This window comes from Lagenorhynchus albirostris, chromosome 17 (genome assembly GCF_949774975.1).
Source record: "Lagenorhynchus albirostris chromosome 17, mLagAlb1.1, whole genome shotgun sequence".
In the NCBI taxonomy this organism is placed as follows: Eukaryota; Metazoa; Chordata; class Mammalia; order Artiodactyla; family Delphinidae; genus Lagenorhynchus; species Lagenorhynchus albirostris.
The window spans coordinates 11,488,727-11,549,674 of record NC_083111.1 but is presented as its reverse complement, the minus strand read 5'-3'; the positions used below and the strand labels follow the sequence as shown (position 1 = coordinate 11,549,674).

General features: G+C 38.9%; 1 protein-coding gene across 1 annotated transcript; it reads right to left on the bottom strand.

The window, feature by feature from the left end:
* Positions 1-977: 977 nt before the first annotated feature.
* On the bottom strand, positions 978-50,140 carry DNAJC5B (DnaJ heat shock protein family (Hsp40) member C5 beta). Its single transcript, XM_060127686.1, has 4 exons — positions 50,022-50,140; positions 19,319-19,532; positions 15,843-16,014; positions 978-2,256 (listed from the first exon to the last, which is right to left on the bottom strand). Exons 1-4 carry the CDS (start codon positions 50,138-50,140, stop codon positions 2,162-2,164), a joined length of 600 nt encoding a protein of 199 aa, XP_059983669.1. The 3' UTR covers positions 978-2,161.
* Between the last annotated feature and the right edge of the window lie 10,808 nt (positions 50,141-60,948).

Below are 60,948 nucleotides of genomic sequence, written 5' to 3'. Positions count from 1 at the left end.
TTGTGGACTCAGAATAATAGCAGGTGATTCCAGATGGCAACTCCACAAGATGCTTACGTGGCCCCTCCTCAGATGGAGAGTGGATCCTTGTTTCTATGTGGCTAACGGGCATTCTGTAGAATTCATTCCCTCACTCAGAGACATCCATGTGCATGCATTTGCCACAACCGTGGTAACTAGAAACTAGCCCTATGTGGGAAACATTGGCCAGAATGCCTCCAGGAATTCCACCATCTGATTCTGATTCTAATTCCTGCCCTATTCTCATCGCGACCACTCTTGTACCAGCTCTCTGGGAAAGCTGGGAGTGGAAGTAAAAAATTCCGCGTCAGAAAGAAAACAGAGGTCTGGGAGAGAAAGAGAAGATGAGCTTCGTGACTTGTAAGTTCCTGTTCAAAAACAGGACTGATGTTTTGGTTAGAGGCCTCAGGAAGGAAATGTAGTGGCTCAAATTATCCCCAGATGGGGCTGTTTATCTCATTGTTCCCTTCAAATGGAAAGTAGCACTCAATTGTTGAGTAGAGTTCTGAGCACTTACTGGTCACTGGCACTGTTAGTATTGGGTATTTGCATGGGTCTTGTTGGATGAGAGAGTTTATATACATAAAGAGTCACATTATATTTGTCTATGTGTATCAACACATACAAACGCATGTGAAACCATCTTATACTTGTTAAATACTTGACTTTTCAGAGTTCTTTCACTTCAACTATTTCACCTGATCTTGGCAGCAATTAGGAATATGAACAGAGAAGATATGAAAACAGGGTCAGAGAGATTAGCCATATTATTCTCATCTCACTTGGTTACAGGGCTAGTTTGTGAGCACTTAGATTAGAACCAGGTTCTTAATTTTCAAACCAGGGCTCTTTCTACTTAATTATGTCGATTTAAAAAAAGAATTCCAGTAACTCAAGAGTTAGAGCAGAGTTTTAGTTATGTCAGAACTATCAGCTATAACACCAATTCCCACTTACAATGTATATTTAACTTTAATTAACGGTAATTTCGTGGTGAGGCAGAATAAGAAACAAAGAAAAAAAGGAAACGGCATTTCATGCAGTGTTACATAAAAACATAACAAGATCTTGAAAAATGTAATATTACATAAAGAACTAAGGAAGACCTGGAAAAAAACAAACACTTGCTGCTTACTATTTTAGAAATAGCATATGGTTTCTTCCACGTGATGAATATAAGGTTCAAACAAGTAAATGCAGAGATGACCTCTGAGCATAAATGTTCAACGTGCACAGAGCAGAGCATTTTCTGGTCAGTGTTATTAATCCCACTGAAGATGGGGTGAGTGATATGCCGTTAAATTTAAATTTAGGCTGTAGAATTTAGAACTCTGTCCTTTACCTCATGTGTTTCTTTTTCTTAGTCTGGCTAATCTAAGCCTGTTGGACAAAAATTATTTTAACTTAAAATTGTTAAACACATTGTTTGGGGCTGGTTTGGGCCCAGAATTACTTTCTGGATCATTTATAACATTTAACCAGGCTGAAATTTTGTTTTTGTTTTTATGCCTATCTACAAGTACACACAAAACTTCTTCCTTCCTGGTTTTGTCAGTTTTCAGTAAGTGACAATTTGTAATCTTTCAAAAATATACTTTAAAATAATACGATTTGTCTTTACCTAATAATTTCTTCTTGCCTTTGAAATATTTCTGTAGCCATATTGAATACGACAGGAAAAATCTCCACACACACAAAATATTCCTCCTAAATTCTCATGTATGTTTTGCTGTTGATATTTAAAGGCAGATATGAATACTACATTTAGTTAAATAGATGAAAAGTGGCTTCGGTTTTGAAATACTACTTTAGTCTATAAGGAACGAGGTCTGGCTCACATAAAGGGCAGGCTCATAAGCCTGTCCAATGCCACTGTCTTACCTCATACAAGGAGCATAAAACAACTCTTCAGGCCTTTATTCATTAAAATGGAATGTGTGTTTCCATTAGGAGTTCTACTCAAAGAGTGAATCTGCATACTGAGAAAATTATGTAGCAATCATCTTTCCTTAACCTAAAAGTAAAATACAAATGTGGAAAAGTTCACAGCATTTCATGTCCCCTACCATCCCCCATCAAGACCACCTGGAGACATGACCGAACCAAGAGGAGGTACTGTGGACCCTCAATGGGCTCAATATTAAGAGTCTGTACAATAACTTCGAGGTCCTTCTCTGATTAGCTGTGTTTTCTCATTTGCGTTTGTAGGCTGGAGGACAACTGGAAAGTCCATATCTAAAAATAAACAAAGAAAACCAGTAAACACCCTCTTATGTTACATTTCATTTAATGGGGCAAGTGGTAGATATTTTTGCTGAAATGATGATTAGCAAATCATTTCAATTCCTAAGATACTAAGGATCCTACCCTTTAAAGGACTTCAAAAGGGAGGATACACTCACTGTCTTTATTCTTCATTTAAGTTCTATTAGTTACAGAATTATAAAACCAAAGCACTAAGCCCAGATTTCACTTTGAGGCAATTTCTAAAACTGATAAACTTGAGCTTTAGTTTTCACCATTTTGTGGGGATGAGGACAGGGCTGCCACCCATGTCATATAGACTGCAGTGTGTATCTATATGAAAAATACCTCTAGAATCGTGCAGTGGACAATTGCATACATGGCTCTGGTTGGGAGAGAGGCCAAGACCCAGAGTTTGCTTGGGTGAAGAGTCTAATAGGAAGCTCTCCACATAAAGCTAGTACCCCAAATGGTTATGTGCTATCTAAATCACCATAGCCTTAAATCTGCAAGGAAGTTTGCTAGTCTTGAGTTTTGATGAGGAAGTGAAGAGCTCCCTTAAAAATGTCTGTTAGCAAGCTAATGAGCACACAATGTGGCAGGTCAAATTTACAATACCTGTGTGTTCTAAGAAACCTCAGGCTGATAATTTAGTTTAAAATGGTCCAGTGCAAAAGCACAGAGCAGAAATGAATGGCCCCAACCTTCAACCCAGCCCTCAAAGAATCCCCCACAAATTGCAAGAAACATAAACTCATAGTAAAAAAACAGAGAGATAGGGAGAAATAGAGAGAGAGGGAGAGAGATGGGGGGAGGGGGAACATTACACATAAGAACAATGCACACTGAGTGAGAGCCAGTAGAAACAACAGAAAGCCAGTCAGACCCAGAAAGACTTCAAATCCTGCACTTACCAGACACAGAATAAGAAAGAATTAGATTTGTTTTTCAAGTGATCAAATGGATTTTGAAATTAATAATAATAAAAAATCTCTTTTAGACATTAACACATCTGAAATTTTTAAAACTTGATGAATGGGGTTTAACAGCTAAAGGGAGAATTAATGGAATAGAAGACAGATTTGAGGAGATTAATCAGAATGTGGCACAGGGAAACAAAGATATAAAATAGGAAAGAGGCTAAAGGACGTGAAGAATAGAGTGATATTCTGACTTATATTTAATAAGACTTTCATAAAGAAATGAAAAGAAAAGAAGAGTAGAGGTAATATTTGATGATTTAATGGCTGAGAATTTCCTGGAGTTGATACAAGACACCAGTCCACAGATTCAAGAACCAACTAGGATAAATTAAAGAGAAATTCATATTTAAACATCTTAGTGATATTGAAGAACACTAAGGATAACGGTTCTTAAAGCAATCTCACTTTCCAATAGCAGATATGGAAGGCAGAAAACTATGAAATTATGTTTACAATATACTATAAGAAGATATCAACCTAAATTTGTTGATAAACCCTCTTATTGCTACATTTATTTTTTTAAGCATGATTTACAGGTATTTTCAGACAATAAAAACAGAAGTTGTGCCACCAGCAGACCTAATTTAAAAGTTATAATTCAGACAGAAAGAAGTGTTATCACATGGAAAAATTTGTGCTGTATATAGAAATGATTAGTAGATATATAAGTAAAACTAAACAATTATTTATCATATAAAGCAATAATAATTTATGAGACTTAAAATTGAGATAAAATTATGACAATGGTATGTAAATCAGAAAGGAGATGATCAGAATTAAAGAGTTATAAAGTTCTTGTATTGTTCAGGAGAGGGTAAAGATAAGAATTAACTTTCAACTTTGGTAACTTAAATATGCTTGGTAACTTTTTAAGGCAGCCCTAAAAAAATAGAACAGAGAATATAATTTCCAAACTGGAGGAGAGAAAGAAATGGAATGTGAAAAAAAAATTCTGTCAGTACAGAAGAAGGAAAAAAAGGAAAGAAAATAGAAACAGAAAAAATATGCCAACTTAAAGTGATAATTATAATAATAAAATATTAACAGAAAGCATGTGTATAGTACTTATTATGTGTCTAGCACTGTTCTCAGTGCTTTATGTATCTTAACTCTATAATAGCACTACAAGGTAGGGTAATTATGATAGCTATTTTACAGATAAGCTGAGGACAGAATGTTTTAAGTAACTAGCCTGCATTACACAGGTAGTAAGGAATAGAGCTAGTATTAAAACCTGGGCAGTATTTCTCAGAATCTGTTTTCTTAAAGGCTGTGCTATACTGTCTCTCACAAAGAGTAAGTTCATAGAAAAAAAACACATATCATTAGTTATAAAAAATACAAACGGACTCTATTTAAAAGAAAAAACATGGCCAGACTGAATAAATCCCCCCAGCAATATGCTGTTTACAAAGGACACATCAAAAAGCATAAGGACAAAAAAACATAGAGAATAAAAGAATGGAAACATATTTACTACACAAACACTAAGGAAAAGAAAGCTAATATAACTGTATTTTAAAAACAAAGTATGAGACAAAAAGCATTGCTAGAGCTAGAGGGTAACTACATAATAATAAAATATTCAATTAACCAAGTAGCCATAAAAATTCTAAACTTATATATGCTAATAACATAGCTTCAAAATATAGGAAGCAAAAATTGACAGAACTTTATAGAGAAATAAAAAAATCCATCAGCACAGTGGAAGAATTGAATGCTTCTCTCAGTAACTGACGGATAAAGCAAGCAAAAAAATCTTTAAGATTATAAAGGATTTGAAAAGTGTAATGTTGTGAACTGAATCGTGTCCCTGCCCCCCACCCCATTCATATGTTGAAGTTCTAATCCCTAGTCTGTCAGAATGTGACCATATTTGGAGAGGAGGTCTTTAAAGAGGTAATTATGTTAAAATGAGGTCCTCAGAGTGGGCCTTAGTCCAGTATGACTTGTGTACTTAGGACACAGTCATACATAGAGGAAAGGCCTTGTGAAGACACAAGATGAAAATGACCATCTACATGCCAAGAAGAGCGGCCTTAAGGAAACCAGTCCTGTGACACCTTGATCTTAGGTTTCTAACCTCCAGAATTGCCAGAGAATAAATTTGTTTTTCAAATCACCCAGTCTGTGGTACTTTGTTACAGCAGCCCTAGCAAACTAATACATACAACAAATTAGCTTTATATAATAGTCATACATGGAACAGTGAACCTAACAAATGCAAAATGTACTGTTTTGAAGCAATGTGGAACATATGTAAAATCATTTAAGTTCTAGGCTATAAGCAAGCCTCAAGACATTTCAAAATATTGTTTCATGCTGTCCACATTTTCTGATAATACTGCAGTTCAGTTAGACACAAACAATAATAAAGAACGAGAAAAGACCCCACAGGTTTACAAATTAAGACACATATAGACCTAACTTATAGATTAAAGAAAAAATCATAATGGAAATAAGAAAATGTTTCAAACTTAGATTATAAGAACATATGTGTACGTGTGTGTATGTAAAGCCAAACTGGTACTTACAGAAAAATTTATAGACTTAATAGCTTAATATCAGAAAAGAAGATGGACTGAAAATTAAGAAGTATAAAAATTAAGTTAGAAAATTAGCAACAATAAATTAAGAGAAATAATAAAAAATAGAAATTAAGTAGAGAGAATATACAGGAGAATCAATAAAACTGACAACATTTATTTGAGAAGAATAAAATTTTCAAATATCTGGTGAGAATGGCTAAAAAAGGAAAGCAGAAATAACCAATATAAGGAATGAAAAATGGGACAAAAATGCAGATACTATAGATGTGTAAAAGGTAACAAGAGGAAATTTTGAAGAACTAATTGTTTTAATAAAGAAGAAGGGAAACCTAAATGGCCTATAAAATATATTGAATCCATAATTTAAAATTTGTATAAAAACACATTAGCCCAGAAAGGTCTACACCATCCTGTAGAAAGAAATAAATCCAGTAATACACAAACTTTTCAAGAGTTAAAGAGGAACACTGCTAATTTATTTTATGAGGCATAATCTTGGTATAGAACCCATAAGGAAAGTTTGAGATGGGAAAATGATAGGCCAGTCTCACCCATTAACATAGATGCAAACATCTAAAACAAAATATTAGCAAACACATTTCATAAAAAAATAAAATAGTTAATGCATTATGACTGCTTTGGGTTTATCTCAGGAATTCAAGATTGTTTTAACGTTGGGCAACAATTCATATAGTTCTTCACGTGAACAATTTAAAGGAGAAAAATCATTACCATCTCAATTGGTGAAGAAAAAAGTATTCTAACAACATAGTAATAGAAGACAACTTTCTTAACCTGATCAAAAGCCTACAGCAAACTTCACAATCATTATGCAATCTTGAAAGCATCTTCTCTTCAACATTTTACTGGCAGTCTCAACAAACACAGAAAGGCAAGGAAAAGGCTAAAAAAATGATAAGGGAAGGGAAGGAAGAATCAAAACTATCACTATTCACAAATGTTATAGATAGGTATGTAGAAACCCTAAAGAATTTACAGATAAATAATTAGAAATAGAGAGTTTAGCTAGTTTCTTGGATTCGAAATCAATGTTAAAAAAAAGTACATTCCTATATACTAAGAAACAAGTCAACAACTAATCTATGATAATTTATTTATAATTGTATGAAAGTGGATAAAGTATTATGAATAAATGCAACCAAAGATATAAAAGAGGTATCTTTATTGAAAGGCAACGAAGAAAACCTAAATAAATGGAGAGGTATACCATGTCACATATTAGAGGACTCACATTCTTTAAAGATGTCAATTCTTCCTAATTTATCTACAATCACTGCAATTCTAATCAAGATCCCAAATATTTTGCTTAAAGAAGTTTTGGTACAGGACTTAACAAAGCTTATTCTAAAATTTATATAGAAAAGCAAAAGGCCAAGGATATGTGAGAGTGTCCTGAAGAACAAATTAGGAAGAGTTGCCTGAACAGTGTTATGAATTATTATAAATGGGCCTGGTGTTGCATATAGATAGACAAAATGACCAACGGACCAGAACAGAAAGCCCAGAAACTGTTCCATATATCTATTAAAACTTAATGTATGTCAAAACCAAGACTAGAAATCAGTGTGCTGGGACAATTTGTTTTCTATATGGAAAAAAATGAAGTTGGAACGCTACATCATACCGACTTGCAGAAATCAATTCCTGGTTATTAAACACATAAACATGAGTAGCAAAACTATAAAACTTTGAGAAGACCATATAGGAGAACACCTTTATATCCTTGGGATAGGGAAAGATTTCTTAATCAAAACACAGAAATCACTAAGCATAAAGGCAAATATTGACATTTTGACTACATTAAAATCAAGAACTTTGGCTTATTGAAAGACACCGTAAAGAGTGAAACACCAGGCCACAAATTGGGAAAATACATTTTAAACAAACATGATCAACAGAGTCAATACCCACGCCCCAAAAAAGAGTCAGTAAGAAAAAAGCAAATGATATATTAAAAACCTACAAAAGACTTGAATAGGCATTTCAAAGAAAGAGAAACCCAAACAACCAGTAAGATTCTGAAAGGATTCAAGGAGGAAAAAATTAAAATCACAAAGGTATACCATTTCCCATCCACCAGACTGGCACACATTTATAGTCTAGTGAGGGCAAGGATGTGAAGCAGTAGGAACTCTCATTAGGTAATGGAAATTAGTGCAGCAACTTTGTAGAACAACTTGGTGTTATCTAATAACTTGTAGATATGCACGCCTTTTGACTAAGGTATTCCACTCCTGTGTATATATTGGGTTGGTCAAAAAGTTCATTCAGTTAATGAATACGTTGTTCAATAAAGTTCTTGGTGAAAATGAAAAAGGTGTCTTTTATTTTTACTTAAAGCTGAACAAACTTTTTGGCCAACCCAATACCTGGAAAACTCTACTCATGAACCAGGAGACATTCATAACAAGAATATTTGTAATAGCCCTGTTTGTAATGGCAAAAAAGTGGATTTGGATACCCAAATATCCACTAGCAGTAGAATGGATAAATAAATTTTCTGGGATATTCTCATAGAAGAATATTATACAGCAGTGAAAATGAATGAAAGACAATCACAGTACGAATGAAGTTCAGAAATATGATGTTGAGTGAAAAAAAAAAGAAGTTGAAGGATAATTGTTGAGTATGAGTTCATTGATTTAAAGTTCAGAAATGTAAAACCAAGCAATAAACTTGATTAGGAACATAAATATATATAGTTGTAATACTAAAAAGAATAGTAAGAAAATGATTACATTATGATAGCCAAGAAGCGGGTGGAAACAACCTAATGATGGATGAGTGGATAAAGAAAATGTGGTGTACATATACAATGGACTAGTTTTCAGCCATAAAAAAAAGAGGGAAATCCTGCTATTTGTGACAACATGGATGGATTTTGAGTGCATTATGCTAAATGAAGTAAGTCAAGTAGAGAAAGACAAATACTGTATGATCTCACTTATACATGAATCTAAAAAAACAAAAACAACCCAAACTCATAGAAAAAGAAATCAGATTTGTGGTTACCAGAGGCAGAGAGTGAGGAGACAAGGAATTGCATAAATGTGGTTAAAAGGTACAAACTTCCAGTTCTAAGACAAATAAATACTGGGGTTGTAATATACAATATGATGACTACAGTTAACACTGCTCTGTGGCATATTTGAAAGTTGCTAACAGAGTAGATCCTAAAACTTCTCATCACAAGGAAAAGAAAATTTTTTCTTTTTCTGTGTGTCTATATGAGATGATAGATATTAACTAACCTTACTGTGGTGATCATTTCACAATATATGTAAGGCAAGTCATTATGCTGCACACTTTAGACTTATACAGTGCTGTATGTCAATTAAATATCTCAATAAAACAGAAATTTAAAAAAGGAAAATGATTACAGATGATTTAGGGTAACAGTTACCTCTAAATAGGGAACAGCAAGCAAAGAACCTAAAGGTAATGGCACATAATGTTCGTCTGTATGTTCCTGATAAGTAAAAACAATAAGGGATAAAGTAGTTAAATGAATTACCCCCAGAATCTCTACTGGTAACTAATAGAGTCAGGGCTTGAAATGGGACTGACTTCAAAGCCCTTTTCTGTCTTAGCTACTAATAGTGTACTGCTCTCAAGGTAGCTGCATAAAAGACTGATAATCAACTTTCCCATTTCCCCACACTTTGTGAATACTGATGCTTTGTGGTATCCTCTACTCCCTGCCATGGGTGAATTTTCAGGAAACAAAGAACCTTCTCCTTCTCTGAAGAAAGGGTGTTTAGTTTCTTTCTGTAGTCAAATCCCCTCTCTCCTCTACTACAGATATTTTTTAATTGAAGTGAGATTCACATAACATAAAAGTAACCATTTAAAGTGAAAAATTTGGGACTTCCCTGGTGGTGCAGTGGTTAAGAATGCCCCTGCCAATGCAGGCGACACAGGTTCGAGCCCCGGTCCGGGAAAATCCCACATGCCACGGAGCAACTAAGCCCACGCACCACAACTACTGAGCCTGCGCACCACAACTACCGAGCCCACGTGCCACAGCTACCGAAGCTGGCGCACGTAGAGCTTGTGCTCTGCAACAAGAGAAGCCACCACAATAAGAAGTCCACACACCACAACAAAGAGTAGCCCCCACTCGCCATACTAGAGAAAGCCCGCGTGCAGCAACGAAGACCCAACACAGCCAAAAAGAAATAAAATTAAATTTAAATAAATAAATAAAGTGAACAATTTAGTACATTCACAGTGTACTAAATATATAATTCACTGCCTCTATCTAGTTGCAGAACATTTCTCCAAAAGGAGACCCATTAGGCAGTTGTTCCCTGTTCCTCTTTTCCCCCCAGGGCCCTGGCAACCACCCGTATGCTTTCTGCCTCTATGAATGTACCTACTCTAGATATTTCATGTAAATGGAATCATACAGTGTTTGTCCTTTTGTGTCTGGCTTCTTTCACTTAGCATAATGTTTCCAGGTTCATCCGCCCTGTCGTATGTATCAGTACTTCATTCCTTTTTATGGCTGAATAATATTTCACCTCTACCTTTTTGCGTTTTCTTCCTCAGAACCTCCTGGGTTTCTCTCAACTCCCTTTCCCCTCGTCCTAGTTAAAATCCTACTGCTCTTGCTCTTATCTAGCCAACTGTCCAGGATTCCAGCTGCTTTCCATCTATCACATTTCACTTTGATGGTCTGAGCCCTTGACTGGGTATATCCCAGTTTGGGGTTATTTGCAAATATGCTCTCTGCATAACTTCCTCTTCATTCAGTTCCTTGATCAAACTGTTCACTTGAACAGCCTAATGTGACTATCCCTGCCTTGCCTGGCATCGAGAGCTCCATTCCCCATTATCCACAGGATGCTGGGAGGTGCTGTGCTGGTGTCAAGATTCCTCCCTTCTAGGGTTCTCCTTCCCCATAATCTCCCACCCCTAACTCCTCATTCTTTACGTTTTCAGCTTTAAATGTCACCTCCTCTGGGAAGCTGTCCTCACTTGCATCCGGGTCAGGCCCGCCTAGTGTTCACTGTCACAGCCCCTGTGCTTCTCCTTTGGCAGACTTATCATACCTGGAAGTTAGCTAGCTCATTGTGTGACTATTTGTGGAGTACTTGTCTTCCCATCTCCTCTGCGATACTGTAAGGTCCAAGACAGCAGGGACCGCATCTTTCTTTTCTCTAGCCCCTAGCGTAGTGTCGGGCAAATATTAAGTGCTCAATAAATGTTTTCTGTGAAAAGACTGTCTAGTAAATTTGCTCACTGAACCTTAGCAGGCAAAATCTGAAGAAACCTTGGGTCCACTTGGAGCAGCTTCCAGGGCAGCGTTCTGAGCTGACTCACTTGTCCTGCTGTCCCGGCCCAGGGCCTAGATGGTGCTTACTTGTTATTTTCATATAAAGAAGCAGCAAAGGGCTTTGGACTAGTTGCAAGAATTATTTTCCATGAATTATTTTTAGAAATCAGTTCCTTTTGACTGGGGGGAAGGGGATAGGAAGGAGATTGAGTGGGATTGGTGAAAAGAGGAAGGATGAATTTAATCTCTTCCTTGGTGCCCTTTTCCTGGGCAATAAAGTGTGATGAATGCTGAACAGCAAATGTAATAAATGTCTCAATATCTTGGCTGGGAGCGAGTCTAATTAGAAGCCATATGGCCTCTTCAGCTCAGTGGCTGTGAATTTATTTGGGTTTCATCCAGGTGAGTAGCAAGAACAGTTAAGCAGTCAACAGATTTTCCTGTGCCCTGAGTCTCACAGTTTTAGATCCAAGGTCAACCCACTAGAAAATCTTCTCCCTTAAACACTCTATTTCCTCTCCTTCAAAAAAGTGGGGAAATCTTGACTCTGCAAGAAAATTTTTGAGTTTAACTAGGAGTTTTCAGTCCACTGCTTGCAGCTTGGAAAAAAATTGAACTTATCTCTTGTATTTTTGGTTTGCTTTGCCAGGGTATTTAGAGATAACAGGTTTCCATTTATGCTCATTTCTATACCTTCTTCCTTCCTTTTCTTTTTTCTTCATTTTTCTCTTTCTTTTCCTTCCTTCCTTCCGTCCTTCCTTTCCCTCCCTCGCTTCCTTCCCTCCTTCCTTCCTTCCTTCCTTTCCCTCCCTCCCTCCCTCCCTTCCTTCCTTCCTTCCCTCCCTCCTTCCTTCCGTCCTTCCTTTCCCTCCCTCCCTCCCTCCCTCCCTCCCTCCTTACTTCCTTCCTTCCTTCCTTTCTCTCTCTGTCTCTCTCTCTGTCTCTCTCTCTCACACACACACACACACACACACACACACACACACACACACACACACACACACACACACACACACACACACACACACACACACACACAGGGTCCCAGGGAATGGTGTTCTATCTCAAGATGTTCTGTAAAGCCCTGTTGACTGGTAGAATTCTGACTGCATTGTGGCCTTTATCTAACAGAGCAGTATAAGGTCTAAATGAGCTTGTTTTAAATATAACACTCAAAATTTCACAAAGTGGAACTTCTAATTTGTGAACATTTGAAAGGAAGGGAAACAACCTGGTATCTGTCACCTTTATCTTTCAAGCTTCAAATTTTCCGAGACAAAAAAGGGGGTATGGACAACCCCCCAAGACACTGTCTCTCTTCTATTTGCCCCTAATTGATTCATAAGAATAATAGAATTCCCCTGTGTTCCTAGAATGCCACTGGGATTATATTTTTATTCTGAGAAAGAGATGGGAATCAGTTTACAAGTTCTAAAATTACCAGGGAATATTGAAGATGCCACTGTTTTGAACTTCCCTCCTTTATTTCTTAAGGGTAGAAGTTAGATTACATTCTTTCACATACTTGAAAGAGACACAATAACCCAAGCAAATCTCTCCTCTCTACTAGCAAATCCCACCCTGTACCAGTACTCTTGAACAGAAACTGTGTTTCTGTGGCTTGCAGCAACTCTGTGTATAATTATTGCTAGCCATACTGGCATAACAATGGCTTTAGAGATAACTCCTATAGCTCACTATCCCAATTTAATTGCTTAGGGGACATGAAAATCCATGCCAGACATGGTGTCACACATTATGAATGTGTCCAGTGGGCTCTGGTCCTGGAAGTATTGGGTGATGGAGGGGCAACAAGGTTTGAAATGTGTAGTCAGAATTGGTCTGTGGAAAAATTTCTTCCAAATTTACATCTTATATATGAAATAAACTAGATAGGAGTTTTCTTAAATCTGATAACAATCCCTAAAAAGTTAGGCAACATTATCAATAATGAGTTGTAAGACTGAAACTTTTCTAATCTACCAGTAATAAACAACAAATTTTGAAGAAACATGCTAGAGGAAGGACAGTAATTTTTCTATTCTCCCTAAGGAAGTGATATTAATGAAATTATTATTAAGTGAAGAGGCAATCAAAGAATACACACCCAGAAAGCATAGGGGGAAAGTATTATAAAGGTGTGTCAGGCAGTTAATTAAACTGTTGCTGTTTTTCAAATTTTATGATATTTAAGACATTTATCAGTTTTTAAGCTTTGCAATTTTTTTGTAATTTCTTTTTTTCATTATAAATAAGTATTCACTTTCAGATCTAATTTTGTATTTGTAATTTGATATTCTTTATCCCTAAAAGGACTGTCCAAATTGTGTAAGTTTCTGGCCCTTGAAAACCTTGATTAACTCTGCATAGGAGCTTTTAAATATTTAGGAATAGGACAGAGTTTTTCCTTTTGGTTAAGACTAACAGTAACACAGTCGAATGGGTTCGTGACTTACTAAGTCTGGAATCTGACCTCTGCAATGGAATTGGTAGCTCTGGGGTGTCAGAACTGAGAACAGTGAACGGCATGTAGATTTATCACCAACAGCTCTGCAGGAAGGAAATCTGGGTGGAATTTGGCACTGAGTATGAATTTCTGTTCCAGAAAAGAAATCTTCTGCAAAGAAGGTCTGCTGAAATGCCCTGGTGGAGCTTTTATCTAATTTAAAAAGGAAAGACTTTGAGGCTTTTCAGAAAAGTGTGGAACACTGGATTTGAGGTATCTAGGTTCAGTTCACCTAGACTTGGTTCCCGCACTATAAAGGAAAAGTTAAGATAAGCTTGACACAGTGGATGCCGATGACAGTACTCTCCTATCTAACTGCCCCTTCCTATCCTCTGTCAGTGACTGGACTGTGTTGATGGATATTATGGGAGATCCTATGAACAATGGGCCCAGCGACCCCTGACATGATCTAATAACAGTTTATCTCCCTCAAAAGAACAGATGAGATTAATGCACTGGGCTCATCATTCTCACTTTTTTTTTTTTGCTGTACGCGGGCCTCTCACTGCTGCGGCCTCTCCCATTGCGGAGCACAGGCTCCGGACGCGCAGGCTCAGCGGCCGTGGCTCACGGGCCCAGCTGCTCCACGGCATGTGGGATCTTCCTGGACTGGGGCACGAACCCGTGTCCCCTTCATTGGCAGGCGGACTCTCAACCACTGCGCCACCAGGGAAGCCCCTGGGCTCATCATTCTTAAGCAATTTATGCCGAAGTCACTGACTCTTCCCTGAAGAAGAGTTTATACGTGTGTATCTCTGTTCAACCCATTTACGAGTAATACAGCTTGCTTGCTGTTTTTGGTGTGTATGCCCTGTTAGAAGATTTGTCATCTTATATCCCAAATGAAGCAAAAGAAAGTTGTAATTGTATTTCACGATGGGCCTACAATTTGGCTCCAGGGGCAGTAATACAAAATGGTGAGAACAAACCCCCTGTTTGCCAGACTGGCCACCCAGTGGTCCCCCTGGGAAGGAATCACAGCTTGCATGAAAATCCCTTCTGTCCTCTCTGATCTCCCAATCCTAAAATGGTCTGAGACTAAGTACAGTTCACATGAGTGAAGACTCCTTTCTTTAAGCTGGACTCGGGGTGGGTAATAACTGGGTATTACTTAGCACCACATTTGATAGGGAATTTGAAAGTATCTGGAAGCCTTTAAACAGTCTCTCCTCTGTCTGATGTCCTGGAATTTCTGCTTCATTGTGATCAAAGGAATCAGAGTATAGTACACAGAAGTGCACCATGCCTGATTTCCGCAGTTCTGACAGCAGCGGGTCACAGTCTGAATTGTTTATTTGGCTGTCCAGGCTTCTTTGTGACTTAGCGATGAAGTCTATTACCCAGAATAATGATGCATTCTGCAGGAGAAAATGACAGTAGGATTATGGCTGCAAGACAGAAAGGATGATGGCAGGTTTGACTCCAGTTTGTTTAAACAAAGGCATTTCCCAGAGAATATGAAGTATTCCTGATGATGTGAATTCTGTGAGATTGTTGTCTTTCCTTACTTTTTTTCGTTATCATTGCTGGTTCTAGTGAACTTGAAGAATCGAGTAATCTATCACGGCCATGCATACACATTGACAGGCATGTGCAGGTGGTTTAACAAAGCAAACAGTCCCGTTTATATCAGACAGTATTATTGATGCTGGTTTGAGGCTAGCTCTGAATGTGTGGTTTTGGAAGGAAGCTGCATTTCTGGGGAAGAAAGACTACCCTCCCCCAGTTTTACCCAGAACTCATTATCAACTAATCAAAAGGAAGAAAAGTCAAGGGTTGTCGACTTCTCTTGATGTCCGTTCCCTTCTATCTGAATAGAGATCCTAAAGTAACAGGCTGAAATGCTTCTCCTGGGAGAAATTTCTGCTTTGGTTCTCCTACCTCCTACCCCTGGGCACTCCCACCCAAACCTCCCTGAACCCACAGTTCACTCTTTTGTAATGAGACTGTGAATTGTGCTAGCTTTGCCTTGTGATCATAAACTCAGATGTGAGTTCATCCGATTTTACATATTTCATGACTTCTTTCTGACAGTGTTAGGTTCTGCTTTTCTCTGTGGCTGGTAAAGGTAACTGTCCTTTCATCCTCTCCAAAAGAGGTACCAAAGGTAAAAGTCTACGGCAATCCCCCCATTTGGTCGTTCTATCGCTCTCACTTTAGCGATAGCCATCGCCATGGGGCCTGGTGCTTGGCCAGGCCTATGAAGAGACACCCCCTACTCTGTTCTCATCTTGCTGTACCTTTTTCTATGTCAGTCTTGATCTGCTCCTCAAGATCCTCTGGGGACACATAGAAGTCCTCTTCTGGCATCGATGACTTAGGCCGGCAGTGTCCACAGCAGCAGTTGCAACAGCAGCAGAGACAGCAGCAGAAATAGCAGCCGGTCAAGAGGCCAATGATGACAAACAAAGTCTAGGGGAACCAGAGGCAAAGCAAAACAGGGGTGAGGGGTAGTGGGGTGTAGGAGACCCCAGAAATCAAGTGTGTACCCATGTACCTCCAGAGACCTGAAGGCATCACAGTTCACCCCAGAGACCACATATTCACCCTCATCCTTATTCCATGGAGGACTATCTTTTTAGTTTCCTTGGAAACAAATGCCTCACAGAGTTTCGCCTAACAAGTTAAGCCAGGAACAAGTGACTTGCAGCCAAATAATGAAGTATGACATTTTCTTCTTTATTCTTAAGCCGTGGTGATCATTATTAAGAGCAGAGCAAACAAACAAACCAACAGACATAACCTCTACAGGTCACATGGGCTAACCAAAGGCACTGAGTCATTCTCACCAAGAAGAGCTAGGGATAGCCAGTCCTGACACCACCGCATTCCTCTCAGTCACCACGTCCTGCAGTCTCTCTCCTCACCATCTCTGCCCCCTCCCCATTGCCTCTCTCTTGATTGGTAGGGCTTTAGAATGGATCCCCTTATCTCTGCTCTGGACACTTCAGTAGCCTCCTAACTGACCTATCTGCTTCCACTCTTGCCCCTAGCCCACTCTGCACATTGCTGCTGGAGGTTTCTGACATGTTCTCTTGAACCCATGCAGCGACTCTCCTGCCTCTTAGAAAAGGCTGGAGCTCCTTATTAATGGTCATCTGGCCTCTTCCAGTGCCTTCCCTGCACCAACATGGCCCTGTTCCTGCCATCCTTGCAGAGCTTTGCTCTCCCTATGGAACCATCTGCCTAGACACCCACTGTCCCATTCCCTAGTCATCTAGAAAATACCCACTCCGTGTTTAAGATTATCTCAAAGATCCTCTGTCTGACATCTTTCCTGATTCCCATGTCCTCCAGAACAATTACTCCCTCCTTTGTGCCCCAACTGCATGCCATACAAATGTCCACCATAGTCTTATTTTGTTGACACTTTAAGACAGTGATGAGTTTATAATTCTGTCTCAGACTGTGAACTTCTTCAAGGCTAAACTATATGTTAGTTGTCTTTCAATCCCTCCTCTACCTAAGGATTTAGTACCTGGAGTGTGGTACACAGGAAATGCCTACTGAATTAATGAAGGTATTAATTGATTAGTAGATAAACAAATGATTTGTTCCTCCTAGTGAACAGCACCAGGATTTCCCCACGAGCATATAAAAGGTTTCCTCACTCAGTTTGCCATAGCTAAAGATTAAAAGATTAAACTCTCCCAATCCAATTTGAAGTGAAAACAATCCCATTTTTGTTAACTGTGCAAAATACATTTATGATTTTATTAAAAGCATGTTATTTGAAATAGAAAGTGATTTTATACACCCTCACACCTATAATCTTTTTGCTATGGATTCTCTACATCTTCAGAGTCATACATTTCTTAAATTACTCTGAAAAGTATAAAAACACTTCCTCCTCACCAACTGCCTCTAAGACCCTCCTGTGCAGTGTTCCTGAGCCAGTGCCCCAACAAGCACCCCCTTTTTTTTACCTACTTTTGACCTTTTTTGCTTTCACTATTCCATTCCCATATTTTTTCTCCTCTCTGAAAATTTCCTTTGATACATGTATTGTTTTGTTCTTTAGTTATTCCAACTAGATTATTTGCCTGTTGCAGAAATAACCTTGCCTTATCCTTGCAGTGCTTAGTGCAGTACAAGGCATAAGTAGGTGTCCATTGTTTCTAAAACATTTTCAAATTGGTACACTGATTCATACATGTAATGCATGCTTAATACATGATCACTGTGTGCCAGGCCACTCTAAAGGGCACGGGGCAGTTAGGCTTTGGCACAAGCAGAAGGGGAAGGTAGATTTCTTTGTGGCCTTATTTTTAAAGAGCCACATCAGGAATTATTTTATGTATATCTCTTACACTACTGAACAGCTTCTGCTTGTCTGTATGAATTTTGATCAATTTTGTCAACTTCCTGGGCAAGGAAATCTATTCTCCTTTTTATGCAGGTAGGCCCCAATATGCAGTCAGGTGCTAGTGTGTAAATTATCTAGAACTCCAGATGTACCTTCCCATGGAAATAGTGTCATACCTGGGGGTTAGTTTCCCACAGAAGCCTGTATTTTACATAAACATTCAAACTATCATCATAAATGACATTGACAATATGTACACTCTCATTCTAAGTTCCACATCCTCTAGGCAGAAACTTGTCTCCCTCCCAAGTCTTGAGTGATAAAAAAAGGAGGTTTCAGCGGGATTCCCAGTTATCCCCAAGAAAAGGAATTCTGAGGACTGCAGAAGGCAAATGAGGCTTTAGACTGCAGACTCTCTCTCCCCATGCCTATGAACAAAAACATATTCTCTCTCGTCCTGCGTATATAAAACTATTCAGTTTAGCAAGATTTATTTTAGCGGAAGAAAGTAGCAGAGTACTACTGAACATGACATCTGCCTCTGGAGATCTGCTGTTTCTTTATTAATTACAACTCATATGAATGTGAGTTCATCTGATTTCACAAAATGTGTGAACTGTGAACTTACTACATGTATGTGAACTGTCCAAAAAAGATGCAGATGGACCATATGTATGATTTATATGTAAATATACTTTTATCAGAAGATAAGGATATTAATACTCATAAACAAATATAAAACTATCACCAAGCATGCATATACTAGGGATTCTTAGGAAATCCCACAAAATTTACTGTCAAAAGTCAATTCCGGTCGCACTAAGTCCTTAAAAATCTTGCCTTTTTCTTGACTAGATATCCTTTTTCTCTCTCCCTCTTCCTCTCTCTCGCCAACTCAGTGTGCTGCCCTATTTAATTCTTACCTTTTTCCCCTTGTTTCCTTCTCCACTACTTCCCAGCAGGCTCCATGTGAACCTATGACCTAATTACCATGTATTCTCCGCAGTACTGTGTTTGCTGTTGTAGCCTATGCTATAGATAGGAAAGTACATGGCTAAATTTGTCCCATAATAATTTTTAAACAGTTGTCACACTAATAAATTATTTTAGGTTTTCAGCAATGAGTCAGTTCTTAATTTGTCATTATGGGGGTAGGGAGGGCAGTCAGAATTAACCTGAAGCTTCAAATTCAAATCTAATTAATGTCTAGAAGTATTTTAAGCCATGCTGTATTTTATAATTACTTGGTGAGCTAAAGCAAAAACGATCCTTAAATAACAGCTCCTTTTATCTGTAAGAGTTTAGTAATATAGCAAGGTTAGACTTTCTTTGAGATGGAGTCTAAAAGAGTGAATAATATCATGATCTTCTAAGAAGTTGTTTTCAAGAGAAACAAAGAATCCAATTCACCTTTGCCCACCAGCTTGACAGCATGAAGTAGGTATTAACATTTTCCTCTCCAAATTGCTCGGCCACATAAAGTCCCAGTGATCCGTACTTGTCGTATATGTTTCTTTTTGACGTGTCAGTTAGTATTGTGTGGGCGTTGTTGATTTCTTTAAACCTCTCAGCAGCACCTGCATCATCTGGATTCTTGTCTGGATGGTGTTTCAAGGCCAATTTTCTTTTAAAATTTAAAAAAAAAAGTGAGGAAAAGTGTTACTTGACAGGTATTACAACGACATTTTAGAAGGGCATTATTCATTTGTACATCTTTTATACGTGTAAATACCATGAAATGTTACATTTCATAATAATGTTGATTCAACTAAGCAAGTTTCCATTAAATGTTGCCTCGTGTTTCTAATGTGCAGGCACCATAGTATTGTTTCTCCCCTCACATCCTCAAAGGAATTCTCAATAGCTGCATAGCTGTTGAGTCTTAGACATTTTGCCATTGGCAAATATGTGAAGTTTATTTTTACCTGGAAGCTCATCAGTAGCCCACCTCAACATGCACAGGCTTTTAAGAGTTCCAGCAATAGGACCAGTTTATACCACAATTTCATCTAGAACTGGAAGACTTTTCCAGAATTAACAAAACTTCACACCACATATTCTAAAAGTTAAAACTCAACTGTCAAAAAAAAATCTCTGATTTATACACCCTTGAATAAATATTATGACCCTTTCACAATTTTTTTTACAAATCCTAACTCCCTTTTGTTTTTATGGACAAATACCATGACTTACCTTGTATTCAAATGTGTATTTGACCTCTTTTCAAATAGGTCTTCCTATTTCAAATAATCTGTAGAAATTTACTTGTGAGTACAAGGCCCTCTCTCCTCTGTGGATCATAAAGCAATTCCATAAGGCTATGAGTGTTTGTTGTGTTGCATTGTGTGTGTATTGGGGGCAGAGGGGTAATTTGTGAGTGTTCTTTACTCTTCAGTTATAATCAAGTATTAAAAATGTAAAATGGGGCTTCCCTGGTGGCGCAGTGGTTGAGAGTCCGCCTGCCGATGCAGGGGATATGGGTTCGTGCCCCGGTCCGGGAAGATCCCGCATGCCGCGGAGGGGCTGGGCCCGTGAGCCGTGGCCGCTGAGCCTGCGCGTCCGGAGCCTGTGCTCCGCAACGGGAGCGGCCACAACAGTGAGAGGGCTGCGTACCGCAAAAACAAACAAACAAAAAAAACTTTTATAATGTTTACTACATGCCAGGACTATTGTAAGCCTGTTATAAATATTAATTCATTAATCTTCACTGCAGCTCTATGAGACTGGTATTATAATAATCCCATTTTACAGTTAGGAAATTTAGCCACTGAGAGGTTAAGTAATTTGTCCAACATCATACAGCTAATAATTAGAACCGGGCTTTGAACACAGGCAATCTGACCCTGAGCATTATGCTGCCTCCTACATATTTTTGAATTAGAAAAGTAAGATGTTGCAAGGACTTTGGCTTTTGGTCTAGGTGATGAGGGAAGCTCCTGGAGTGTTTTGAGAAGAAAAGTGGTATGATCTGATTTTAGTTTAGAAGGATCACTCAGTCTTGGAGAGGACAAAGGCAAAAGCAGGAGACTCTTTTAGGGGAAGTTCATGGTGGTTTGGACCAGTGTGGTAGTGGATGATTAGTTGGAAGTGGTTGGATTCTGGTACACTTTGAGGGCTAGCTGATGGATTGGTTGTGGGATGTGAAAGAAAAAGAGGAATGAGGGGTGGCACCGAAGTTTTGGCTTGAGCAACTGGAATTTTGGAGTTACTATTTAAAGAGTTGGCAAGAGACTTTTTTTTTGGTAGTAGGAAATGATTTGCTAGGATTCACAGTTCTATTTTGAACACCTGTGAAATGCATATGAGACAAGTGTGACGGAGGTAGAGAGATATATGAGCCTGAGTTCAAATGAGAGTTACTCTGGGAGATGTACATTTGGGAGTTCTCAGCAGGTAGATGGTATTTAGAGCCATGGAACTGGAAAAGATTCCCAAGTGAGTTAGATCCAACATAAGTCCAAGGGCTGAGCTTTGGGAAGGAAGAACTACAGAGGAGATGAAGAAAGAAAGACCAGTGATGCAGAAGGAAAAATCCAGAGAATATGGGGTGATGGGATCCAAGTGAACAAAGTATTTCAAGGAAGAGGGTGGTCACCTGTGTCAAGTACTATTGACAGGTCATGTACAATGACAACTAAGAAGTGATCACTGGGTTTAGTGTTACAGAAATCTTTGGTGACCTTGACACGTGCACACACATATACACATAACACGTATACACATGCATATATGCACATACACACACAGACAATTGTATATATGTCTTTATATAGGGAAAATAAAGCATAACAATAAGTAGAAATAAAGAGAAAAATGAAAGGTTATAACCATGCTTAACTGTGATTATAGCTGAGATTATAGGTGATTCTTTGTTTATTCTTGTTATAAAAAGAATATACATACTACTTGTGCAGTTTCCTTCCCTAAGTATTTTTAAGCTCCAGTTAAAAATTTTATGCTCCTTTAATAACTGAAAGTTTAGAGTTTGTTCCCTTAAATGACCCACTACCAAATTAGAGGGGGGGAGGAAGGAAGAAAGAAGTCCTCAAACTTTAATAATACAACAATCATTATCAGAAAGTCTCAAGTGGATTCTTTAGGCACATTAATTTTAATGGCTCAATATTCCTGGAATTCTCACTCTGTGCCCTGGAATACAATTGCAGCATTTTCCCCTACCAGTTCCAGAGATCATGTCCAGGCCAACCAAATGCAGAGGCTCTTACTTCTGCCCTGAAAGAAGAAAATCCCTGGAAAATGCCTCTTTACATATATTTCTTTATTTCTAGGGTTCAGTTGTAGACCGATGCACACACTACCCAAGACCTATCCGGAGAAACATGTCATTTTAAGCTGCTTGGATCTTTGTCAGCTTTCAAGGGCAGACGCACTCAACTATTTATCACATTCCTCTAACAATGGAGCTGGCAAATTCAGAGGGCTGGAGCATCTCCATTTGTAACAAATCCAATTCCTGGTAATCAGCAGCGCTCTGACTCCTCATGGCAGATGCTCTTGGCCCTGAGGAATCCTCAGGAAGTGTGGCTAGCAGAGGCAGCTGCCAAAGTTACACAATTGCTCAAGGAGGTAGTTGATCGATGACTCACCCCCTTGGTGGTGTCTGTACGGCAGGAAAACACGTATGGAATTTAGGGTGAAAGGAGAGTTGCTTGGAGTACATTTAAATATAACATTGCCTATTCACTTTAAAGATCTTCCTTATAATTTCTCATTTTATACTTAAAAGTGATGCAATGTTCAACCAGAACATGAGCCTTTAATTCCAAATCTCTCTATACTCTTAGTCACTGTTAATCTGGTATGGCTATAACTAATATTAGAAATAGCATCAATACCTGTAATTTCCACTTCAAAATCCAATAACAGCCTTCAACTGAGTGGCAGATAGGATCAACGTGGATTTATAGTTGTAACTACCAAAGGCTCCTAAGATCTACCTATTTTGAGGCAGTGGAATAATTCTAAGAATTGTAATGCCCAATTCTCTTTCTCACACCATCTAACACTCAGGTGAGATCTACCTACTATTCTCTACCAGTCTGTGAATCACCTAAGACCCAGTTCTGACCATGTTGCCCCAGCTCAAGACCAAATCTGTCTCCATGGGGTTGGAATGTCAGAGGAGACCTTCTTGTTTGGAAAGGCTGGCCCTGAACCTCAGGGAACTAAGTTCCATCATGACATAGCTGTATCTATAGCTGCCTTTCCCCACTCAACACATTTTTAGCTGCCTTCTCCAATTACCTTTTGTTGTTTCCTATTTCAAAGATTTCCCCATTGCTGTGTGACTTTCTGCTAAACTCCCTCAGCCACAAAGTTTATTGCCCCTCCCATGTCCCAGAAGAAAGCTACCTGCTACCTAAAATGAAAGAGTAGAAGAGGGAGGGTGAGGCACTGGTTTCTTCCTATATGCTAGGACCGTTAAAAGTGCCCTCATGGCAGAGGCAGCATCATCAACAGCAAAGGTAGCAAAAAAAAAAAGAAAAAAATCTGAGCTCATATTACATATGGACTATTATTTCTAGGAAAAAAAACTGACTATAATGGGAAGAAGACTGGTGGTAGATAGGAAAATAAACTGCTATAAACCAGAGTTTTCAGGTGAAAACAAACCCTAGACTAGTAACCCTACGTGTTTGGCAAGTATTGCAACTATGGAACTTAATAGTATGTCTTCATAGTAGAAGTTCAGTGGAACTCTTGTGCCCTCTTGGACTCAGGCAACACCCAAGTGAAAGTATAAGAAACCGGTATATGAGTTCCAATGCACATCTCCCTGACATTTAGTATTGACAGACATTTTAATGTTTGACCGTCTGGTAGCTTGTGTGTGTGCATGTGTGTGTGTGTGTGTGTGTGTATGTATATCCCTTTGTGGTTTAATTTGTATTCTAATTACTAATGAGGCTGATATATATGTCATTTGGATATCCTCTATTTAAGTGTATGTTGGTCTTTCACCAGTTTTTAGTTTCATGTTTAAAATGAATTTGTAGGATTTAAAATATAGTATTCTATATATGAATTCTTTGTCAGTTTATGTATTGCATATGTATTCTCTGTTTCTAAGGCTTTTTTGTTGTTGTTAGTTTCCTTATGGAAGCTTTTGGAGAACAGAAATTCTTTTTTTAACTGTTTTTTTAAAAATTTATTGGAATATAGTTGATTTACAAAGTTGTGTTAGTTTCAGGTGTACAGCAAAGTGATTCAGTTATACACATACATATATTCATTCTTTTTCAGATTATTTTCTCATATAGGTTATCACAGAATACTGAGTAGAATTCCTTGTGCTATACAGTAGATCCTTGCTGGTTATCTACCTTATATGCAGTAGTGTGTGTATGTTAATCCCAAGCTCCTGATTTATCCCTCCCCCCTATGTTTCCCCTTTGGTAACCATAAGTTTGTTTTCAATATTGGTAGGTCTGTTTCTGTTTTGTAAATAAGTTCATTTGTATCATTTTTTAAATTAGATTCCACATATGAGTGATACCTTATATTTGTCTTTTTCTGTCTGACTTCACTTAGCATGATAATCTCAAGGTCCATCCATGTTGCTGCAAATGGCATTATTTCTTTCTTTTTTATGGCTGAGTAATATTCCATTGTATATATATGTACCACATCTTCTTTATCCATTCCTCTGTCGATGGACATTTAGGTTGCTTCAATGTCCTGGCTATTGCAGATAGTGCTGCAATGAACATTGGGGTGCATGTATCTTTTCAAATTATGGTTTTCTCTGGATATATGCCCAGCAGTGGGATTGCTGGATCATAGGTGGCCCTATTTTTAGTTTTTTAAGGAACATCCATACTGTTCTGCATAATGGTTGTACCAATTTATGTTCCCTCCAACAGTGTAGGAGGGTTCCCTTTTCTCCACACCTTTTCCAGCATTTATTATTTGTAGACTTTTTGATGATGGCCATTCTGACCGGTGTGAGGTGGTACTTCATTGTAGTTTTGATTTGCATTTCTCTGATAATTAGCGATGTCGAGCATCTTTTTATGTGCTTTTGGCCATCTGTATGTCCAGAAATTCCTAATTTTAATTAGTTTAATTAAACTAATTTAGTAGAGCCTGTGCATCCGGAGCCTGTGCTCCGCAACGGGAGAGGCCACAACAGTGAGAGGCCCGCGTACGGCAAAAAAAAAAAAATAAAATAAAATAAAATATGGATATCCAATTATCCTAGCATCATTTATTAAAAAGATAAAATCCTTTCCCTGTATTTTTTTTTTTTTTTTTGTGGTACGCGGACCTCTCACTGTTGTGGCCTCTCCCGTTGCGGAGCACAGGCTCCGGACGCACAGGCTCAGCGGCCATGGGTCACGGACCCAGCCGCTCCACGGCATGTGGGATCTTCCCGGATCGGGGAACGAACCCGTGTCCCCTGCATCGGCAGGTGGATTCTCAACCACTGCGCCACCAGGGAAGCCCCTGCTTTCCCTGTATTTTAAATAGGATCTCTGTTCTGCTCCATTGGTCTATTTGGCTACTTTTGGGCTAATAAAGTCTTGAATATTATACCTTTAAAATATGTCTTAGTATCTTAAAGAGCAAGTTCTTCCATATTGTTGTTCTTCAGGAGTTCTGTGGCTGTTCTGGGCCCTCTGTATTTCCACATACATTATAGAATTAGTTTGTTAGTTTACACACACACACAGACACACAGACACACACAGACACACACACACTCTCTCTCTCTCTCTACTGGGATTTTTATTACAATTGCATTTGACTCTATAGATTAATTTTGTATGGTATGTCTACTTATTTAGAACTCAAAGTTTATCATTTTACCATTTAGGTTCTGCATATATTTTATTAGCTTTATTTCTAGGAACTTATTTTTGTGTGGTTTTGATATTAAAATATTTTTCTTAATTTATTGCAGATGTAAAAGATTTTTATATATTGATTTTTTTTATCCTACAAACTTAAGCTCATGTATTAATTTTAATAAATTATAGGTTCTTTTGCATTTTCTACATATACAATCATATAATCTGCAAATAATGAATTTTTTTTCATTTCAATTATTATATCATTTTATATTTTTCCTTATTGTCCTGGCTAAGACCTCCAGTATGATGTCAAGTAAGAGTGACTAAAGCAGACATTCTTCTTTCCTTCTTCTTTTACTAATTCACTAAGAATGAATGAATATTGAATTTTAATTAAATGTTTTTAATGCATCTGTTGAGAAGATACATTTTTTCTTTGTTAATCTGTTAATGTGATTGATTTCTTAGTGTTAAATGACACTTGTGTTCCTGGGATAAACTCAACTTAATTATGTATTATTTTACTTATTGCTGGACTCAGTTTTCTAATATGTGCATTTAATTCTGTAAATTTCCCTCTAAGTACTACTTTAACTACATTCCACAAGTTTTAATATGAAACATTCAGTTTTAGGTATTTTCTAATTTTAATTGTGGTTTATTTTACCCAGGAGTTATTTTAAATTGTGCCTCTGAATTTTGAAACATTTGGGGATTTTCTAGCCATCTTTTTGTTTTTGCTCTCACTACAGTGCAGCTTGATTGCACTGCAGTGAGAGAACATATTCTATATGATTTAAATCCTTCAAAGTTTGAGATTTGCTTTATGGCTCATTATATGTTCAGTTTTCATACATGTTCCATGTGTACTTTAAAGAATATGTATTCTGTACCTGTTGGGTGCTTTGTTCATATATAAGAACAGTAAATTTTCTTTGCTAAATTTTTTTGTTCAAATCTTCTGTATTCTTTGCCATTTTATTGTTCTACAAGCAAGGTGTGTTAAAATCTCCCACTATTACTGTAGGTTTGCGTATTTCTCCTTATAGTTCTGTCACTTTTTGCTTTCTGTAGTTTAGGCCATGTTCTTTAGAAGTATACAAATTCACAACTGTTATATATTCCTGGTGAATTGAACTTTTATCATTATGAAATACACCTCTTTTTGCTAGTAATACTTTTCGTCTTTACTTCGATATTAATAAAGCTACACCAGCTTTCTTTGGGTAGGCTTATACATAGACTATATTTTTCTCTCCTTTTATTTTCAAATTTTCTATATCCTTATATATTAGATGTGTCTTTTGTAAACATATAGTTTTGGATTATTTTATTCACAGTGACAATCTTTTTCTTTTAATTGAAGCATTTAGTCTATGTTTACTCTTAATCTAATTGTTGATTTATTACAGGTTAAATCTACCGCTTCATTATATTCTTCTGTCCCATCTAAAGTATTTTTCTTTTCCTCTCCTTTCTTGCCTTCTGTTAGATTGATTATTTTTCATTATTATACTTTTTTCCCCTCTGTTGCTTTGGAAAATGCACAATCTTTTACTATTCCTTTTGGGCTTCCCCTAGAAATTAGAAAATCCCTGACTTATCAAAGTCTCAAGTCAATGTACTTTTGTCTTTCTCCAAGACAATATAAAAATCTTAGAACACTAACACTATTACTGTCTTCCCAACTTGTGTTGTTGGTAGCATGTACTTTAATTCTGTAAATCTTTTAAGCCCTCAAAAAATATTATTTAATACAATTAGTATATAACTGTCCCTCAGTATCCATGGGAAATTGGTTCTAGTATCCTCTGTGGATACCCAGATACGTAGATGCTCAAGTCTGATAGCTGGCCCTCCATATCTGTGGTTCCACATCTGAAGATTCAGCCAATCATGGATTGTGTAGTACTGTGGTATTGGGGGAAAAAATCCACATATAAGTGGACCCGTGCAGTTCAAACTCCTGTTGTTCAAGGGTCAACCGTATGATGATATTTCATACAATTAGTATTTGTGTACATTTCCTCACATATTTTCCAATTTTGTTGCCATTAGTTATTTCCTGCATCACTGACCATACGTCTGGGATCATTTTCCTTCTGTCTATGAACACTCTTTAGTATCTCTGTTAGTGTAGATCTGCTGATGATTAATTCTTACGGTTTTTGTTTAGCTTAAAAATGTCTTTATTTCACCTTCATTTTTGAAGAGTATTTTCCCTGGTTATAAAATTGTAGGCTATCAGTTATTTTCTTTCATCCGTTTTCTTTCATCCAGATTTCAGTTCATTGTCTTCTGGATTTCATTATCTCTTGAAAACCTCTGCTGTAAGTCTAATTTTTGTTCTTTTCCATAGGGGCTTTCCATCTATGGTTTTCAGCAGTTTTTCTGTGATGTGCTTAAATATGGACTTTTATTTCTTCTGGTTGGCTTTTATTGGGCTTCTGGTATATATGGATTGATATCATTCATGAACCTGGAAAATTCACATACATTATGTTTTCAAATAGCTTTCCCCTTATCCTCTGTCTACGCTTCTTTTCAGACTCCAGTTGCACTTATCTAAGACCTTCTTAATAGATCCTCTATGTATTTTATCTTATTGTTTTGTTTTTTGTCCTCTGTAATTCTTTCTGGTTATTTTCTTCTGGTCTGTTGTCCAGTCAGCTCTCTGACCTGTTAAACCTTGCCTTTGAATTCTTGAATTTCATTGTTGTATTTTTTTTTTTAGTTGTATAATTTATGTTTATTTAAAACATCTGGAATGTCCCTTTTCATAATTTTGACTTCTCTGTGAAAATTCCCAATCTTGTATTTTATCTTCTTGATCATAGATGTTTTAATGTCTTTATCTGATAATTCTAATACCTGAGTTTTCTGAAGTTCTGTTTCCGTTGTCTCCTTTCAGCTGATTCTTGTTCTTATTGTCTTAACTTATGTCCTTGATTATCTCTGGCATGACAGATATTTAAAACTTATAAAGAATAATCGGAGTACTAAGAAGATGTTATACCAGAGAGAATTTTTATGTCCTACTTTCAGATGTCTGGAGGCATTTACAAGACTGGGATCATGTTAATCCAATATTAGGAATTGAGATTTTCTCAGTCACCCAGATGGCTCAAAGTTCAGTTACAGTCCATACAAGGGTGGTGTTTCATTATCTGTTTCTGTGTAACAAGCTACAGTAAAATTTAGTAGCTTAAACCAAGAAGCAGTTTATTTATTTGCCTACCACGTTGTAATTGGGTAGGACTTTGTGGGGACAGTTTGTCTTTGCTCTGTTTGCCTTTGACTGGAATTGCTCAACTTGAGCTGAAGGATCTGCTTCCAAGATGCCTTCACTGACCTGCTGGTAAGTTGGTGCTGGCTGTGGCTGGAAGCGTAGCTAGGGCTGTTGGCTGGGCACTCTGTTCTCCTCCACGTGGCTTCTCCACGTGGCTAGGTGAGATGCCTCACAATGTGATGGTCTCAGGGTAGTCATATTTCTTAAATGTTGTCAAAAGTAGATTGCAAAAGTAGAAGCTGCTAGGCCTTTTTAAGATTTAGGTAAATCATCATTTCTGTCATATTCTGTTAGTTAAATCAGGTCAGAAAGCCAGCCCAAATTCTAGAAGAGTAAACAGGATATGAATACCAGGAGATATGGTTTATGGAGGACTACCAAAGTAATTGTTAACCACAGATGGTTTACTTCCATTTTTGCCCTTTCTTCTGGGGTGCAGCACTTTGGAGTCTAAATAGAATTGCAGGATTTCCATTCTTATGGGGCCAGGGTCCTGGTTTTTTCCCCCTTCTCTGAAGGCTGAGTCCTGCTCAGCCTCTCAGCTTCTCTTCTCCCATATCATGACCTAGTAAGCAGCAATTCTTTACTCTCAAATGCTTTTAAGATGTACATATATAAATATAATTTTCCTTTCAGTTTTTCTAGTTTTTAGCAGAAGGGAGAACTGGTACTTTACCTAGCCAGTGATAACCAGAAACTCCTGATTCAGAAATTCCTGGTTATCTTTCATGTTCATATTCTCTTCTTTCAACTATATGTTAATTTCACAAAGAGCTTTTTCCCACTGTTATATGAATGAGCCAAGAGTGCCTCTATGTATTGACCCCTACATTGTTCATTTCTTTACTGCAGACTGAGACCCATTAGCTCAAAAGCCTGCCAGTGTCAAACTCAAATTTTCATACATTCAGTTATTTTTATTTTTTGACCACACCATGCGGCTTGTGGGATCTTAGTTCCCTGACCAGGAATTGAAACCAGGCCATCGGCAGTGAAAGAGCAGAGTCCTCACCACTGGACTGCCAGGGAATTCCCTCAGTTATTGTTCAAATAACCCAAACAAGCAGATTGCTAGCCATTCAGAGCCTGTCTCCTTTACATATCTGCAAGACTCACCCCACATCTGCTGGCCATTGGCAAGACAGAGCCTTGTGGCTATAAGACTCCAAGCTGCTATGGCCCTTTGGGACTCTCTGACTCAGAGACTCCGCACTGTGCTCCCAAGTGGCACCACCTAGGTACATAAGCCCCCTTTCCAACCTTCCTCTCACCTGGGTGTTCCCTTGACCTCCTGCCTTTTTGATGATAACCCCCATGCCGTAAGCCTGTGGATGGTCTCACGCTGTGAGGAACTTCCCCTCTCATGCAACCCTGTTCAAGCACCATCCAGTAAAGCCTGCTGTGTTGCTGGCTCTTACGGTCATGTCTTTTCCGTTGACCAGCCGCCAAATCTCTCAACCCCCCACAGCCATTTCGTACGTTGGTACTGAGTACAGTTTCCCTCCTCCTAAGACACGTTAATACAGTAAGGTGCTGAGAAAAAGCTGGAATGAGAATGTAAGTGGGACTCAAGGAAGGAGGAGCCACTGGGCCAGGATTAGTGTAGAGTCGAGGGACAGCATAGCAAGGTCCGGGCACCATTTGACTTCACATTGCAAGGAATGATGCCCATACTACCCCTACTGTGTAAGTATTTCTGAAACACCTGCTGCCATAATGCGTGATTCAAGTACTTTGACTACCAAGGCTTCATCCAGGGTCCTCTGAAGGCCACATTACACAGTCCTGTGATTTCCTCACACGTACAGATGGAATATCTGAGCAGCTCGCCCCAGAAATTGTTAAAGTTTTCTCTGGTTTTCTGGGATCCACAGTCACATTCAAGATTCAAGACAGATTGCATGAGGTAACGATGGGAACCATAATTGATGGTCTATTTCAGAGAACAGTCCTTTCTCTCATATAGAATGACATCGAGAGTCCAGTGCTGACCTCTAGTGGCAGCTGAGACAGTGATCCCATCGTGCTTCAATGATCCCTTGCCAGATTTTTTTTTTTTTGCGGTACGCGGGCCTCTCACTGTTGTGGCCTCTCCCATTGCGGAGCACAGGCTCCGGGTGCGCAGGCTCAGCGGCCATGGCTCACGGGCCCAGCCGCTCCGCGGCATGTGGGATCCTCCGAGATCGGGGCACGAACCCGTGTCCCCTGCATCGGCAGGCCGACTCTCAACCACTGCGCCACCAGGGAAGCCCCCTTGCCAGATTTTTCCTAGAATTTTTACTTCATGAGGCATTATGCTTGTTTTTTATTTTTTTAATATGACTTAAAAATACTTAAACTTCTGAAAAGTTCAAATGCCAATTGATAGAGCTTTGTTTTAGGTCATTTTCTGATCACTACAATTCTTTTCTGTGGCTAATTTTAAGAGCAGCTCTTTACCCTCCCTAATAAAATAGGATAGACTATAATATTTGTGCAAACACAGTAGATAAAATGTGGCCAATATTAGAAGTATTTGTCTATACCAGTCATAAGAGTACTACTTTAGGGGATGGAGACCTGAAGTTTGGACACCAGTAGGCCTCTGACAGCCTTCAGCAGGCCACTAAGATTGTGTGCTATATTTAATCCTTTTCCCCACAGCCTACGGCTCACCCAGAATCTGAGAGCTGCATATAATACAAAATCGCAGTATCTGGCCCAGGTTCCCATCAAAAGTTTCTGTGCCTCTAACCTTATTACATTTCCTGGGGAAATTTTTACGTTCTTGTTTTTTCAAAGCCGGCAATCTCTGTTGAACTCTGAGCATCAAGGGATCGTAAGACCAGGATGTAGGAGAAATGGCTTTACAAACCTTGTCTCCTTCTTCCAACAGTAGCTCCAGCCACTGGTTCTTGTCAAAGCCCTCAGCAGGCACTTGCTCTCTGTAAGCCTTCCTCCTGCTGGCTTCCTAGCTCAGGCTCAGTAATAGTGTATCATGTCAACGCTACAAGCAGGTCCTGGTAATTACCTGTAGCAGGCCCAGCCACTGGCCCTTGTCGGGCTCCCAGTGCTCACTTTCTTGTCCTCCCTAAACCCATTTTCCCCCCTAAACCAATATTTTAAAACTACCAGGATCTATTCTTCTAGCCTGTCAATTTCACTGACTCAATTTCCTTGACTATTTGGACCCAACCTCATGGTCATACTGTAGGAGTGCTACTCAAACCAATTTATTCACTTCCTTAAAAGTTCTGATTTCCTGTCATACCTCCAAGGAGATGACTCTAGCTATCCACTACTTCCACTCCCATTTCTGGGAGAGCAGTATTGCTGGAGAAGATGGCAAAGCTATGCAAATCAGGGGCAGTAAAGACAAACAGTTTCCCCCCTCTCCACAAGAAACCTCATTTCCTACTTCAAACGGGGTTCAAAGTTCATTAGAAAGAAACTCCTTCACACCCTTTTACTTCTGTACTTCTGCATAATTGCACTCATCTTTCCCTCCTCCTGTTATTTAAGGGAAGAAGAACCTCTCCTTTTTAAAATTAAATTTGCCAGTGTGTTCTAGACTCTATTTGTGCACTTTCCTAAATCCTGGTCCATCAGTCATCAATCTCTACCCCCAACTCCAGTATCTTCAATAATGTCTTCATTAGCTCCTTCTCCTCAGCAGGCAAACATGCTCATTGTTTGTTTTTATAAATTTATTTTATTTATTTACTTTTGGCTGTGTTGGGTCTTCGTTGCTGCGCACGGGCTTTCTCTAGTTGCAGCGAGCGGGGGCTACTCTTCGTACAGGCTTCTCATTGCGGTGGCTTCTCTTGTTGCGGAGCACGGGCTCTAGGCATGTGGGCTTCAGTAGTTGTGGCTCGCGGGCTCTAGAGCGCAGGCTCAGTAGTTGTGGTGCATGGGCTTAGTTGCTCCGTGGCATGTGGGATCTTCCCGGACCAGGGCTCGAACCCATGTCCCCTGCATTGGCAGGCAGATTCTTAACCACTGCGCCACCAGGGAAGCCCATGCTAATTGTTTTTTAAAAAGGGAAACTATTTTTTTTTTGTCCTCCCCTCCCCTTCAAATTATTGAAATGTTAATTATCTCCTCCTTCCCTTCCCCATACACTTCTTCAAAGTGTAGTTTACACAGGAAGGTTGCATTCTCAATATCCATTCACTCTTCAACTCACTGTAATCTGACTTCTACTTCTAGGTCTCTGCTGAACTTGCTCTCCGTTCCACAACATCCTAACTGAAAAATGCAGTGGCCCATTTGCACCTTCATTCTACTTGGCCTTTCTGCAAGGTTTATTGGCCACTCCTTCTTTTCTCTTGGCTTCTAGGATGTTTTCCTGATTCTTCCCCTGCCCTGACTGGGAGGCTAGGCAAGGTAGTACAAACATGTGGGTCCCTTAGGGCCAAGGTTGGCAGGAGTGTGTCTTATCCAAAGTGACCAGTGCACCAAAAGCAAGTGGCTATTCAAACACCGAGTAAGGATAGAGCAGACAAAGAACTGGGAAAGCAAGAGCAGGAACTGGAGTGTAGAGTGAACACATCAGAGACAGGATTTGATTCACTCCCTACAAGCCAGAGGATGGCCACTTCTCATAAAAGGACCAAGAACAGAGTGGATAATCCGACTGTGTTACTAGAGTCATCTATGCTTATCATTTCTCCTCTGCCCACCAGTTAAATCAGTGGTTTTCAACATCTGGTATTAAAAATCACCTGTGAAGGGGTGTTCTTTTTAAAAACTCACATGTCGTGTCATATATATGTCTTTCCTTTCTTTCTTTTTCTTTCTCTAGAACTTTCTACATTGCAAACTGAAGCTTTGTATCTGTTAAACAACTAACCATTTCCTCCTTCCCTCAGTCCCTGGAAACCACAATTCTATGTTGTTTCTTTAAGTGTAACTACTTTAGACAGAAATTCGTTTTGTTTTGTTTAATGTATACGTGAATTGCTAGCTTCAAAGCTATTTAACACTTTCTTAACAGCTTGTTGGAATGCTATTATACTATTAATTATTTGATGCTTTTTTTTCCTATGGTAAATAGCTAAGCACATTGTACAATATTAATGGCAAAGCATTATACACATACAACATCAAGTTATGACAATTTGATCTCTATTAAAAAAGAATTATAGCCTATTCTTTTTGCTTTTTTTATTTTGTATTTTCCTCCAGGACTTATTTATTTTATAACTGGAAGTTTGTACCTTTTGACCAGCTTCACCCATTTCACTCAGCCCCAGCCTCCACCTCTCGCAACCACCAGTCTGTTCTCTGTATCTATGAGTTTGGGGTTTTTTTAGATTCTACATATGAGTGAGATTACACATTATTTGTCTTTTTCTGAGTTTTTCACTTAGCATAATGCCCTCAAGGTCTATTCATGTTGTCAAAAATGGCAGGATTTCCTTCTTTTTATGGCTGAATAGTATTCCATTGAATATATATCACATTTTCTTTATCCATTTATCCATTGATGGACACTTAGGTTGTTTCCATGTCTTGACCATTATAAATAGCGCTGCAGTTAACATGGGTACAGATATCTTTTCAAGTTAGTGTTTTTGTTTTCTTTAGATAAATACCAAGGAGTGGAATTGCATGGTAGTTCTATTTTTAATTTTAAGAATTTCCATACTGTTTTCCATAGTGGGTGCACCAACTTATATTCCTACCAACAGTGCGCACAGGTTCCCTTTTCTCCACATCCTCACCAACAGTTGTTATTTCTTGTCTTTTTGTGTGTGTGTGCTGTACGCGGGCCTCTCACTGCCGTGGCCTCTCCCGTTGCGGAGCACAGGCTCTGGACGCGCAGGCTCAGCGGCATGTGGGATCCTCCCAGACCTGGGCACAAACCTGTGTCCCCTGCATCGGCAGGCAGACTCTCAACCACTGCGCCACCAGGGAAGCCCTTTCTTGTCTTTTTGATACTAGTCCTAACAGGTGTGAGGTGGTATCTCATGGTGGTTTTGCTTTGCATTTCCCTGGTTATTAGTGATGCTGAGCATCTTTTCATGTGCCTGTTGGCCATCTGCATTTCCTCTTTGGAAAAATGTCTATTCAGTTCTTCCACCCATTTTTCAGTCGGGTTGTTTGTTTTTTTGATGTTGAGTTGTATATGTATGCAGTTGTTTTTTAAATAAGATAGGAAAAAGGAGGAATTACAAACAAACAGATTAATTCTGTCTTTTATATTTACCTATGAAGTTACTTTTACTAGTGTCCACTAATTCTTCATGTGGGTTCAAGTTAGTGCCTAATGTATTTGCATTTCAGCCTGAGGACTCCTTTTAGAATTTCTTATAGGGAAAGTTTGCTAATGACTCATTTATTTATTTCTCTAGAAATGTGTTGATTTCTCTTTCATTTTTGAGGGATAATTTTGGTAAATATGAAATTATTGGTTGACATATATTTTCTTTCACACTTTGAATATATCATCCTACTGCCTGCCTTTGGGCCTCATAGTTTCTAATGAGAAATCAGTTGTTGATCTTACTGAGGACCCTTTATACATGATGAGTCGCTTTTCCCTTGCTGCTTTCAACATACTTTTTGGCTTTGAACAGTTGTTTATGATGTGTCTCAGTGAAGATTTTCTTGAGTTTATCTTACTTAGAGATCATGGAGCTTCTTGGATGTGTAGATTAATATTTTTCATCAAACTTGGAAAGTTTTCAGCCTTTATTTCTTCAAATATTCTTTTCTCCCCTTTCTCTCTCTTTCTCCTCTCCTCTGGGACTCTTATTATGTATGTGTTGGTATGCATGATGGTGTATGCAGTGAAATTGACCTATCTTCAATTTCACTGTTTCTTTCTTCTGCCCACTCAAATCTACTATTGAGCCCTCTCATGAAATTTCCATTTTAGTTATTGTACTTTTCAACTCCAGAATTTCTATTTTGGTTCTTTTATATAATTTTTATTATTTTGTTAATATTCTGTGTGTGATGAGATATCATTTTTATCCTTTAGTTCTTCAGGCATGATTTTCTTTAGCCTTTGACATATTTAGCTTATTTGAAGTCTTTGTCTAATATGTCCATATTTGGAGCTTTCTCGGGGACAGTTTCTGTTGATTTTTTTTTTCTCCCTGCATGTGGGCCTTTCTTGTTTCTTTGCATGGCTCATAGTATTTTTTTTGAACACTGGACATTTGAATAGTATAATCTGGCAACTCTACATTTCAGAATCTCCTCTTTCCCTGTGGTTTTCAGTTGTTGCTTGTTGTAGTTGTTGTTTGCTTAGTGACTTTTCTGACCTAACTTTATAAAGTCTGTATTCTTTTTTTTTTAATATTTATTTATTTGTCTGCACCAGGTCTTAGTTGTGGTACATGGGATCATCATTGCTGTGTGCTAAGAGCCTGCATGCTGCAATTAAAGTCTGTATTCTTAGTCATGTGTGGCCACTGAAGTCTCTGTTGCATTAGCTTAATGACTAGCTAAAGATTAGACAGATTTTCTCACACATTTGGAGCCCAAAATCACCCAGTCTTTGCAGATGGGCTCTGTGTGTATGGTAGGGCACACCTTCAGCACTCAGCTAGGCAGTTTACAACTCTGCCTTAGCCTTTACTTCCTGCCTGCACAGCTCTTCAAGGTCAGCCAGAAGTGAGAGCTTAGGGCTTTCTCAGGTCTTTCCTGAGCGTGTGCAGACCCCTGGGCATGGTAGTAGCTTCTAGATTCCCAGGAATAGGTCAGAGCTTTTCAAAGCCCTTCTTCCCCAAAGTATCTCATTCCCCAGCCTTTTCTTCCAAGTTTCTTTAGTGAGTCTACTGTTGCCCCGACTGTTATTCGTTACCTCAGGCAGCAATGACTAAAAATTTGCCTATAAATGTTTTAAACAAATGCCCCCCCTCCTTTCATAGCAACTTTATAGCACTGGATAACTTTTGATGTAGGTGGGATAAAACAAGCCTTTTAAGCAGGTCTTCCAGGGAGCTACCAGACAGATCATCTGATGACAATTATTTGCAAATAAAGTCTTTTCTGCTTCTTCTGGTACCACTGGTACCAGGAATGCAGACAGCTATTTTCACGGTTACAACTGAGCTGAGGAGCAGGATATGGGACTAGGACAGTTTAAAATGCCATGAAGTTCAATGTTCTTACCATGATTCAACTTTAAAAAAAAGTGCACCCCAGTTGCCACAAGCTTCTGTATAGTTTTCCAGGTTCTGAAAAGGTTGATTCTGATAGTTCTGATAGTTCTAAAAATCTTTTAGATTTTTAGTTGCTTTTATGATGGAGGAGACTTTTAGAGTTCCTTATTCTACCATTTTCATTGATATCATCACCTATCCATAGTTTAATATCTATATCAATTCCAGTAAAATGTATAAAGTTTATAGAAAACATTTCTTTGAAAGTATTCTTTTATTATTTATGCTTTTCTTTGAAGAATACCGATGGACATAAAGCAGATTTAAGGAATGTTTTGATACCTAATAGATGTAACAATATTCAATGAGATAAACAGTGTTAGTGTTGTTTAAATTTATGTCCACATAATTTCTTTCAACCACTGTATTAGGTTATTTGGCTTGATGGCCATTGCTAAAGCACCCAGAAAAAAAGGGATTGCTTTTTCTTACTGATTTATTCATTTATAATTTTCATGCATGCATTTATTTACCAGTTCTTTACTAAGTACCTAGTCCATCAGGTATAGCTATAGGTTCAGGGTATCTGGCACATAAAATGTGCCGAACGAGGCCATGATTTTATCAATAGATGACTTAAGAAGCAGTTGGACTTAACAGTATTGCCAGAGAGAGGTGCCTTACATTACCTTAGGACCTATATGGACTTCCTTACAACTCTGACTCATTTAACCATCTAGAACTTTGCTAGTAAATACCAAAATCTACTCCTATCCAGTATAAGAGTAAACATCACATTAGCTGGGTTGTGCAGTCATCTCCTGGGTGTGCTGACAGTGGACCCACTTCCCCACCCTGTCTGGAACTTACAGCTCTGTGCTAATTCTGGATTCCTCTCACTACTGCTGTCTTTAAATCTCAACCTGGGCCTAAGAACCCTAAATTTCATCCCCAACCTTCCTTCTCAGACCCTGATCTTTGCTCCATCCTTCAGTGTGGCCTGTCACTCAAATTCAGGCCTTTATATCCTTTGGATTCATGGTAGCTATTCTAAAACCAGAGATGTAATGGTTAAGAGTGGTAGGCTCTGGAGTAAGGCAACCCAAATGCTGGTATTAACTCCACTACTTACTGCTGGGTGACTTCGGACAGCTACTTATCCTACCTTCCTAAGCCTCAGTTTTCTCGAGTGTAAAATGAAGATAATAATAGTATCTACAATACAGAGTTGTGAGAATTGAATTGAATAATGAATATAAATCACTGAGCATAGTGCCTGGCACATAGTAAGCCTTCCATATATGCTGGTTACTTTTATTATTCTTGTTATTAATGACTCATTGTGGCTCTTGTGATTGTCCTTCTGGCTTTTCTTCGATTGGTATAATTTGTACTATATAAATTGGTATAAATTGTCCTAAAATTAAGACTGCATTAACTTTCTTGGGGAAGACTTCTCTAATCCCTAGTCCAGATCAGCTTTGTTATATACTCTCATGAAGCCATCCTTTTTCCTTCAGAACACTTTATCGCATCAGTAATTATACACTCATTTTTTTCATCATTTGATTGTTTTTTGTCTCCTCCGTTGGACCTCAAGTTACATGAGATCAGTGACAATGGTTTGCTTAGAATTGTATCCCCAGAACCTAGCATAATGCCTGGGATAGGAATGAATAATGGTAGGAAGCATTCACTTTCATTTAAATGATTAATATGAATTCTATGCTCAAGTTAATCTATTCCCCTCACTACAATTTCCCTTGTTTTGCTTGTCTTCTTCTAGTATGTATCTTTTAAACCTTACTAAATCTAACTTTTTATAAGGTAAGCTCTTTAAATGGTACAAAGTTTGTGGTTACAGATGGGTATAGATAGACGTAGATATATAGATAGATATGTATATTCATCTTTCATAGTCTAATGTATTGATAATAGGTATCTAGTAGTAAATAGGTCTTGAGTAAGTGAGCGAGTGGAAAAAAAAAGTCATTGATCCTAATGATTCCAGTGCCCAGGAATAACTGAAGGAGAAGCTGCATGAAGAACTAAGAGGATCAAGTGGAAGATTTGCCATAGGAGACGGGAGGTGATGCACTGACCTGGAAGATAATGCTGACATAGCCTCATATACTCTTCTTTTTAGTGGAAGGTTTTAGAACTCAGGAAACAAATTAGTGCTTGATAGAGATTAATTTCAATTTATTTTGTGAGCTTGAATCATCACTTTGCCTTGTAAATATTTACGATTCTTATTAGCTATGCATTCCCCTGACGTTTAAACTTTATTCATAAGCAGCCTCTGTTAGGACCTGTAATTGCTAATAAAGATGGATAAAAGCACCACAGATTGGGGTTGCCACAGATCACTATGGAAATGACACTCTTTCCTGCTCCTTGTGAAAACAGCATTGCCACACTTCGGTCTACTCGGAGGCAACTCACCTCTTCAGAGGTGGAAGATAATTTCCAGAAAGTTCCATGTGAAACTGAATGAAATAGAAAAATCAGTTGCGTCCCTGCTACCCTGTGAACCAAGATATTTGGTACCTTGTCAACAAGGAGAAATTAAGCTCATCCATGGGCACAGAGACCCAGGTGCTAATATACAGAACAGTTCACTTTGATTTTGTGGTTCTCTGAGGACCTAAGGAAGAGCTCGATCTGTATCTGATTTCTTATCCAGCTGGCCAGTGTTATGTTAGGCTCCTGCACCACGTACACCAGGGGAACCAGTCAGCCTTCCTTTCAGCCATCTTAAATTTGTTTTTATCTAACTTCAAAAATGGACACATCCATGTAAATAAAAACTATCATTTAGGTTGCGTATGAGATTTTGAATACTCAAGACTTAGATTCTCTAACTTGCATAACCGGCTCTATTTTCTACAGTTTTCCCTTCCTTATCCCCTAACTACTTCTCACTTGAAGGCTCCACAGCCATGTAAAATGTACCGTGTCCCTACTGAAACTATGGTCTTTCCTTGCTGATCTGCTCCTCTCTATGTACTGGGTCAGTATATGACTCTCTCTTCAGCTAGGTGACCAAATATTTGAGAAATGGTCCTAAAGAAGCTGAGAATATAATCAAGGAGAAAACCCACAGGCAAAAATCTATTTGCTGACCAGTTCATTCTTGCATTTGGTAAATATTGGCTTGGTGCTAGGACTGGAAGTGCAATGGAAGACAAAGCATACTGCCTGCCCTCAAGGAGTTGATGGAGTGGGAAAGGCAAGAAAGAGGGAATTACAACCTGTGAGGATTTCATACTCTGATGGGACAGCACAGTGGGCCATGGAGCGTGTAGAGAGCTTCCAGGAAGGTCCCAACACGCCCCTCTCCTCAAGCCCACCTCAGTGGTTCCTTGGTTCCTTGTAATCACTTTGGGTATGATGTTTGGGTTTCTTCTTTTTTTGTTCTCTTCTCTCTTGCCTCTCTCCTTCCCTCCCCTTCTCTCTCTCTCTCTCTCTCTCAATTAGATTCTAACTTTCTGCTTATATGCTCCTGAAAATAATTTTGAGAAATTGTTCCTTCCACAATCTTAACTTGGTATCTAAAAGTTTTTTGATAAAAGTGAATAGATGTGGGAATTCCCTGGCAGCCCACTGGTTAGGACTTTTCACTTCCACTGCAGGGGGCATGGGTTCGTTCGATCCCTGGTCGGGGAACTAAGTTCCTGCATGCTGCGGGGAGCAGCAAAAAAAAAAAAAAAAAAAAGTGAATAGATGCAAAGGGTGCAATTGTCAGCATATTACAAACATTGACATGTTAAAATATAAGTTGTTACACTCTTTTAAACGTGTTCAGTGGAATTTAAATGTCACAGAATCTAAATACCCCCCATACACTCTTTTACACACAAACATACACACACTCTCTTACACACACATATACACACGGACACGCCCTCTCACATACATGCACACACACACAGACATTCCTTAGAGAGTCTCTTTGCACCCATGCCCCAACCAGGTTTGAAGAATACCATTCTTTAAAGCTGTATTTCTCACTCCTTATGTATCCTTTGTGGCAGCCAGTACCCATGTGCCAGACCTTGGCTAAACACTTCACATGTATCATCTCATTTAATCCTCAGCAACCCTCTGAGGTCAGTACCATTATCTGCATTTTACTGTGAGAAAAATGAGGCTAAGAGAAGGGGTTTGAATCCAGGTCTTTCTGACTCCATATCCTGCACTCTTGACTGTTACTATATACTTAGAGTTCACTGCAGTCAAGGGATTTTAGTGTTAAAATCTGTGTGGAACACCTCAAAGAGAATATGTAACGTCCAGCACCATTCCTAGCACTGCTTTGCTTTTCTCCACATCATTTACCAGCATCTGGTAGACCGTATATTTTACTTCTCTGTTTATTATTAAGCCTCCTTCATTTCCCCAGCCTAGAATATAGGCTACAGGAGTGCTGGGATTTTGTCTGTTTTGTTCACTGCTATTTTCTCAGTGCCTAAAACCATGCCCAACATATAGTAGGTGCTCAATAAATATCTGTTGGGTAATAAACAAGAGTTGCTGCTATAAAGCCATTACGATTGTAGGAGACTCTAAACATACCAGTGGTTGCTAAGTGATCTGATCAGCCTTCCTGGCTTCTGCAATAATTAGATAGCAGTATGAGGTATAGATCAACAATCTACTGTTTTTGGAGTGAAGGATTCTTATGTGACAGTCAATATCAAGAAAAGAAGGCTCTAATCACACACCTAAAGTGCTTGCTGAGCACAGATTAATGACAAACTGCATTTATGTAATTCGAGTTTTTAAGGAGAACATAGTCAGGTAACCTTGTTGTAGGGCTATGGTAGGGATGCACCTTGTAGCCATCACAGCCTGCCCTGCACGGCCGGGAGTTTGAACAAATCAGGGCATGCTTGAGAGCATGGTGATGGCAGCCTCCCAGAAATCCCCCAGGGCTAGAGAGCCTTCCAGAAGGAGTCTAAGCCATATACCCTGCTGGAGCAGTCACAGTTGGGTGAGTCTGACAAACTGGTAGGGCAGCCTGACAGAAGCCTCTCTGGGGGTGGGCTGGGAACTGCAGAGTGTTCTGGGAAAGGATGCTGTCTTAGGGAAGAAAGAGCCAGACATGATAAACATGACCCTTTATCAAGGGAACAAATGTTTATCTGTCAGAGGGGGTGGAGATTCTAGGTATAGCATCATTACTGCTAGTCTCTGACTCACCCTTGAGCACGTATCTGGGTCCTATAGAAAAAGAGATCTGCAAGAAAATCTGGAAGCTTTTCTACCAAACTTTGACATTCACTGGGGGCTCTAAGAGAGTATCACAAAAACGAGGGAGCCATTCCCTACATCCATCCCCCCACCTCCCAAGGGCACAGCCCAGCAGGCATTTATGACTCCTTTGAGTCTCAAGAGAAATAGCAGAGGTAGCTTCTCGGCCTGGAGGAGTAGTCAGAAGACTTGAGCACTGAGGAGTTAGCAAGGAGCACCTGCCATGCCTGCCAGGCCTGGGAGAGTAGCACAGAACAGCAGCAGAGCAGCTGCACCCAACTGAGAACCAGGGACCTGCAGCAGCAGAGCCTAGCATGCCCCAAGTGGTACCTAGCAGTGGCCGTGGACATGCTCACTGAGTGAATGGCAAAGCAGATATCATCAACAGGGTGGAACCTTGGTTTGGTGGAGCAATCCTGCTACATGGGAATGAACTGATTCCTGGGTCCTGGGAGACTCTCCCAGGGGAGCCTCCTAGAAGGACTTGGGTGGTGGAGACTTTACAGGGAACCTAAGCTCTTGAGTCACTTGAAAGGGGCCAAAGACTGGTATTGGGGGCTATGTAGAAAATAATCTTTGAGGGTCTTATTTCAGCAACGTACCATGTCCCCAGTTGTCCCACCATTCACTAGCATTTCTCTCTTCCTCTCCTCCTCTGCCAGCTTCCTAACTCAAAATTTCTGTTGGCTCAGAGAGACTGCTTTAATTAGGTGAGAGGGGAAAGCTTGCCTGTTTAAAGCTACAGCAAATATGTGAAAGATGGGTAACCTCTTAGCCATTCCAGGTGTATCTGAACTTCAAAAGCTTAACTCAAGTGAGTCTCCTTCAGACAGCATGAAAAGGGGGAGTAAAGACTCTTAGGCAGTGGGAGAATAGGGGAAAAATATTTGTTCATCTTGTGAAGAAACATTGGTAGGATTAAGTGACATGACCCAGCTATGAGAGAATTGAATTAAATAAGGCTTAGACTTCCAACTCCTTGGAATTATTATGCTCTGTAATATGGGAGGCAGATTTATTCCATAATGAAGGCCCTGGCTAAGACTCACACCACGAGTCTCACTCTGTGCTATGGCACTTTTGACATGCAGGAAAAACTCGCTTTATGCTAGATAAATGGTTTTTGAACAGTAGCACCAAATGGCAGGATAATTTTAGAGAGAGAGTATCTGTCCATTCATAATATACCTGGTATTTTCACTGTGATTTTCCACAAAGGGCTCCAAGCGCTTTGAAAAAGTGATCTCCTTTCTCTTTACAAAATCTCAATGAGGCAAGTGCTTCAGTACATTATGAATTGACACAGTAGAAACCTTCCTCCAGTCATCCTCCCTGCTGTCCTTTGAAATAGCTGGGGACTCCAATTTATCAGCTGACTAATGAAGTGTGGTTGTACTTGTAATGTAGGAAAAACAATGATATAGGAAGACACGATGGTTTATTGACAGAAAGGTTCTGTGATAAGGGTTTATAAAGGAAGACATAGGAAGGCACTGAGATAGGTCTGTGAGGCTGTTTATGGTATTTTCTCTTAAAAAATAAAGGACTAGAGATATTGACAATTTCCTTCCCAACTCTGTACCCCTCTTAGAGAACATAGCCACTTTTCCTTCCCATAGGGTTGGATCCTACAGTCCTTGCTGAGTGGTAGTGGGGATTTGCGATTCCAGATCTCTAGTTAAAGCCAGGTAGACGTGGGCGAGCATCTGACCCAGCTGGGCCCACTAGATACTTGCTCAGGAATTTAGAATTGGTACATAGCAAAACTGGAAAGTGGACAGGAACACCAAGATAGTTACCCTCTTCCCACCTCTAGCTACCTTTCTGGGACCATGGGAAACTTTCTGTTTGCCTCTCGGAGAAGCTCTAAGTTGGTTTAAAAAGGAAGCCTTGATGGAAAACAACCTAACTATCTATCAATAGAGAAATGATTAAATCATGAGACGGCTCTGCCATGGAAAGCTATACAGCAATGTGAAAAAATGGAAACTTTTTATGAACTGATCATTTCCTAGAACGATCTCCAAGATATATTAAGAGAAGAATGCAACTCACAACGTAGGAGTGATAGTACACCACCATTTGTATAACAAGAAAGGAAAAATATAACGCATACTTAGACCATTTACATTTAATATAATTATTAATATGTTAGGACTTAAGTCTGTCATTTATTTGTTTTCTGCTTGTTTCCTCTGTTTCTCATTTCTCCATTTCCCTTTTCTTGTCTTCCTGGGGGTTATTTGAGCATTTTCAAGGATTCCATCTTAATTTACTTCTAGTTTTTTGGAGTGTATTACTTTGTGTATTCTTTTTAGTGGTTATCACAGTCTACAGATAACAGTGTTTGACCAATTTGAGTCAAGTACAGAAAGCTCACTCCCATTTAGGTCCCATTATTCTCTCCACTTTTAAACATCATTGTCTTGAGTATCAGATGATATTATAATTTTTATACCAGTCATCATATATTATTTAGAAAACTCATGAGGAAAAGGATAGTCAATTGTATTTACTCATATTTCTGTGTTCTTCATTGCTCTTTCTTCCTTTCTGATGATCCAAGATTGCTTCCTTCATCATTTTCTTTCTTTTGAAGAACATCCTTTAGCCATTCTTTGAGTATATCTGCTAGGGATTAATTCTTTTAGTTTTCCTTAATCTGAGAATGTCTTTCTTTCCCCATAATTCCTGAAGTATAGTTTCACCAGATATAGAATTCACAGTTCTTTTAGCACTTGAAAAATGTTGTATCACTTCTTTCTGGCCACTATTATTTCAGATGAGAAATCTGCTGTCATTTGAATTACTGTCCCCATATAAGCATTGTGTTGTTTCTCCGTCTGCTTTTATTTTCTTTGTCTTTAGTTTTCAGAGGTTTAATTATGATGTGTCTTAATATGGACTTGTTTAGATTTATACTATTTGAGATTCACTCGGCTTCTTTTTTTTTTAAATTAATTAATTAATTTATTTTTGGCTGCGTTGGGGCTTCGTTGCTGCGTGCAGGCTTTCTCTAGTTGTGGCAAGAGGGAGCTACTCTTCGTTGCAGTGCGTGGGCTTCTCATTGTGGTGGCTTCTTTTGCTGTGGAGCACGGGCTCTAGGCATGCGGGATTCAGTAGTTGTGGCTCGTGGGCTCTAGAGCGCAGGCTCGGTAGTTGTGGCGCACGGGCTTAGTTGCTCCGCAGCATGTGGGATCTTCCTGAACCAGGGCTCAAACCCATGTCCCCTGCATTGGCAGGTGGATTCTTAACCACTGCATCACCAGGGAAGCCCTCACTCAGCTTCTTGATTTGTAGGTTTACATGTTTTGCCAAATTGGGAGAATTTTCGGTGGTTATTTCTTTGAATACTCTTCAGTCTCACTCTCTTTCTTCTCCCCTTCTGGGACACGAATGCTGTAAGTGTTAGATCTTTCGTTATGGCCTCGCAGTTTCCTGTGACTGTTTGTTTTCAGTTTATGTTCTCTTGTTGTTCAGATTGCATACGTTGTATCGATCTGTCCTGAGGAGGACACTGACTCTTTCCTCCGTCATCTCTACTCTACTAGTGAGCTCATCCAGTTAGTTATATTATTTCTCTTATTTTTCAGTTCTTTCATTTCCTTTTGGTTCTTCTTTACAATTTCTATTTCTTTGCTGAAATTTCCATTTTTTTCACTTGGTTCAAGAGAATTTGTAATTGCTTGTTGAATCTTTTTTATGATGGTTACTTTAAAATACTCAGATAATTCCAATAACTGGTTCACCTCTGTGTGGGAGTCAGATGATAATCTCTTCTCATGCAAGTTGGGATTTCCTTCGTTCTTTGTATAAAATGCGTGATTTTAATGTGGACATTTTGGCTATTATGTTAGGAGACTCTGGGTCCTATTTAAATTTTTCCTTTTAATAGACAGTCAGTCAGTTTGGGTTTAGCATGCAGGTCCTAGCCTACTTTTGTGGTCAGTGGTTCCAGTGACAATCTAGTTTTCAGAAACTCCATGGTGCTATTTTGGTCTGCTTGGTTTGTCTCCTGCCTCTGGGGCCGCTACTGGTGCTTGTTGGTACTAGTTGAGGAAGTGAAAGGAGCCTTCCCAGGCTGGATGTCTGGTGCCTTTAGGTGGCGGAAGGGAATCTCCAGGCTGCAGGGACAAAAACATTTCCTGGGCTGAGTGTTTGTTGTGGCAGAATCCCCCTTGTTAATTTCCCCTGTAAAGTGGGATCTCTGGGTGGGAGAGGGGAGTCTCAGGCTGGTGGGAAAGTCCTCTGGCTGGCTCTTGTTAGGCGGACATTCAGTTGGTCCTCTTTGCTGTTTCTGCTGGGATTACCTAGAGTTGTTGGCAGGACTTCAGTTCAATTTAGAGGAAGAATAGGACTACCTGGCTGCCTTCCATTGCTAGAGTGGGTGTTGGGAAAGGCCAGGCCTGGATTACCTTTTCTTGGGTGTGGAGTTGTAAGATGCCTTGTCACTGTGTTGCTCCTTTGGTCCTGTGATCCCTAACCAATTCATCTCTTCTTCTTCCATCTACCTTTTGAAGGTTCTCTTTTTTTGTCTCTTGTGTTATTTCCAAGGGTTTTCGTCATGCTTATTAGCAGGGAGGATCTGTGAGAGACAAGCCTGTACCATCTTGCCTAGACCAGAAGGTCTCTTTATATGTTTATATAGCATAAGATCTCTCTAGAAGGGTACACAGGAATTTCTTTCCCTGGGGAGGGAACCTGGGGGATATGAGGTAGGAGGGAGAATTTTTTTGTATACGTGTTTATGTGTTCTCATTTTAAGCGGGTGAATATATTATCTATTCAAAAATAAAATAAAATATATAAAAAAAAGAGATCTTCTAGCTCAGCCTTGTTTTCAAGAGCACAACCAAAGGTTACAACAGAGGTCAAGCACCGTATGGATTCAACAGTTGGTAATTTTATTAAACTTCACTGACTTTTAATTTCACTATATTGTCACTGCTTTGATCCAGATCCCTGAATATAAGAATAATATTCTCAGTGGATTTTCAGCCTGCTCATACATTTTGAATAACTTGCAGAATACAAATGTGTAATTTAGTTAGAAGTAGATGCTTTGGGCAGCATACTAGTACCCTAATCAGCTGAAAAAATAATATTTGTATGACATTAAAACAAAATTAATAGGAAGACACTGATTACATGAAAAGACTTTAGGTTGTAATTATTAAACTTGCAAACTACTCAGCATAATTAGTGTCTTAATTAGGATATGACTTGAAATTTTAGCTTACAAAATAAATAAAGGCAATGAAAATTCTCATTTGTAAAGTAAAGCGGGCTTTAGAACTTATAGTTAGACATCACTTTTCTTCTCATTTTGGGGATCATCTTTGTGTAGGGTATTATGCTTACAGTGCATATACTTTGATTCCCAGTCCCACCCCAGCACAGCGTCTCAGCCCAAAGCCTTAAAGGTCAAGTTTAGTGACCCTTCACCAAGGACATCTACCCACAGGGGGCTGAACAGCTCCCAGCCACGCTCCTGGGTAGCTCTAGGGCACAACGAAACAGCAAAGACTTTTTCTTCTCCAGCACCTTAAGTGAAATATAAACTAGAAGATTGATATTGACTTTGATCAAAATCTGCCATTTTCACAGAACTATTTGGATTCAAATGGAAATTTTCACCACTGTCATTTATTCTTCAGCACATGCTTCTTGAAGACGTTTCAGGTCCCATAGTTTACCACATGGTGAAGGTTCCAATTCAAAGCCAAAGAATTTTCCATCAGTAGATAAAAATGGAGAATTCAATAAATTTTGGTGGGCTAGTGATTTGGGAAAAAAATTAATCTGGAATCCTACCTTCATTCCTCATGTCAAAATAAACTCCAAATGGATCAAAGATTTAATATAAAAGTACATAATGTACTAGAAGAAGATAATGGTTAATATTTTTATAGTATTATAGTTGGGAGAGGCTTTCTAACCACAGCAGATAAAACAAAAGCCATAAAGGAAATGACTAACAAATTTGCCTACCTAAAAATATTAAACTTCCATACAACAAAAAACAAACAAAAATAAGTTTAAAAACCAAATTCAAGGCCAAATCAAGAAGTAACTGATTAAAATCTGAAACTTTCATTTGTAGTTTGATTCATTTTTCTTCTAAAGGCACAGCTTTATTCCTCAATAAGTTAGGAAGTAATTGGAAATATGCATCATCATTTATGTACAAGGATATTAAGTATAGTGAAAATTAAAAGAATTTACATGTTAAAAAGTAGCTCATAAAGTAATTAAGTTACAGAATAGCCATAGGCTGCAGGCATTAAAAATCACAGTATTAAACAGCACCAAAATATTTTCATGATAGGATCTTGTTAAAAAGAAAGCTAGTTAGTTGGTGGGAATGTAAATTGGTGCAGCCACTATGGAAAACAGTGTGGAGGTTTCTCAAAAAACTAAAACTAGAACTGCCATATGACCCAGCAGTTCCACTCCTGGGTATATATCCGAAAATGCAAAACTCCTAATTTGAACACATACATGCGCCCAGTATAGGGATGGGGGAGTGGGAGGTACAAACTACTGGGTGTAAGATAGGCTCAAGGATGTATTGTACAACAAGGGGAATGCAGCCAATATTTAGTAATAACTGTAAATGGAAATTAACCTTTAAAAATTGTATAAAAATTTAAAAAGAGAGAAAAATTATATTTTCCTAAAATATGAAATGCAAGAGGTTGGAAAAAAATTTTTAATGAAAAAATACCACAAACTAGTGACTGTAACATAAAAGAAGCAGACTCACAGGTATAGAGAGCAAACTAGTGGTTACCAGTGGCAGGGGAGGGACAAACTACTGGGGGTAAGACAGGCTCAAGGGCATACTGTACAACACAGGGAAGAGAGCCAGTATTTTGTAGTAACGGTACATGGAAAGTAACCTTTAAAAATTGTATAAAAATAAATAAAATTGGGACAAGACAAAAAAAAAGACAGCTAGTTAGAGAATATAGATAAATCCAATTCGAGTGTAAAATGTCTTCTCTAGATTTTTTTTAAAAGACTGGAAGAAAAAATATCAATGATAATTATCACTAGAGGTAGAATTATGGATAAATGTTGTTATCTTCATTTTTAGTGATTTCCAAGTTTTGCACAATAAGTAAATTATTTTTTTACTTAATCCTTTTAAAAATTCCTTGGTGCTTTGAAGAAAAAGATATTCCCATTTTTCCCAAAAGTAGCTAACTTGGAATTAGATCAGATATGAAAGATCAAAACTGAAGACTTGAAAAGCATAGCACAATACAGCAATTACAAAGAAGCTCCCCTTTATTTATTTTTTAAAATCCCTCTACCAGATTTGGTGATGCTATCTCATGTGGGTTAAATGACAACTCCTGGTCATTTGCAGTGTTTGTCTGTATGTCTGTCTCTCTCTAACAATGCAGGCCTAGAACACAGGCTACCCTTTCCTAAGGCCCAGCATCACAAGAGAGTTCTTTAATAAAATCAGTGTGGTGCCTGTCCATTCCCAACTGCTTATGCTGTAGAATAGGGAATGGAACATTCCAGGTCTGAGACCTGATTACCAGGTCTCAGCAGGAATTTTATGTCTTTAATTGGAGGCACTCGCCAATCACAAAATAACTATCACTAGCAGTACAGGAAATATCATCATTGAACCTCCTCTGTACCTGTAGGTTTTCTTAATTTCTTCATTTGATGCTCCCTTATGCAGACCAAGAATTTCATATAGAGCTTCTCCAGATGTTGACATAGTCCGCTGTCTTTGGTTAGGTGTGTTACATGCCATTTTCTCAAGCTGCAAAACCAGAGGGGAAATAGCCGTGAGGGTTATGCATACTGGATCCCACTCTCTCAAGGGAAGATAGTTCATTTCTGACCTTTTGTAAACTGACAGTCTGAAGTACATCTTTGTGTTAGCTGCAAAAGGAGGGGAGAAAAAGGTTAGGAAAGCCAACACTAGAGCTTCAAGTCAGTCAGGGTTTTAAAGGCTACAGGCAGCCATGCAAATGGAATATGGCTTTGTCCACATGGGTAAATAGAAGCAAAATGTTATCTAAATATCCAGCTAACTCGTAATTGTTAAAAGTCAGTCCTCCCAAGTCAGGCATATATAGATTTTTTTGGTCAGAATTTGCATAACTCCTTTTTTGTATCTTTTCCAAATTTAGCCAGCAATGGAAATAATCATCTATTTTACGTTGACTCTATTGGCCTAGCCGTTGTTAGAGTATGCGTTTTTAAAAACAAACAAACAAAATGCAAAAAAACAACTTTCTGTAAGTATCAAAAAAAAAAAAAATCCTGGTCTCATCTAGGAGCCTGGTTAGAACTTCTCTGCAGCTGTGGGATACCAAGTCCCCCAACAGTGCTCATGAGTTTGGCACACGAGATAGCACAGCACAGAAAGGGCTGTGCTGTCCCAAGTCCCAAGGAGCCATCTTCCTGCTGTGTTCTGGCTCTAGGGGGGAAGCACGGAGAAGCAAGCACACTGGGGAGATTCCTGCGTCCACGCTCAGCCTCGCCAAGCCTTAATGTCTTCACTTGTAATATGAGGATAATAAAGCCCACATCATAAGGATACCTTAAGGATTTAGAAATAATGCGTGTAATGTACCCAGGACATAGTAACTTCAAAGAACTATTTTTATTAAAGGAGGCACAGTGTGTAAGTCAGAGAGTGCACTGTAGTCAGACCCTCTGGGTTGGAATGTTGGCCTTGCCATGACCAGCTGCATGACCATCCCTATCTATAAATTGGAGACAAAAAAGTGTCTAAACTCATAGAGCTGTTGAAGAATTAAATAGGTTAATATATTAAAAAACAGAAACAAATACCAATGTTCATAGCAGCATTATTTGTAAAAGCTAGATAAATGAAAATGTGGTATGTACATACAACGAAATATTACTCAGCTATAAAAAGAAATGGAATTCTGATACATGCTACAATAAGATGAACCTTGAAAACGTTATCTAAGTGAAGTAAGCCAGTCACAAAAGGACAAATATTGTATCTGATCCCTGTTATATGAGTACCTTGACTAGACGTATTCATAGAGACAGAAAGTAGAACACGGACTACCAGAGGTGGGGGGGGTGAGGGGGAAGTGGGGAATGGGGAGTTATTGCTTAATGGGTACAAATTTCTCTTTGGGATGATGAAAAAGTTCTGGGAGTAGATAGTGGTGATGGTTAAATATCACTGTGATTTTACTTCATGTCATTGAATTGTACAGTTAAAAAAGCAATCTTTATGTTGCATTTTATCACAAAAACAAAACAAGAAAAAATAAATAAGTAAAATTACTTAGATTGCAAGCTCCTCTGACCAGAAGTTCCTTGAAAATTACTGTCTATCTCTGGGCTTTGGGCTTTGGGCAGCAAGTGCTGTATGAACGTATATACCAGGGCTCAGGAGATGGCATCAGGGTTGTGGCGATACTCATGTTCAACACAAGGAATCCCTGGTGACAACAGTGGCAGCGGCAGACCCAAATGGGCACATCCCAGTGGTGGATGGGCTGGGTTGAAGCCAACCTTTGAGCTCTGCTTCCACCAGACTAATGACTGAACCACCACAGGTAAGAGCAGAGCCTCTGGATGTCATTTGGTGGGTCAGGGTGGTCATAGAGGCCCCTGAGACCGCAACATGGCACAGTGAGTGCTTGTGGTCCTAAGTAATTCGATTAAGAAGGACAATGTGCCGGGCTTCCCTGGTGGCGCAGTGGTTGAGAGTCCGCCTGCCGATGCAGGGGACACGGGTTCGTGCCCCGGTCTGGGAGGATGACACATGCCGCGGAGCGGCTGGGCCTGTGAGCCATGGCTGCTGAGCCTGCGCGTCCGGAGCCTGCGCTCTGCAATGGGAGAGGCCACAACAGTGAGAGGCCCACGTATCGCAAAAAAAAAAAAAAAAAAGGACAATGTGAAGAACTTCAAAATGTTTTTGTGAGCATTTAGCTTCTTGAGGGGAGAAAAGGAAGCCAGTGCTGGAGAAAGTCAGACCCCAAGCAAAAGTCCTGCAGCCCTGAAGACACTGGGGAAAAAAACTGACTTAACAGAGGACACCACCACAAGAACAAAGGCTCCTCTTTTGACATGACTGTGTTGTCCCCTCCTCAGTTAGCCTTCCATGAAGGTGGAGCTTCTGGAGGCCAGAGGGGCCCTAGTCCCAAATGTCTGGTTCACACAAGGACAAGAGGAGGAGGAATCCTAATTTTGCTTGCCACAAAACAAAATCCAGCAGATGTCCATACTGACTGGCAGCCACTCAGTAAATCGTAGCACTTATTTTCACTACTGCTCTACCTTACCTCTCTTACCTACCGTCACAATTTCCCTAGCAAGTAAGTAATTCAAGACTTGGGGCTGGGTCATTCATCCCTGGGTTCCAGTTCTGCAGCTCAGCCCTCTCTTGGAACCACAGCCCAACTGAATATTCACAACTGAAGGAAAAGTTGCCCAAGTAACTGACAGCCTCCCTACTTCTTTTCGGTCCCCTCTCTCCTGCTGCCACCACACACGTATGCTCATGATACTGATGCTCTGCCCTACACTTCCACCTAACTGTTCCCAGGAATGGAGGCGACTGGTGGGTAGGTTTCTCACTAGTCACACTAAATGCCATGAATGAATGGGATTTGGAAAGTAGGGATTTCTGTGTGGCTTGGTAGACCAGGAATAGGACCACAGTCATCCTACTTGTCTCGGAGATTTTAAGATCTCGCTGGGTAGCAAGATCCCCAAAGTCACTAACTAAGAATATATCAACATTGGGGCTTCCCTGGTGGTGCAGTGGTTGAGAGTCCGCCTGCCGATGCAGGGGACACGGGTTCGTGCCCCGGTCCAGGAGGATCCCACATGCCGCAGAGCGGCTGGGCCCGTGAGCCATGGCTGCTGAGCCTGCGCGTCCGGAGCCTATGCTCTGCAACGGGAGAGGCCACAGCAGTGAGAGGCCCACGTACCGCAAAAAAAAAAAAAAAAAAAGAATATATCAACATAATGATTCAAATCCTAGGACCGTAGAATATGGAGTTAGAGGTCATCTAAGCCAACTTAACAAATGCCTTTTGGGGCATTCTGACCAGAGATCACTGTAGCAGACAACTTTACTATTAGCCTATTAGCTCTCCTTTCTCCTCCTACTGCGCTGCAGCATAGGCAGGTGAGACCTGCCTCAGTCTTACGTGATCTCAGTTGAATAGACCAGGAGTGTGTACCTTACCCAAGCCAAGTCAACCAGGTCAACCAGAGTCCTCTCCTAAGATTTTTTTTTTTGTTTTGGTTGTAGAACAATGGTAAAACTTGTAAAATGTAAAATTTGGGTATTGTTGGCTGGCCTGAAATGAGAGAGATTGGAACAGACCTGCAGAAGAGGAGAAGTGGCAGGAGATGGACAGAGAGCCTTGGTGGGGTTCAGTCCCCTGGTTCCAGTTGTTTTCGGGTACACTTGCAACGCATCCCCTCCCACAGTTTGTCCATCAGCCCTTCCTTGGGTTGAGCCAGTAAAATTCCTCCCTGTACACAAATGCATATACATTGTTTTCTTTTGAGCATGTCTTAGCTATAAATAGATTCTGGTCACTGTCAACCAATACTCCTTAGTGTCATGCACCTCAGTTAAACATCAGTAGCCGTTCCCTGAGCACCTTTAAGCCAGGCTTAGCCACTGTGGATTTTTCTTAAATCACTGCAACCTACTCTACCTTTAAATTGAAAGTGGCTTGCAGGTACTTGAGAATGAATACTTCAGGGACATAACAATGGTCTATATATATGTGTGTGTGTGTGTGTGTGTGCGCGCGTGTGTGTACACACACACACACACACACACACATATATATATACGCATACACTAAGGTATTCAAACCAAACAGATTCAGGTATAGTGTATAGACATTACTAGTATGGATAAAAGAAGCAGTGATAAATCTGGGTCAAGACATTTTCAGAAGGAAAGTTTGTAGAGAGCTAGTCAAGAGAACTAAGAAGAAATAAAAATATGAAAAATAGTTACCTTTATTGCTCTCTATATTCAAAAGAAAGTTTCAGTTTGAGGGAGTAAAATGTATTCACTCTTCATCGTCTATCTCATGAAATAAGAGAGAGGCCATGGCTTGCATAAATCAACAGATTGCCCTAAAATCAATTTCAACAAGGCACAAACATGCACAGTTTCCCAATTTTGACTGGGACTTTATTTTTCCAAAACTGCCCCCTAAAGTTATTCCAGGTGAGGAACAAGAGAGGGAGGTCACTTGGCTGGAGGAGTCCTGGAAACAATCTGGGGTTCCCCCTTCCCTGCCCCACAGCCATCCCTTTACATACGCCTCTCCCCAATGGAAAAAGAAGGCAGATTCCATCTCTCAAATAGTTCTGGACATAGAAACTCACGCCCAAGAAGACATGGTAACTGGCTATTCCTTTGGTTTATGTATTTTTTCATATCATCCTTTATTTAGAAATCTAATCACACTGTAATCTATTCCTGCTAAGTGAAATCCAGTAGCTGACTTTCTTTATGTTGTGGATTGAATAATATTCAGAATGGGTTGTTACAGAGTTCGGAATTTGTTTATTTTCTGTTTCATCTTCTTTGCCCTATTCCCAAGAGATCAAAATATTTCTTTTTAGACGACAGCATCAACGTCTCTTATTTGAGGTACTTAAAAAAAGTTACATCAACATTGGAACACAAGAAAAAGATAGTTGGTCAATAGCTGGTCAGTGTTGTTAGTAGTTGGCTGACTCTATAAACTGAACCATAAAGGAACCCAAAGACTGCAGGGTTGCTTTCTGTGTGTCAAGCAACAACCTGCTATTTTTCTGTGCCCTTGCTGAGCTGGAAACCAGACTCTTCATATATTATTAATGCAGATGACATTTAGTGTCAAATTCAATAGAGTAATACATTGAAACCCTTAGTTGTTTATTGTGTGAAAATAAAGACATTATGCCAAGAACATACTAACTACAGAGCAATAGTCAAAACATCTCCTAAAAACTCTCCTTAAACTTAAATAATGGAGTCATACCCTTGTTTAATTCCTTATATAAAATATAATCTTTATGAGTTCTTCCTCTGTAGCCTTTTGAATGCTAATATTCCTATTCAAAACTCAAGTCTTTATTATTTATTCATAGTCTCTCATCTGTACTATCCTATTGAGAAAAAGCTGTTGTGCAAAGTTATTAAGTAATTTAATTTTGATCATGATAAGTGCATGACACTTAATCATCTGAACTTAAATTACTTTCTAGCTGCATTACAATCCATTAATATCATAATATCTTAAACCACTGACCACTAAAGTCACTACCAAACCACATACAGCTTACCTGTCTCTTGATAAAGATATAATTGAAAGAACGTTCAGCACTCCAATGGTGACAGACATCCAATTCAAAATAAACACATATTTTAAAGGTTCCAATTCCAGGAGCCCTACAAATGCTGTTCTAAATTTTTCGTGTTGACATGAAATGTTTCCTTCAGAGTAAAAGAAGCTTCACCTCTGTCTATTATGTGAATTCTGAAAATGGAAAAAAATTGAACTATGCCTTTCTTGGCAGGGTCCCTTCACGGCTGAGAAAATGAATGTGAGCAGGGGAGATTAGATCATTAAACAGCAAAAACACTTCTGATGGCTGTGATTGGAGGAGCCAACATGTTTCACCATTTTTTAATTACTTCTATAATTCCTCTATAGAAATCTGTTTATTGGAGCAAGATCTCCTTATTCAAGGGGCGTTGTATCTTAAAGCTAAACACACATCCAAAATGCTAACCTATGTTTTAAAGTAATAATTCTCCCTAGTGTGATTACAGTTTGCTATTGAAAAATAATTACCTCTTGACTGCACTGGTACTTCTATAAACAGCAACCTGAAGATGAGACAACTTGGGAATCTTACAAATAACCCATAGTACCTGTTCCTTTAACTCCGATTCTGTGTTTTCAAACAGGAATAACTTGCTGTTTTCAGCTGGTCTGGAAATAGATGTGCAAAGAAATAAAGAAAGGCAACAACAAGGAATTGTTTCATACCTGTTCCGCTCTTTCAGAGTAAACGGCTGCTCCTTTCCGTTGTTCCCATGCGAGCTTAAGCGGGTCAATGGCGTCGAGTTACTTTTGATTTGTTACTCTATCAGCCAATTGGTTATCCCTCTGGAAAACATAACAAAGAGAGAATAAAACATGCATGACCACAAAGCTTGCCATTACAAGGCATCCAGTGATACCAAAATACATGCTACCTCTAATTCGATCATTAGTCAACTGTACAAGGCATCCAGTGATACCAAAATACATGCTACCTCTAATTTGATCATTAGTCAACTGTTGCTTGGCTCAGCCAGATGCTGCTATGGAATTGCTTCCAGGTTTCCACCAGAACTTTCAATCAAGAAAATGTGCTATCTCCTGACATGCAAAGTGGGTTCTTTTTTTTTTTTATTGAGATATAGTTGACATATTTAATTCGTTTCAGGTGTACAATGTAATGATTCAATATTTGTATATATTGCTAAAAGATCACCACGGTAAGTCTAGGTAACATCCATCACCATACATAGTTACAAATTTTTTTTCTCGTGATGAAAACTTTTAAGATCTACTCTCTTAGCAACTTTCAAATATGCCATATGGTATTATTAACTATAGTCACCATGCTGTACATGACATCTCCATGGCTTATTTTATAGCTAGAAGTTTGTACCTTTTGACCCCCTTCACCCACTTCACCCACCCATTACCACGACCACGCCCCCCCACCCCCCTCTGCTTATGGCGCCCACCAATCTGTTCTCTGTATCTGTGAGCTCAGGTTTGTTTGTTTTCTTTTAATTTCACATGTAAGTGAGATTATATAGTGTTTGTCTGAATTATTTCACTTAGCATGATACCCTCAAGGTCCATCCATGTTGTCATAAATGGCAAGATTGCCTTCTTTTTTATGGCTAAGTGATATATACCGCATTTTCTTTATCCGTTCATCCATTGATATGCACTTAGGTTGTTTCCATATCTTGGCTATTGCAAATAATGCTGCAATGAACATGGGGGTGCAGGTATCTATTCGAGTTAATGTTTTCTTTGGATAAATACCCAGAAGAGAAATTGCTGAAATATATGGTAGTTCTGTTTTCAATTTTTTGAGGAACCTCGGTACTGTTTGCCATAGCTGATGCACCAATTTACATTCTTACAAACAGTGCGCAAGAGGCTCCATTTTCTCCACATTTTCGTCAGCATGTGTTATTTGTAGACTTTTTGATGATAGCCATTTGGACAGGTGGGAAGTGATATCTTACTGTGGTTGTGACTTGCATTTCCCTGATGATTAGTGTTGAGCGCCTTTTCATGGACCTGTTGGCCACCTGCATGTCTTCTTTGAAAAAATACCTATTCAGAGCCTCTATCCATTTTTTATTTGGGTTGCTTGCTTTTTTGCTATTGATTTGTATGAATTCATTATATATTTTAGTTATTAATCCGTTATCAGTTATATGATTTGCAAATACTTTCCCCCATTTGGTAGGCTGCCTTTTCACTTTGTTGATGGTGTCCTTTGCTGTGCAGAAGGTTTTTAGTTTGACATATTCCCACTTGTCTATTTGTGCTTTAGTTGCTTTTAATGTCAAATCCAAAATATCACCAACACCGATGTCAAGGTGCTTACCACCTACATTTTCTTCTAGGAATTTTATGGTTTCAGGTCTTACCTTCAAGTTTTTAAACCATTTTGAGTTGATTTTTCTGTATGGTGTAAGATAACGGTCCAGTTTCATTCTTTTGCATGTGGTTGTCCAGTTTTCCCAACACATTTATTGAAGAGACTGTCCTTTCCCCAGTGTATATTCTTGGCTCCTTTGTCATAGATTAATTGACCATACGAGCATGGCTTTATTTCTGGGCTCTGTGTTCTGTTCCATTGATCTGTGTGTCTGTTTTTATGCCAATACCGTACTGTTTTGATTATTATAGCATTTATATTAATAATATAGTTTGATAACAGGGAGTGTGATGCCTCCAGCTTTGTTGTTCTTTCTCAAGTTTGCTTTAGCTATTCAGAGTCAAAGTGGGTTCTTTTTAATTTTATTTTCCTTTGGTCTAAGCCTAGTACTAATCAGTTGCTTTAAAATTACTGGAAGGACCATATAACATTAATAAGGGTGAAACTCTAATTTCTCACTACATTAATTCACCTGTTTTTATAGCTGAACATTTTACCCTAATCTTAGTTAAGAGGCACTGATTCACAGTGGTGACTGAGGTGGTTTTAAGAATTAGGGATTTCTTGGGACTTCCTTGGCGGTCCAGTGGTTAAAACTCCACGCTTCCATTGCAGGGGGCATGGGTTCAATCCCTGGTCAGGGAACTAAGATCCTGCATGCCAAATGGCACAGACAAAAAAAATAGGGATTTCTAGTTAAAACAATGGTCAAAGTCTCATATAAAATAGAAGGTCACAAGAGAGAATAGTTCCCTATGATTTTGAGTAAGATCGTACAGACTGAAAAAGTCTTAAGTCAAATGAGACAGGTATTACTCCTGAATTTTGCAGAATGTGGTCTGGCTCCTGAAGTTGAAGGTAGTGTTTAAGTTTGCTGCTTAGTATGACAGGTAGCAAATCCTAGTGCTATTTTGTATAAACATTTCAGAGCACTCTCACCTCTAGATATCATTGTTTTTCTTCAGATACAAAGGCTATTTCTCATAGATCCTGATTTCCAGCCAGAGTTTAGAAAGCAGCCCATCATCATGCAGATAAATGGGGCAGGGGTGGGGGGAAGTAAAGACATGTAAAGCTAAATACCCAAGTTCCATCATCCCTTCAGCTTAAGGACAAACGTCCTTTTTTTTTTAAAATTGAAGTATAGTTAATTTACAGTGTTGTGTTAGTTTCAAGTGTACAGAATAGTGATTCAGTTATATATTTATGTGTATATATATATATATACATACATATATGCATGTATGTATTCTTTTTCAGATTCTTTTCCATTATAGGTTATTACAAGATATTGAGTATAGTTTCCTATGCTATACAGTAGGTCCTTGTTGTCTATCTGTTTTATATATAGTAGTGTGTATATGTTAATCCCAGACTCCTAATTTATCTCTCCCCCACCCACCCTGCTATCCCCTTTGGTAACCATAAGTTTGTTTTCTGTGTGAGTCTATTTCCATTTTATAAATAAGTTTGTTTGCATCAGTTTTTTAGATTCCACATATAAGTGATATCATATAATATTTGTCTTTCGTTGTCTGACTTACTTAATATGATCATCACTAGGTCCATCCATGTTGCTGCAAATGACATTATTTTATTCATTTTTATGGCTGAGTAATATTCCATTATATATATCTATATATCTATATAAGTATGTATATAGATATATGCTACATCTTCTTTATCCATTCACATGTCAGTGGACATTTAGGTTGTTTCCATGTCTTGACTATTGTAAATAGCGCTGCTGTGAACATTGGGGTGCATGTATCTTTTCAAATTAGAGTTTACTTTGGATATATGCCCAGGAGTGGGATTGCAGGCTCGCATGGTAACTTTATTTTTAGTTTTTTAAGGAACCTCTGTACTGTTCTCCATAGTGGCTGCACCAATTTACATTCCCACCTACAGTGTAGGAGGGTTTCCTTTTCTCCACACCCTCTCCAGCATTTATTGTTTGTAGATTTTTAGTGATGGCCATTATGACTGGTGTGAGGTGATACCTCATTATAGTTTTGATTTGCATTTCTCTAGTAATTGGCAATATTGAGCATCTTTTCATTTGCCTGTTGGCCATCTGAATGTCTTCTTGGAGAAATGTGTATTTAGGTCTTCTGCCCATTTTGTGATTGGGTTGTTTGTTTTTTGATATTAAGCTGTATGAACTTTTTGTATATTTTGGAAATTAAGCCCTTGTCGGTAGCATTGTTTGCAAATATTTTCTCCCAACCCGTAGGTTGTCTTTTTGTTTTGCTTAGGTTTCCTTTCCTGTGCAAAAGCTCTTAAGTTTAATTAGAAGGGCAGTGTCCTTTGTTGAAATGAAAATAGTTGCTATATTAATATGGTGAGATTATGGGTGATATTTTTTAAAATTGAGGTTTAAAGCCTCAAATTCAGTTTAATATATAGTTTTAGTAAAATCCATTATTTTTACACAATTAACCACTCTCTTCTTAAATCATTACTTTTTAATTTTTTAATGTTGGCTAAACCATGAGTTTATAATTTTTTTAAGTATTGCAAAACTCTTAGGTGAAGTAAAACTACAGCTGTTTCTCAGAGAGAAAACATAGTTTCTTATTCATCTAGTCATTCAATAGTTGGTTACCTACTAGGTCTAGGCATTGGGCTAAATGCTAGAAATATCCTGGTAAACAAAACCAAACACAAACTCTGGGTTTGTGGTGTACAGAGTTACAATCTACCAATAGAGACAGATATTAATCAAATGATCACTCAAATAAGTATAAAAGTAAGACTTTGGAGAGATGTAAGACTATGTAAATCAGTGGAGCAGGGGAAGATCAGAAAAAGCTTCCCTGAACAAAAATAACCAAGCAGATAACTGAAAAGAACTAGATG

What these genes read in the sequence shown, in the direction of transcription:
- DNAJC5B (XM_060127686.1), bottom strand. Translation starts at nt 50,140, where the DNA reads ATGGCATGTAACACACCTAACCAAAGACAGCGGACTATGTCAACATCT. An exon ending in GAAATTAAGAAAACCTACAG is followed by an intron (nt 19,533 to 50,021) that starts GTACAGAGGAGG and finishes AAATTTTAAAAG; the next exon opens with AAAATTGGCCTTGAAACACC. An exon ending in CAAGACTGACATAGAAAAAG is followed by an intron (nt 2,257 to 15,842) that starts GTACAGCAAGAT and finishes GTTTATTTTTAG; the next exon opens with ATATGGACTTTCCAGTTGTC.